Raw genomic sequence first — 72089 nt, forward strand, 5'->3', positions numbered from 1 at the left:
TTTCTTCTGTAAGTTCTTTGCAAGAAATAGGGACATGCTTAATGTCCTGATTTAAGAAAGTAGTTAAATAAGAAGATTAATGGCATTATTTTGGGTTGAATCATTATGAGGCATTGTCGAAATTATGGCATTATTTTTCGGCCACATTTCTAGGGGAGAATATATGTCTCATTAAGGTCGAGACACTTCACCCTTAGAAATTTCTGACATCTATTATTACTTAGATAAAGCTAAAGTAAATCAAGTGATTCAAGTTCATAAGGTATTATGCTTCCATTACATAAATAATAAAATAAGTGGGAGCTCATCAAGAGCTCTAATAAGAGAAGATTATTCTACCTCATTTATGACTCATAGCTTCATTATGTGGATGCTATAATTTTGTGACTTGCACAATTAAATATACATAACATAGCTTGAGGGTTTTGTTATGGAAAGACAAGTCACATATGGGGTGCATACTTAAGAAATCCATTTGTGGACTTAATCAAGCATTGATGATGTTTTAAATCCTGTTGCATCATTAGTGAACTAAGCTTAAATAAGAATGAGGACAATAATTATTCTATAATGATGGAAGTAAGACGTCATTGTCGCTTATGTCACATACCTAGGGGAGTTTGGAACGTCTAATGAGATAGAGATATTCTTTCCCTTAGATTTTAATGGCATTGTTTAGCTTTAAGTAAAAATTTCACTAAGTTAAGAAATTAGCCAACAAATGATTATTTATGGCTATGTTTACCCATAAGCGACCTCCGATTTCCTTTAAGAAATGTAAGACACTAATGCTAAAATCAAATGAAGTTATGAGATCAGATTATGGTGGTAAACACTAAATAAAGCTTGTTCACCTTATAAGACATTAAAAATAAGCGTTCATCCAAATGGTTTTCCAACCATGTAAGAATAAATTGAGATGGATGAACAAAATAAGACATTAGAGTGTTCATCTAAATGGTTTTTGAACCATACAAGAATAATTGAGATTGATGAACAAAATAAAGAATTTTATAGAAGTTTCTGAATGAGTCAAAATATTGGGCCATTTAAGTGGGTTAATAAAATTAAGCCTGACTCTAATGGAAATTTCGAACAATTCAAGTGAGGTGGACAAGTGCATGAAAATTAAAGGTGGGAATTTCATTCACCGGTACATTTTATTGTCAAGCAATGCATATTGCTGTTAGAAACCGAGAAAATTTTTCCCTGAGTTATTTTAGTCTGAAGGAGTACTGGGCTTATATCAATAAGTCATATATTGACATAAAGAAATAATTTGAGAGAATTTAGTTATAGTTAGTCAAGCTAAAATTAAATTATAAAGATAATCATTTATGATTCAGCAGAGAGAAGCTTGAGATTAGCTCAAATCTGGATGCATACAGATTTGGCATATATTTTTACTGGGAATCTTGGCAGTATTTAATTAAATCCAGACTAGACCACTGGTATTAAGAATGTTTTGCATTATTTGCATGACAATCTTAAGTAACATGCTCATATTTCTAAAGTCCAATGATCTCAGAAGTTTAGACGCATTTGGACACTCATTTTGTGAGATGTGTGGATATTTATAAAGTTTATTCAGATTAAGCTATGTCCACGCATAGGGGAGCAATAACCATGGAAAAGCTCCAAAATAATCTCTTACTGCATAGTCGATGATGCAATTAGATTTTAAAGCATGCTATGATTAATCATATATATAAGAATATTTCCCAAAACTAAGAGTGGTAAATAGCGCTTATAAACCACTCAAAAGGTGTAAACCACTCAATTATACTGTGTTATAAATTGTGCACTAATCAAACACGGTTTTCTATTCTAGTAACAACATGTTGTGTGCTTTCTGCCTTACACTTTGATATAGTTGTGAAAGATACTCTAAAGGCTCATAAAGTTAAGATTAATTAAGATATGTTCTGGCCAGTACATGTATAAATAAGAGCCTAACTAACATCCTAGATGAGGGGGACTTAATTTTCAATCAACACCCACTAAGTTAAGCTTGAGTTTATTTGGATACTATAGTGAACTGTATGTCTTGTTGTCTCGGTGACGCATAATGTTGTTGAAAACACATTGCTTGGGGAGCTATTTTATTTGATAAACTCGTCAGCTAGTCTCAAAATCAAGGGGAGAATGTTGGTTAATTTTATCGGCTAATGCCGGTTAGTTAGGATAAGGATAAAATCCCACCGATTTTCCTATCCTAACAAGAAATAAACTAAGAGATAAATCTGTTTTGTGTGATCGGTACAAAATAAATTCGAATTTTAGATTGATGAAAACCCCGAGCCCCACCAGTGTCGCTTATATAAAGAAAGAGAAGGAGGGAGGCTGAGTGACTACTTAACTCTCTCCAAGCATGAACCCTAATTCAATCGTCCGATCGATTAGACACTAGAAGGGGTTTGTGAGGTATCTCACAACAGAAGAAACAAAGAAGAAGAAAGAAGAGAAGCAATGGCTTCATCTCACGTTAGTTAGATCAATTAATTTCCGCATAAGCAGAAGATGACCATGTTTAGGCTAAGATTCAATTAATTAGTTGGATTAAATTCCAACATTATGGACTCTGACTCTCGCACTCATATAGGCTAAGCATATCCAACCACATTCGAGTCCGATTCTATCGAAATGTTATCGGCTCATAACTCTATTATTAAAAGTAGAAACTAAAATACACATTCATTAGCTCGGAAACTAGCCAAACCCTGGACAAATTTACCAATTAAGCCTTCATCTTGACTTAACGGGAATTTCCAAATTTTGCTATTAACATATCTCGTGAGACTGCACCACCCCTTCTATCGCCCCTGTTACGCTGCCCCTCTTATGTCTATCCCTCTCGAGCTGACATCCATGCTATGGCTGCTTTATGATCAACAATTATTAGATGAAATTATAGATTCTCATGTCACGTTTTTCAAATTGCTAAATGATGTTTTTTTGCGAAAACTTTATATATGAAAGTTGCTCTAAAATATCATATTAATCCATTTTCATGTTTGTAATAATTAAAATAAAATTAATCACACTTTACTACCATCTCGTTTTGCGTGAAACATTTCATAAATCAAGTATGTAAAACGTGTTTTGTCCACCTGAAAAAGAAAAAAAAATTCTAGCAGTGTCCGTCGGGCTGACAGCCACGCTCTGCCTGCCGCGCGCCTTGCACGCCACCATGCCATCCTGTCGATCGCTTGCCTGAGGTGATATTGAACGTGACAGATTTTGTGACAGAATCGGAGACTGACGTTAAAGTGGTAAGAGCAAGTCGTAATTTATGCTATAGCAATCCTACACAATCTTAGATGCTATCGAACGAGACAAAATTTGTGACAATTAGCCTGCCGTGTTGGAAATTTGTCTAGGTTACTACTAGCCTAGTCCACCTGATGCCACTAGAATTATTGTTTGCCATGTTGGAATAATGAAATGAGTCATCTGGCCTGATGTTCTTGGCGTAACTAACTAATGTTCTAATTATTAAATTTCTTAAGAATATACATGACACTAGCTAGCTAGAAACAAGTGATTAGCTCCCTCCTGATATTATTACAACATGAATACTTCCGTACGTCGGTTGGCAAAACCATCCGGGCATAAAACTAGGTGCCACTGCCAGGTTCGCAAACTTGTACCGTACAATCAAATCAATTCTTGACATTGTTATACTCACTGGCTCACTGGTAGAGAGAGAATCTTTACCACCGGTTAAAAACCCCTTTATTTTTTTTTATTTTTGGTTGTTGCAGCCGAAACTAATAAATCGTGACTAAACATCTCGATCTAAAATACATACTAAATCAAAAATAATATATGGGATATGGATTTTGAACTCAATATCTCTCACCTTAGCCCTCATACGTCCTATCTACTACACACATCTAATTTAGATGGAGATGCTTTCTTTCTAGCTATAGAGGTATATTTAGTAACTGTTGGTAATACCAACAGTACTAAAAATATCTTTAGTACAGATTGGTGTTACCAAATAGTACTAAACATGCATTTTAAATATGCATTTTAGTATAGTCAGTAAGACACACCACAACCAAAGATGTTTGTAGGAACTTGACTTTTATAACCGATATTAAAATATCTCTAGTATCGGTTTTTTAATCTAACTGATATATTTGTGTTTTGGGCCCTACGGTAAAATATATCGTTTCTTTGGTAGTGACCCAGCCCTTGGGGATGAAATACCCAAAAGGTTCACGAAAAGCATCCATTTAATTACCTCTTTGCTAATCAGAATGCTTAGCAAAGCATTTTATTAAAATGTTTGCTACATAGCGGTGGTGGTTTTTTCCGGGGATGTATTTTTTTTCATGTCAACCAAATAGTACTTATGAAAAAATTGAAAATATAAATTATATGCGTGGGTGATATATCACTTTACAAATGCACGTCTTTTCCTTAAAATCACACTAGATTAAATCAAACATATTACAAGCAATTGAAAAAGAAAAAATTAATTGTAAATAGTACAAGTATTAGCAAGAATAATTTGTTTTTTTCTTCGATTTATGGATCAAATTTAACTTCCATGTTTGTGTAGTAATATATCTATATTAATGAGAAAATTAACTCCATTTCACTCTTCTAAATTATTTCATTAAAGCGCTTAGCCCATAAACTAGTTTATAGCTCATTCTACACCCTAAACTATTGAAAATGTTTTACATACTTTACACACAGATGCTATTTCTGTTTTTTCTTTCTATATAAGCCATAATTTACACTCAACTTTTGGTAGGACGATAGATGCATTACAAAGTACATCTCGACTTATATTTATAATTATTCTCACTGTTTACATAGGTTGGAGGCAGATGTTAAATTCTGGATTGAAATTTTAGTTCTGTGTTGGCCCACCTGGCAGAATATTCTTTCCAGCATTTTTTTCTGGTCAGAAGAAAACAATGTTTAAATTCTTAAAATTTATGTCCGAGACTGGAGTTCTGTTTCCGCCATTACGCGTAATATTAAGGCCATCTTTGGCACAACTCTGAGTCCAAAATTTCTCGGAGCTGGATATTCCTAGGTTCACAAATTCATGGATCTAGATCTATGATTACATTGATAACATTTAGATAAAGTTTTTGTGCATATTGCAGATGAAACTTAAATTTTTAAAGCACTGTAATTGAATGTATAAACTTAAAATCTATTATGGGTCTAAAATCTGGAGTAGTCCCAAACAGGACCTAAATCCCTGTGAAATTAATATGCTGTAATTTGAAATGTTGTAAGCTAAAAGATGAACTCAAGAACACTCATTCCATATGATTTTGAGAAGAGAGATTTCTTCAAGGAAATTAGTTAACTACTAACTAGATTCACTTGGAGATTGTGGAAGGGGAGAGTTTTAGGAAATACAGCTGTGTCAGAAGCAACTGGGATCCCACATATTCCCGCATATGGTAGTGATGCTCATGTGGTGATATAATATATAGTTGTGCAAACAATTGATATTTATAGATCAGTGCGTTAGTTTTAGTCCCTTTAGTTTGTTTCTATTAGGTGGCTAGCAAAAGCACAGTGCATACCTAGTACTACATCCTTGCTTAGAATAGCGCAAATGATTTAAAATGTTGATCATCATGTTAGCATGCACTCCAGCATATTAGCCTTTTGGTGAATGAAATTGTAGAAGCGCCCTCCCCTCCCCTCTCATTGCTTGTGTTGTTGATGTTATTGTGTTATTAGTGTTCTTGCATTTTCATGATTAAATGTAATTAAAAGTGTGATCAGATCTGGTTGGGGTGAAGGGGACTTACTCGATGCATGCATCGAGCCGGCTATTTTTTTTCATTCCTAGGACCTTAAACCGGCACATCTGAGAGAACTCAAAAATGTTCCGGTTGCCAAATTCGGCACCCATGTGTGGTTGGCAACCGACACATATCCTTTTCTGTTGTAGTGCCTATAAATCCTTGATGGGGTACCAGCATTGTTAATTAAACACACAATTCAAGTGGTGTACATCTTGTTTGCTGCTGTCCAAGCACTGGTAGCTTGAAACTGCGGAAATGATATTGGGCGAGCGATCGCCCTCGCTCGCCCAGAGCGATCGGTTCCCTCCCTCTCCCTCTCCCCACCTGGTTTCCTTTTTTGGCACAATATTACTTTTCTATTTTAGTAAATTTATATACCTAAAGTTTATACACCTCAAGTTTACACATCTAAAGTTTAGAGACTAAAAGTTTATAAGTCAAAAGTTTATATATCCGATTCAAATTTGAATTTGAATTCAAATACTTTTTATATATAGTCTTTCTATACATCTAAAGTTTATACACCTAAAGTTTATATATCCGATTCAAATTTGAATTTGGATTATGTCCGATTCAAATTTGAATGTGAATTCAAATATCCGATTCAAATTTGAATTTGAATTCAAATATTTTTCATATATAGTATTTCTATACATCTAAAGTTTATAGATCTAAAGTTTATATTCCCGATTTCAAATTTGAATTTGAATTATACCCATTTCAAATTTGAATTTGAATTATATCTGATTCAAATTTGAATTTGAATTCAAATTTCTGATTTAAATTTGAATTTAAATTCAAATATTTTTCATATATAGTATTTCTATACCTCTAAAGTTTATACACCTAAATTTTATAGACCTAAAGTTTATAGATCCAAAGTTTATAACTCAAAAGTTTACGTACCCGATTTAAATTTGAATTTGAATTCAAATTTTTTATACATAAATTTTTCTAACGTTTTGTTTTTTTAAAATTTTTGTGTGGTGTACTGTAATAGGAAAAGAAGGGGAGGAGGAAGGGGATAAAGGAGGGGTGGGACCGATCGCTGGATCGCGCCCATCACCTTGAAACTGATATCCAAGCTTGATAAGGGTATCATTCAGACGTATAGTTCACGAGTGACGATTAACCAGGAAATCAATCGAACGCCATAAAATTCAGACTCGAAGGGGTAGGTAAGTCTCATACGCGTGGGTTTACGTAATTAGTTCATTTAGCTTTGAGTACTCTGCATCTCTTGATTGGGTAGGTAAGTATTGATTGTTTAGGTTAATTTCTAGAGGGCTGCTACAAAACGGGATCCCGTTATAATGGGATATACATATTAACTATTATCTTGTACGAGTATCACAGGTATCAGGTCCTAGATATCACAGGTTCTGACTAATAGGTATCAGAGGTATCAGGTACCATGCAGCTGGTACCACAATAGGTATTAGGTATCATCTACTGTCTCATAGAAGGGTATCCCTTTCCAACGGGATACTGTTGTCTAGGTTTTATGTAATCTCTATCGTGGCTCGACTAACACATGCATTCATTAGCACATCTCGCCCTCGTCTTGTGTGCCGATGTCCGCTAACATATTGTGACAGGCTTGAGGATTCTCATCCTGTGGGTGGCGAATCAGATGTGACGTTGGGCCCCGACCACCGTGTTGGCCATGCTGGCCGCCTGTAACGCCCCGATTTTCGTTCGGGAATAAAAATCAATTAATAATACATTTTCTAGAAATTAAATAAAAGTTAAATCAATTTAATCAAGTGAAATAATGGGAGAATTAAAATTTTCCCTTAAAAATCATTGGCCGAGAATATTTTGTAATATTCTTTGTGCCCTAATGTACTCTCCGGAATTTTCCGTGAATTTTCGGAGCTCGAGAAATAGTTTTAATAGCACAAAGATCATTGCATCAATTAAAATAAAAAGAAAACAAATAAAATTTCCCCTCTTTGTCTTCGGGCCGCTTTCGGCCCAAGATCTTCTCCCCCTCCATCCTCTCGGGCCCGGCCGCCCTCCTTTTCCCCTCCTCCCTTCTCTTTGGGCCGTCGGCCCGGCTTGCCCCCTCCTTCACGCAAGTCCGCTTCGCCTCCCTCATCCTCCCTCCTCTCCCCGAGCCGCCGACAGGTGGGCCCCACCTGTCGGGGTCACCCCCAACCTCCAGCCCGGGCCAGCAACCGCCATGGCCACCCGAGCCGCCCAACGTCGCCGCCGTTTCCGCCCACCTCCTCCACCCCGCGCGCGCGCGCTTGTCCGTGGGACCTCGCCGCCCACGTCCGCGCCGTTTCCCCCCCCCCACTCTCCCCGCAAAATCCGCCCACGTCGCCGCCTCCCGCGTCTCTCTCTCCTCCACGACGCCGCCCCTCTTCCCCTCGAAATCCGCCGCTCCCCGGCCCTCTCCTCGCCCCCTTGAGCTATAAAATCAATCCCCGTGGACTCCTCTTCCTTTTTCCCCTTTTTCCCGAGTCCCCCACGCCCTCTACCAAGCTCTCCACGCCGATCCCCTTCGCCGCCGCTCGCCGGCGATCTCCAGCCGCCCGCCACCACCGCTCCCGTCGCTACCGCGCTGCGCCGCCGCCACCTATAGCATCACAGCGCCTCGCCGCACCCCGGCATCCACTCCATCTCCCTCCTCCACCGCCGGAACCACCTTCCCATCGCGAGGCCGAGCCACTACCGCCACACACCGCTTTCAGCCGGCCGCTGCCGCCGCGCTAGTCGTCGCCGCACCTCGCCGCTTGCGCCGCCGGCAACGCCGTGCCAAGCTCTACCCCGGCCTCCGCTCCGTTTCCCCATTCCACCACCGCAACCACCCTTCCACCGTGCATCCCGAGCCACCTCCACCATACGCCGCCTCTAGCCGTGTGCCACCGTCGCCTTAGCCGCTGCCGCGTCGCTCCGTCTTCACCTCTCGCCTCGCAGCGCCGTGCAGCACCTCGGTCACCTTTGTTCATCGCCGGAAACCCACCGGAACGTGGTATCTCTCGGTCGCCGGTGAGCCCCACCATTCCTCTCCTCTCCGGCGTGGTATTCTCGCCGCTCCGGTCGCCTATTTTCCCTCCCTAACCGCTCCAATAATTTCCCCAGGTCTTGCCGGCCCTCGGCCGCGGCTCCGCCATGGTCGGGCGTCGTCGGAACGCCGTTCCCGTCGCCTCCCGTGCCGGCCGCCGCCATCCTTTCCGCCGCCGGTCGCCTCCCCATGGTCGTCCCGTCGCCGGCGCTCCTCGGTGAGGACCCCCTCCATCTCCTCTCCCTTTTCCCTCTTTTCGCCGCCTCCCGCGCGTGCCGTCGCGCCGGTGGTCGTCGCCGGCGACCATCGGGCCGTGCGCCGTCGCTCCCGGCCGGCCGACCGGTGAGCCGGCTCCAGCTCGCCCGTGGCCGCCCGATCCTCCTTCGGGGCGATCTGGGCCGTCCACGTGGCCTTCCCGTGCCGCCCGAGTCGGTGCCTCTGTGGCGCCACGTCGGCGCCACCTCCGCTAGCCGTCCGTCGTGGCCGCCAGGTGTCTGCCACGTGGTGTGCCCGCGGACCAGCGCGTGCGTGGACTCGGTCCACGGTGCGCCCGCCACCCGTGAGTCACCGACAGGTGGGGCCCGCTTGCCGGCGCCACCTCTCCCCGTCGGATGACGTCATAATTGATTTAAATTGCGCAATAAATCGGTAATAATTCTAGAAATCCATTAAAATGGCTCAAAACTTCTAAAATCCATATCTAATTCATTCGAACTCCGAATTGAGCCGTTCAACTTGCAAAATTCATCTAAAATTGAGCTCTACATGTTTGTTTAGTTTTTATGTACTATTTTCTTGGTTTTTATTAGAGTTTTTCCTCGTTTTGCGTGCCAGCGTGTAGAATCCGTCGTTTCGGAAGATCGCGGTCGCGAGGAAAAGAGTTTAGAAGATCAAAGTGAAGAAGCAAGGCAAGTCGCACATTCCCCTTGAGCATGTTGATCCCAATTTACAAATGTTTTACTGTTTGCAAATAAATATGCATGTTTTGCTAATTACATGGGATCTGGGTATTACCTATCTGCTCGCTTGTGCCATGTTTACTTGATATCTGTTCTTTGTCAACCTTGGGTAATAAATCGACTAGCTCATGTTACTTATGTGACCTAGCTAGAACTATATGCTTAGCCATGCTTAATTACTACTAGCTCAGTTGATGGGATAATTACAGTATTAGACCTTTTTAGTATCAGAATGAGCTATGTGCTCAAGACATCTGGCCATGCTTCATGGTCGTAATTATCCAACTAAAATGCGACTGAATGGTGGGCTGTGGGTGCATGGTTTTGCTGGTCGCACCCATGGCAGTTAAGGACCGGTTCGCGGGATGCCCTGGAAGAACTTATCGTACTTACCACAAGCCAGCGTGGGCAACGGCTGGGCTTGTAGTGTAGCTTTCCTCTAGCCGACGCATCCAGGCAAGGGTGGGCGTGATGGAGTTTGGATGGGCCCTGCGACGGGCTACGCGGCTTTCGGATTCACCTAGGCACGAGAGGGGACTGCCCGCTGCCTTGCGAGGAGTGGGGGTGAAACCTGAGGTGTGGTGTGCTTGGTTAGAGGGGGTTATGCGAAGGGTCCTGTCACGGCCTCTTTCCGGTATGTCGTGGTGGCATGTCGGCGCACGGAAACGTGTTGTGGGGCTGTGTCTTGTGGGTACTGTTGTACACCTCTGATCAGAGTAAAACTATTCGAATAGCCGTGCCCGCGGTTATGGGCGGTCGACCAGATTCACCGTGATTAGTCTCACACTTAATAAATCGACCCAATACACTGTAGTCCAGGTGGGTTGGTTGGGCCTGTTCAACGTGGTGTAGCGTTGATCAGTGGAGATTCAATGTTACTTTAATTACTCAACAGTTTTACTGTTTTGCTCAATAAAATGTTTTACAACCGCCTTTATGCAAATAGCCACAAACCGTCCTTGTGTTCCCCTTGCACGTCTGCATCGTTGGTGTGGCTTGTTGAGTACGGTGGTTGTACTCAGCGTTGCTATTATTCCCCCTTTTCAGAAGTGTAGTGCTTCTGAGCTGAAGATGGAGTTAGAGGACCAAGGCTCAGACCCCAGTTGAGTTTTGCTTGTGGAGTGGAGCTGAAGCCCCGCTAGGATCGCCTTTTTCCGCTGCTGCTGCTTTTGTTTCGGTGTGAGGACTAAGTGCCTCTTCTGTAAGCATTTACGTTTTATTTACGTTGGGAACTGTTTATTACTTGTCGTTTTGTGTACCCTGGCTGGTCCTGGACAGGGATTTAATGCACAAAATAGTCTGGAAATTTGGGCTAAATTTCTGGGCGTGACACCGCCGGACGCACGCCGCAGGAGGAGGAGCTGGTGACGCTCTGGGCTGCGTTCATGCTGCTTCCCGCTGGTATGCCGGACAAAATGACCGCCTATGCCTTGGAAGACGGCGCTCTCGTTTCGCCAGAGGGTAAACGTGCTTCTTCTTCAGCCGATTGGCAAGCCGGATAATGACCAAATCCTGCTGGTTGCTCATGGCAATCTCCATGTCACCAAGGGTGCCTTCATAGATAATTTGCAGTACGAGCATGATGCCGAGGAACAAGAAATACTGCCTAAAACATGGGATGAAAACAGGACACTGTACAAGGTGGTTGAGATGGAGCTCTCCCTCATGTATGACATCCTCTACACCAAGGCAGCGATGGTGCACACCTGGGGTGGCTACGCCATCCGTGTCGCCTTTCCGTTCACCGGAGCCACCGCGTTCCTGTTGTTCTGGTTCCACAGCGAGGATGGTCAGTCGACGGCTGATGTCTTCATCACCTATATATTGCTGGCCGGCACCATCATTCTGGATATCATATGGCTTCTCAAAGCACTGGTGTCGACGTGGACCTATTCTTTCCTGAATGATAGGCCACGAATCTGGCTTCATCACGCACTTCTGTGCTCAGGGAAATGGCGACTACTCCATCGTCTCATCGTCTCGCTGAATCTATTTCGGTTCCTTCTCAATAAGGAGCCAACCAGCTATAGGATGTGGTCCGGAACCATGGGGGCAGTACAACATATTACACGAGTGCACTAGTAATGATCGAGATCAGACCAATACCTTCTTGCTGAGGAGGATATTCTCCTAATTGGTGAAGATGAGCAATTTTACAGTCCTTCAGGAGGGACTATGAGGTACCACTTTATCTATTGTAAATTTGGTACCTCTTGTTACCTAGGTACCATAAGGTACCAAATTTTACACTAAATTTTTGGTACCTCATGGTACCTCTCCTCAAGGATCGTAAAATTGCTCGGTGAAGATAGTTCCAGAGGATAATTGGATGGAGTACCAATACCACTCCTTGAAGGGCTTTCATATGTCATCAGATGTAAGCAAGCATTTGTTCGAAAGTATATGGAAATCTCTTAAGTTAGCGTACCCTCCTACTGTTCCTATCGACAAAGCCAAAGCAACTTTGCCTCCGGCGCCATTTCCACCACAGCATCCAGGTCGAGCAGATCCGGCAGAAATGATGCCGCCGACAAAACAAATTGTACGCCAGCGGGAATTAGAAGATGCTGATCTGAACTTCTCACCTGCATGCCAAGAGAGCATCCTGATCTGGCACATTGCCACGGACGTCTTCCTCTTATGCAGCCATCAATACTCATCCTTATCCAAAGAAGTGCAGGCGATCAAGCTGTTGTCAGATTACATGGTGTTCCTGGTCGCGGTGCGCCCCAATATGGTACCGGGCCTTAAGCTACGCAGTCTGTACGTAGCAGTTGGTTACGCTCTAACTAATGACGATGAAATATTGCCCAAGGAAGGATATCACTGTAACTTGACAGAGAAAAAGGAGAAGCTGGCCAATCGCCTAGTAGAAATGGAACAGAAGCCAAGCTCAAAGAATGCGCCGCGCAGCAAATGGAGACCCGGTGTCAGCGGACACGTACTGGTTCAGGCCAGAAAAGGCAAGTATTCTTTACGACAAGAATATAATTCTCTCAGACGGAACGAGTTTCGCGCGCGTGCTGCTAAGTCGTATAGGCCCGAACCCATATACCCCGCATGATATAGATCTTAATTACACAAGATATCAGAGACTTATAGATATGATTCCTGATTTGGAAGACGAAAGTAACAGGTTTGATATGATACATCGAAAATGATGAGCCTTATCTTCAGGGCATGGGTTCGTTTTCTGGTGTATACATCCGTGCGATGCACTAGGGATTCCCATGCCAAGCAGCTCGCCTGTGGTGGTGAGCTCACAACAATCATCTGGATCCTTAATGAATACGCTGGTATATTTCGCATCGACGGTGACCAGGGGGATGACGACAAGGACAAACTGACGAGTTCATATTTATAGTAACGAACATCGTTTGCACCTTCGACTGCAACTCATCGATTAATTTGTTTTCCTTGTTGATAACCTATATATATAGGGCATGTATCTCATTTCTTTTGTCTACATACGCTCTGTAATTAACTCACTACACTACTTAAAAAACCATTTTAGCATGCCCTCACCATAAGTTCACATACGGATAAAAATGCACAATGTCTACTTAATGTTTACTAGGTTAGATCGAGGTGATTAAGAAGCCGCCCACCGCCTCGAAAACTGTTTCAATTTACCCGAGCGACATAGTTAAGAAGCTGTCTGTAATACTCCCTCCATCTACTTTTGATAGTCAAATTTCCAAATCTGAAAATTCTATTTTTAATAGGCATATTTCAATTCAACAACCTATCATCTTAATGACTTTCTCGGATTTAATGCATGACTCTCCATTCTTCCACACAAGATTGGCTACTTGAGCATCGTGAAATGTAAATATTAATGAATCGCTTGTTTACGAGGAATGACTAGTAGCATGTTTAAATGGATGATAAGTAGGATTACTTATTATTGGTCTGTGTACCAAGATGAAATATAACTATCAAAAGTAGATGGAGGGAGTAACTAATAACACCATGCGCGCCTTGAGGCACCGGCTAAAAATAAATGTGGATTTCCACATGCGGCTGCCTCTTGCTCACACACGCGGCCGCGACCATCATGCTCCACCCAGCGCGCACACGATCTCTCGCCGGCGGCCTTTGAGGCTTCTGTCCTCAATGGGATGGGAAGAAGAAGAAAATAAAACAAGGAGCAAGAGGACAGAAAAGGATTTGACGAAAAACGTGATGGTAGTAGCAGTGGGTTGGAAATTTCAGACCGAAATTTCCGAAAAAATTTCGTTCATTTCGGTGACCCCTGATACGATATTAATTTGGCCGAAATTTTTGAATTTTTCATTTTTTTCATGAATTTAGATAATATTTGTTCAAATTCAACTAAATTTTGTTCAAAATTTCGAACCAAAATTTCCGAAATTTCAGGATTTCGGTGACCCCCGATAGAAAACCCTGAACCGATATAGTGAATGTAGCACAGATCAAATTTCCTACGAATTTGAATGACATGAATCTGAATAGACAAATAGAAGTGGCATTTATCTAAATAAGCATATTTGTAATGGCATAGATCCAATTAGCCCTAACTAATACCAGCCAGCAAACAAATCTTTTTTGCATTCATGTGGCTAGCAAGGCTGTGCTTGGCCAAGACGAGAGTTATTACAAGCCAGCCTAATTAATGACGGCAACCAAACAGATCCATAATTATTGTTGGGTTAATCTAAGTTTTTTTTCGAGATATAGAAATTGCGAGCATGTTCCGCCATAATCCACACAACCGTTGTGAGCTCACCGCCGCTGCTGAGCTGCTTGGCGTGGGACTCCCTGCTGCATCGGTGGCTAACGTAGTGGAGCATCTCCACCCACACCTTGAACAGAAACTCCAGACGGGCCCCGTCGTATTCGTTGAGCCTTTTGACTAGAAGGAGGGCAAGCGGCAGCGCACTGAGCGAGACCTTATTGTGTTTCCGGTTGTTGGCACTCAGCTTCTCGGCAAGGCTCTGGACGGAGGACCCGATCCTACTTTGGATGATATCTTCGATGGTTTTACTGTAAATAGTGCGTAGTGCAAGACCAGGTACCATGTAGGGACGTTCCACCACTACGAACATCATGTAGTTGGAAATAAGATTGATTGCTTTAACGTACTCGGTGGTCTCTACCTTCTCGGAGGTGCGGAGGTAGATGTCCGTCGCGATGTGCCAGATAATGATTTGCTGCTGGATCTCGTCGCGGAGTAACCTCCCGAACAAGTCGTTCACTTTCTTATGGCCATCCTTATGGCCTTCCTTTTTGGCTAATTTCTTCAGGATCCTCCAGCCCCTTTCTGCCTTGAGCAAGCCCGTCGAGTCCAATGGGATACCCGATTGCCCTGTTGGTGGTTCATCTTCATTTTTGTCCTTTTGGGCCTCGTCATCCTTATATTTGTCGTCGATTCTTAGAATATCTATTAAATAGTTGAACACCTGCTCCATGACACAATCAGGAATGACCGTGGTGCCGGAGTAGGTGTTGTCTTTCTTGCGCCACTCGACATGTATCTTCTTGGCAAGGTCGCGTGTGCAGAACTGCAACATGTTGTGCTGCCAGATGGTGCCGGACCACCTTCTGCTGTCCTCCGCATTGACAAGCCAGCGGATCCACGCGAGCACACGGCGGACCTGGCGCCATCGCCCGCCGCAGATGGCCGTGTGGTACAGCCAACCCCGCCGTGGCATGCGGATCAAGAAGGCGTACGCCCAGGTCGACCCGGCTGCCATGAGCAGCCACCATGTGTCTACAAGGACGGCGCCAACCAGCAATGTGTAGGTGATGGCCACGTCGACTAGCATAGCCCCATGCCCAAGGGCGCCGTGGAGGCTGAGATGGAACATCACCAAGGCACCGGCGGTGGCCAGCGGCGAAAAGACACGGATGCAGTAGCCATGCCACGTGTGGATGACGCCAGCCTTGGTGTACATGATGTCGTACAGCAGGGAGAGCTCCATCTGGAGGACAACCCACGTCTCGTCCCAACGCCATTGATCAATTGTAGCTTTCTCGTCCCAGGAGATATCAACCAACGCGGCCTTGCACGCGCCGAAATTGGCATGAGCCTGAAGCAGGGCATAGTCAGGATCTTTCTTGCTCACTGCAGGTGGAGTGGGAGGATCTCTAGCTCCTCCCTGCTCGCTGTCTCCTCTCTTCTTCTCCCTCTTTGCCTCCTCCTGCTTCTGCTTCTCAATTGTGCTCCGGATGGTGCTCAGGTGCCCATTGTAGAGCGCCCATATCCTCTCCCCGTACTTGACAACACCGACGACGAACATCAGCCACGACGCGGCCGGAAGCATAGCCAAGCTGCTGCTGCCGCTGCCGCTGGAAGATGCGACGAAAATGGCGTAGCCGGCGGCAAGGATCTTGGCGAAGAAAGTGGTCAGCAGCAGGCGCAACCAGAGCTGGTTGTCCTGGATGGCGTAGGCGCTGATGTTATCCGGGCCACCAAGGTGGACCAGCAGCAACGGCGCCCAGAACGCCAGCAGCTGCTGGCGCTCCCGAGACACCAGCGTGCCGTTGATGGAGAGGTGGCCGAGGCCATATGACAGCCAGACGATACGACAGCCAGACGAAAAACACACGCACGCCTCCGGCGCGGCGCCGCCGGATCCCGGCGAATAAGAGGAGCACTAGCTGCAGCCCGAAGCTGGAGAGGACCACGAACTCGATCGTCCATTTCCTCCAGAAGTACGCCGCGGAAGTGAAAATCTGCACTATCAGAGAGGCAGCTCCGGCCATATAGACATCCGGTGGAGACGCGGCCGCCTGTGCTCTCCACGGCCACGCACCTGAAAATTAATTCAATGTGCGCGCGCGCACCATCACAATCACAATGTAGGAGTAGTACTAAATATACACAAGCACAGGTGCAAAATTTACGAGACGGTTTGCAATTCATGTTGATAATATCACGAGATATCTGATACTACACCTTGCTCCCCCCCCCCCCCCCACCAAAAAAAATCCCAGATGATGGACGGGCAGTTACAGTGAGCACACAAACCTTAAACTTTGGTTTGGAGTTGATGGAGTCCAATCGCTTCAGTTCTCTTTTTTGTGTAATATACACACATATATATAATCGAAAAAAGCAGGGGTAATAATTAGTTTAGTAAGGACAATAAACAATTGATGTATAGATCGAGAGAGGCTAATAATTGTTAGCTTTTCAAAATAAAATATTTCTACTCGTCCCTTTTGAGAAACATATAGAAATATAAATAGCACATGCTAAAGGTGCCGTGAAATCGTACAAAGCTACAGTGCAACTTTTAGCTATTTGAAGAAGCGCAATTTTTTTATATCTCATAGATTAAAAATATCAGTCACCGGATCATTATCTTAAAAAAAATAATCCACAACCTATTAAATATAGAAAAAATATTTCTTGTTATTTGTTAGTCACTAAAACTAGCATGCCTAATTCTAATATTTAATATGGTTGTGAAGTGAGCGTAAATCAATTAGTTAGGTTTTTTGTGGTAGAACTAGCATACTCAGGCCTTAGACTTGACACGTGCGCTCGTATTTATGAATAATTATTCTTTTCATAGTAGATGACATATCCATCGACCTGCATTTTTACTGTGTTTGATCGGCAAGTTTGACCGTGCACACCACACCAGTTAAACCGATCTCCTCTGTTCGGTTTGTTCAGTCCCACACAAAGACAAATAACCACTTCACCAATTTTCCACCTATTATTTATCAATTTTTTTGATTATAACGTAATTTATCGTACTTATAAAAAATACGATGAGGTAGGATTTCTTTTAGCATTCTTTTTACCATCAATAAATAACATGCCCACTCATCTACGCGGGCTTCCTTTCTAGTTATATCTACCCTATAATACACCAACTCATCTTACTCAAACTCATTCATCATTGAACAAATCGGACGGCCTAAATCGCTCCCATTAACGCCCACCGCTAGGATCATGTCACGCCCAGAAATTTAGCCCAAATTTCCAGACTATTTTGTGTATTAAATCCCTGTCCAGGACCAGCCAGGGTACACAAAACGACAAGTAATACACAGTTCCAAACGTAAATAAAGCGTAAAATACTTACAGAAGAGGCACTTAGTCCTCACACCGAAACAAAAGCAGCAGCAGCGGAAAAAGGCGATCCTAGCGGGGCTTCAGCTCCACTCCACAGGCAAAACTCAACTGGGGTCTGAGCCTTGGTCCTCTAACTCCATCTTCAGCTCAGAAGCACTACACTTCTGAAAAGGGGGAATAATAGCAAGGCTGAGTACAACCACCGTACTCAGCAAGCCACACCAACGATGCAGACGTGCAAGGGGAACACAAGAACGGTTTGTGGCTATTTGCATAAAGGCGGTTGTAAAACATTTTATTGAGCAAAACAATAAAACTGTTGAGTAATTAAAGTAACATTAAATCTCCACTGATCAACGCTACACCACGTTGAACAGGCCCAACCAACCCACCTGGACTACAGTGCATTGGGTCGATTTAATAGGTGTGAGACTAATCACGGTGAATCTGGTCGATCGCCCATAACCGCGGGCACGGCTATTCGAATAGTTTTACTCTGGCCAGAGGTGCACGACTGTACCCACAAGACACAACCCACCGACATGTCACCGCGTCATCATGTGCCCATGATGCACACGTCACCATGTCGAGTGATTGTGACGAGACCCTTCGCATAACCCTCCCCTAACCATCCACACCACGCTAAGGTTTCACCCCCACCCCTCAAAAGGCAGTGGGCGGTCCCCTCTTGCGCCGCGGTGAATCCGGCAGCTGGACAACCGGACACCCCGGCCGACCCAACTCCATCACGCCCACCCTCGCCACCGGTGCCTAGGAAAGGGTCGAGCTATACTTCAGATCAAGCAGTTACCCACTCCCGCTTGTGGCAAGCGCTGTAAGTCTTCCAGGGTTTCCCGTGAACCGGTCCTTAATTGCCATGGGTGCGACTCACAAAAACCATGCACCCACAGCCCACCATTCAGTCGCATTTTAGTTGGATAATTACGACCATGAAACATGGCCAGATGTCTCGAGCACGCGGCTCAACAAGATACTAGAAAGGTCTAATACTGCAATTATCCCATCGACTGAGCTAGTGGTAATTAAGCATGGCTAAGCATATAGTTCTAGCTAGGTCACATAAGTAACATGAGCTAGTCGATTTATCACCCAAGGTTGACAAAGGATAGATATCAAGTAAACATGGTACAAGCGAGCAGATAGGTAAACCCTGATCCCATGTAATTAGCAAAACATGCATATTTATTTGCAAACGGTAAAACATTTATAAATTAGGATCAACATGCTCAAGGGGAATGTGTGACTTGCCTTGCTTCTTCACTTGGATTTTCCGAACTCTTTTCCTCGCGACCGCGGACTTCCGAAACGACGGATTCTACACGCTGGCACGCAAAACGAGGAAAAACTCTAATAAAAACCAAGGAAACAGTACATAAAAACTAAACAAACATGTAGAGCTCAATTTTAGATGAATTTTGCAAGTTGAATGGCTCAATTCGGAGTTCGAATGAATTAGATATGAATTTTAGAAGTTTTGAGCCATTTTAATGGATTTCTATAATTATTACCAATTTATTGCGCAATTATTAATTATTTTTACAAAAGAAATGGACCTCGCTGACGTCAGCAAGGGGCGGCCGGCGCCGACAGGTGGGTCCCAGGCGTCAGCGGCTCAAGGGGGCTCGGTCCACCATGGACCGGGTTCACAAGGGCGGTCCACCGCCCGTCCACGGGATGGACGGCCCAGATCGGCCCAAGCCGATCGGGCGGCTGAGGAGAGCGGTGGCCGGCACGGGCACAGCCGGGGCTGGCCCGACCGACCATAGAGGGCGGCGGCGCGCAGTCACCGGCGACGGCGGGCGGCGGGCGGCACAGGGAGCGGCGGCGCGCAGCGCGGGAAGCGGCGAGAGGAAACGGAGGCAGTGAGGGAGAGGGAGGTGGCGGAGCTCACCGAGGGGCACGGCGACGGCGAGAGCAGCCGGCGGAGGGAGGCGGCGGCGCTCCACAGGTCGACAAGGAGGAGGGGCTCCCGGCGGCGGAAGGCGGCGACCGGGCGGCGGATGGGGAAGAGCGGGACGCGGCGAAGCTGGCGATGCAGCCGATGCGTCGCAGCGGCGGCCGGGGTGAAGGTGAACGGCGACCGGAGGCGGAAAAAGGCGGCCGGTAGGGTGGTATGGCGGGGAGGTGGTTCTGGTGGTGGAGGGGAAAAAGGGATCGGTGGCCGGGCTTGCCCGCGCGGCGGCGAAGCCGGCTGCGGTGGTGGCAGGGCGCGGGAGCGGCTCAGGCGGCGACGACATGCGGCTGGAGGCGGTTTAGGGTGGTGGCGACTCGGGTGCATGGTGGAAGGGGAGTTTCGGCGGAGGTTTGTGCAAAAGGAGCGGTGGCCGATGTGCGGCGAGGCATGGCGAAGCCGGTGGTGTAAGCGGCGCAGCGCGGCAGTGGCTACGGTGACGGCGGCGTGCAGCCGGAGCTCGCCGGAAAGCAGCGGAGCGCGGGCTCGCGCGGGGAACACGGGAGAGGTAACGAGGAGCTCGGGGAGGAGAGGGAAACGGAAGAGGAGAGCACGAGGGTGCTTTTTATAGGCTCGGGGAGGAGAAATCGTGGCCGGACGTGGCGGATTTGAAGCGGCAACGGCCGGCGACGTGGGCGACATCGTGGGCGAAGTGGGGCTCGATTCGGCGCCGGTTTTGGAGGGGGAAAGTGGGGGAGGAGAGTGGAGGAGGTGGGGCGACGCGGTCCCGCGGTCAGGGCGAGCGCGCGGGTGGAGGAGGAGGCGGAATCGGCGGCGACGTGGGGAGAGCGTGGCGGCGGTTTCGGCTGAGGGAGCCGGAGGTTGGGGATGACAGGTGGGGTCCACGGGTCCCACCTGTCGGAGAGAGAGGGAGGGAGAGGCCGGCTGGGGGTTATGTGGACTTGGAGGAGGGGGAGCCGAGCTGGGCCGGCCCACGCGAAGAAAGGAGGGAAGGAGGGAAGGAGGGAAGGAGGGAAGGGAAGGGAGAATGGGCCGAGCCCAAAGACAAAGAGGGGATTTTAATTTCTTTTCTTTTTATTTTAATTGATTCGATGAACTTTGTGCCATTAAAATTACTTCTTGAGCTCCGAAAATTCACGAAAAATTCCGGAGAGTATTTTAGGGCACAAAGAATATTGCCAAATATTCCCGGCCAATGATTTTTAAGGGAAAATTTTAATTCTCCCATTATTTCACTTGATTAAATTGATTTAACTTTTATTTAATTTCTAGAAAATGCATTATTTAATGATTTTTAATCCCGAACGAAAATCGGGGCGTTACAGATCAGCCTCCCCTCCCCCTTCTCCCCCGTAACTCCAGATCGGCCTCCCCTCCCCCTCGCTCTCTTTCGCCTTCTCCCGTAACTCCTGGATCGGCCTCCCACCCCCCTCGCTCTCTTTTGGATTGGCCTCCCCTCTCGCGATTCTCCCCGCCATTCTCGCTTCCGCTAGGATCCCTCCCTCCGCCGCGTCGCTAGGTCGCCGCCGAAGATGGCGACGCCCGTTTGGCCGTTTGTCGCCGCCCGCTGCCGCTAGGATCCCTCCCTGCGCCGCATCGCTAGGTCGCTGCCGAAGACGGTAACGCCCGCTTGTCGCCGCCTGCTGCCCGTCGAAGAAGGCGATGCCCGCCGCCACCTCCTCATTCACCGCCCGCCGAAGACGACGATGCCCGCCTGTTTCTGCCTGCCCTCGCCTGCATCGATAAACCGTGTGGATCCAGTCCACCAGATGCGTGGGAGCAAAATTGACATTTCGTCCTTTAGCTCCTCTTTTTTTTCAATTAATTATATCAAAATAAAAGAATTATTACATATACAGCACAGAATGCCTCATTTGGTCAATTTATTTTTTTCCTTTAGTGTTTGCATTAATTTAGCACTAAAATTCAAGTACCAGTAGCGATATATGTTTTTTCATAAGTCACCGCACTTTAAAAAATGAAGTGATGGAGGTCAAAGAATATTTGATTCTTGCACTGGTCATTTCATTGGGAAATATTATCTGATAGACAATTTTGAGGTTTCAGAGAAAATTTACATCATGATAAAAAAGAAAACAACATAGTGGTTGGTTATTATGCTGTCCCCGTCATGCCAAATAATAAAAAACTGCATGCAGTGTTTTGCCTTTTATACCAGAGTTAAATGGTTTTTCCTTCCTCCACTGGTGGAGAAAGGGTTTGTAGTCCTGGTTGGTAACCCTATGTAGTCCCGGTTTTTCAACCGGGACTATGAATCCGGGACTAAAGATGTCCATCTTTAGTCTCGGTTAAAATAACCGGGACTAAAGATACATATTTAGTCCCGGTTCGTAACACCAACCGGGACTAAAGATTTAGTCCCGGTTGGTACTAAAGATTTAGTCCCGGTTAATGTAACCAACCGGGACTAAAGTTTTTTTTCTTTTTTTTCTTTTCTCATGTTCAATCTCTCCAAATCATTATAAAAATAAAAAATAACAAATCACACCACAAATCACAAATAACATATAGCACAAATCACAGATACACGAATCATAGATAGTTCACATATCATATATCTCCTAATATCATTCACAAATCACAGATCGCATCACAAATCACAGATCGAACAAATCACACAGATCGCACAAATCACAGTCATCCACATCACATTAAGAAGGAAAAAAGAAAAAAAAGCAAAAAATTCCATGCCGGGAGGCTCGAGGCGCTGCCTGCCGCCGCCGGGGCGGCCCTCCGCAGCTGCCGCGGGGCGGCCCTCCACGACTCCGCTTCCAGTCGCCGCGGGGCGGCCCTCTGCGCCTCCGCCGCCTGCCCTCCGGACGTGCAGCCGCCGCCGCCGGGCCCTCCGCGCGGGGCAGCCGCCGCTGCCGGCCGCCAGCGCCTCCACCACCTGCCTCCGCACCGGCCGGCGCTTGCCGCCGCCGGCCCTCCGCGCCGGCCGCCGCCCGCTGTTGCCAGGAAGACATGGGAGAGAGGAAGGGGAGGAGGAGAAGGAGGAAGAGGAGAAGGAGTGAGGAGGAGAACGAGTGGAGGGGAAGAAAAGCTAAGGATAAGACTGAGGAGGAGGGTCAGACAATGGACACGCGAAGAGATAAACATCGCGCGCGGCTTGGGGTGATTTTTAGTCTCGGTTGTTCTAAACAACCGGGACTAAAAATAATTGGGCTTGACACAACCTGACAACCTCTTCAACCAGGAGTAAAAATGATCTTTAGTCCCGGTTGGTGTTACCAACCGGGACTAAAGATCAAAAAATACCCCTCAACTTTTAAACCGGGACTAAAGATGCTTTTTAGTCCCGGTTTTTATTGGAACTGGGACTATTGTGGAATTAGGCCGACCGACCAAAGATGGTTTCTCCACCAGTGCTCGCAGCTGAAGAAAGAGCATTCTGAGCTGCTGCATGAGGCGAAGGTATGCCATATATGATGAAACAAAACATTATATCCAGGATGACTACTGCCTTCCAAATATGCAGTAGTTGTTTCTCGTGTTGACCCTGCATTAAGTATTTCCAAAACCATGTGGTAGTTCTGCATTAAGTATAACGCACCAAAGATTTTGGCTTTTGAAGAAAGATCTCCACCAACGATCCCCGTCGACCACGACCACACCGCCCGCCGATCCTCCATCGCCGTCTGAACGCGTCGCCGCCCGTTATCCACTACTACGTTGCCGTTGATCCCCTACCGCACACGGCTCTGGTCCACCAACGTCCTGGAAAATCGTCATCTGAATGCCTAAGCCAACGTGAGTGCCTTCTTCAGTTCCTCCTCTTCTACAGGTCTTCGTTGATGCAACAGGATACAAAAATTGATGGAGAGTGTATTTGATTGAACTGTCAGGTCTTCAGTTTCTCTTTTTTCTTGTTCGAGCCAATCGGCCAGATGAGCAATTTCAGAAACATGAATGGATTCATTATCTGTTATACCCTAAGCGCTCCCCTTTAGCAATTGGTTATATACTTTTCAGTAATGAATTTTGAACATGAACAGATAGAGGTACAAATTATATGCCCTAAGAGCATCTGGATGTGATCTAATTACTAAATTTGGTATGGAGTAGGACAAGTTTATAATATATAAATTAGTTGTATGGAGTAGGACAGTTATATAATGGTATTCCTGTTTACCATGCAATTCTGAATTGGTGACGAAATTTCATAGGTTTTATATGTGTTAGTTTATCACTGCTGATGCTGATGTTATAGTCAAATGAGGACTGCACTGTTAATGCACTGGAAATTGGAAACTACAAATTTGTATCATTGTTACATGTTGATATTTCTATAAAATTTGACTTTTGAGTGTACAACCAGAACTCCGTGTATTAATGATAAGACTCGTATTAAAAGAAAAGAGGTTGTCCTCGAAAACACATGTGCAATATTCACTATTCATATCCTACAAATTGATCGATGGTATGGAGGGGGCTGGGCTTAGAATTATTAATATGGTCAACTCAGGTAATCTTGCATCTGGTTGTCATCAATGGGGCTTTCATTCAGCTGGAATTGTCTACAAAATGCACCCTTCATATGTACCTGTTTGCACATGCCTATCGGTACTCCATGCATGGGTTATTTTAGCTACACATGTACTGCTCCAATTTGAGCTATTTTTAACTAATAATTAATTATTTAGTTATTTTCTTGATTATCTGATCCCTCAAATATTAATTATTCTTTTTGCACCTTATATTTACCAATATAGCTATACCTACAACAAAATAATTGATATCTCAAATATGGCTCCTAATCTTTCAGTTTGTTATCCTTTTTTCACTTTGCAATCATTTCGTTGGATGATACAAATGAATGATCCAATCTGAACGACACCATTAGATGAGTTTTGGAGCTTCATAAACATGAATGGATTTTGCGGTACAGATATTTGGAGCTTTTACGGTTACATGGGTACAGAAAAATCAAGAATGGGACACGCCTTAACAGAACAATTTGTAATGCTATTTCTTCAGTTCAAATTAGGAAACACAGTGGAATGTCCAATGTATTAAACTGTATAATTCAGAATTTAGGTGAAAACTTCAGAGTTTAGATGAAAACTTGAGAAGTGATTGCATCCCATGTACTCGAAAGGTTTTTGATGTTTTGTTTCGGTCTGCAAACTGATTGTTTTTTATTGGCGGTTCATCTGCATGCAGAGAAGGTGTTGCCTTGGTACTAAGTTTCTAACAAGTGTACTTGCTGTGGTATTTGCTAACTGCATGCAAATGCTCCATTTTTCCTATAATAATTATTACCCATCTGATCACATAGCATTTCTAATCGTGCTCATGAAGTCGGGAGAATAATAACATCCACCTCGGTGATTTATCTCTATTTTACATTTGCTTACAAGGCAAATTTGGATTTTGCTTAGGGGACCGCCTTAAAGCTTATCAAACGTACTGCACTACTGTGTGCGTGGAAGAGGAATACTAGTTCCTTAATTCAAAAGACTGGTTCATTTGTGGTGAGCACCTTTTGTTTTCTTATCTACTATTTAGCATGCCATTTAAGTACTCGATATTCTTCTAGCAGTGCACATTATTCAGCAATTTCAGATGTTAAATTGGCATTATTCTACAACTTACATAAGCATATGTCGTGCTCTGAATTCACATGTGTTAGCTCTAAATTTCAAATGTTTGATATAGATTGTCCTTATGATGCTAACTGCAACGACCTCATTGTTTATTATTATTATTGGATGCATCCTCATTGTTTATTATTATTATTGGATGCATTCAAGACGAGAATATTTTTTCTTTTTGAAATTACAGGGCGCGATTGGGCGGGTCTGGTATATTTTGGTAGTTCAATAGACCTTCTTAAATGCAGATTGAAAATATTAGTACCATGTTACGAACAGATGTGATGCAATCCATGACATGATCTATATTTTTTTATCACTGAAATTGACGTCTGAATATTATGTTTGAGGTCTGGAAGTGACACTGTGAGGTCTGAATATTATGTTTCAGGAAGAGTTCTATCCAAAGTTTGGAGATGTATTGAATGTAGGCAGATTTGTAAATTGTACATTCTTATTAGTCCTGGTACTCTATCAAATTAGAGTCAACTAAATTATACTCAACTGTATGTTGTATTTTTTTTGTTGTATTTCTTCACTGAAGTATTTCGTGTGTACTGTTTTTTCCTTTTCTTGGCCTGGATGAAATTTTCAATATTTATTATTCTTCTATGAATGAAACTGGACCACTATTGATTCTGCAAAATGTTAGACCAAAACAAGATATATTGTGAGAAATGTGTATGATTACAAATATGAAATTTAATAATTTATGAACAAAAATATTTTAATAAAAAAATATTTTAATAATTCTATCAACCGAAGGGACTATTGGTGTCTCAGCATATATTCTATGCAATACACATATTTTTCTTGCATCGTGACACGCATAACATTTTACAACGGTTTTGATAAAAATATTTATTCATCTCACGCGCGTCCTTCTTGTGTGTGCTGTGCCGTGTCATTATAATGCCTCGCACGTGGCTGATATTTTCCATTACTTTCTTGTTTCGGTGGAAAATAATATTTAAATTATCATTAGTGTTACTTAATATGCATGCAAATAATAGCATAATTTACTGAATAGGTATGGATGCAAATGGATCTCCTGTCGAAAGGCCGCTTTGTTTCAGAGATATAACTAACAGATTAAATGTAAGGCAAATAACACCTTGTAATGAAGTAGAAAACAAGAAGGAAGAAACTAGCAGAAAACGTGAATACCGTGCATGGAAGAAGGCAGAAGCAAATAATCCATATCATGGTACATTGAACCATCTGTTTATACAATTCTTGTTCTAATCTGTACATGTATATGTGATGAACCCTGAGCTCCACTACGGATACTTAAGGCTGTTGTTGGCCGATCTTTCGGTGAGTTGATGATAACTACGATTTGGGAGAAACGTTGACAATCCGACTACAACCGTACTAGACGTTGTTGAGCTGCGCCTTAGCGATCGATACACCTCTCCGTGGGTTGTTGATCTTGCCGGTACAGGTCAACCTTATTCCTGCAAGCAAATCGAAGAAACAAGCAAGAACAAGATAAAACGCAATCTGAATTGCAGATAGGAATTGAACACAAATGATAAGTTTGGGGTTCCGTAACGAGCAAACCGGCGATCTAATCGATCACGGGATTACCCGGCAAAGTAGCAAAGCTAAACTTTAAACTAAACAAAACCCAAGAAACCCTGAAGGGCTACCTAGCTATTTAAGGAGGTGGGAGGACCTCTAGGTCGTCCTCCACCTGGTTGGGGCGCACCCCACATGGGCCCCACTTGGGCCGGTGTCCCAGACGAAGTTACAAGCCCATAGGCCCATTACAGGTGACGCAACACCTTGTTTCTTTGATTGCGGCCAACTGAGAGGGAGTTTGGTGATGAGGCTGGATCCATTGCAAAGAGGACTCCGAGACCTTGCCATCAAGTACTCACGGGCCCAAAACGGAGCTTGTATGCAAATTTGGCGGCCGTTTGAAGTCAGCAGTGTAGCAGGTGGCCGAATCGGATTCCAGTACCTGGAGAACTTGATCTTGATATCATCTTGTTCATCCATGATGTGAGCAATGGTTGTATATGTAGTAGCCATGGTCACATCATCCTCCCCTTCTTCACGGAAAACCGTCCTCGGTTTTTCCATATGGTGCTCTTCACATAGTCCATTCAAAATAACCTGTTTCATCCAATCAAAATAAACTCGAAGTATTGTGATTAGCAATAACATGTTTCTCTAAATCCGAACAAATAAAAACTCTATGCACCAAATATATTTCTCTATCATTATATTTGCCAAAGATATGAAAAATAGCATTAGTTGGACATGGCATATCAGACTTAGCAAATAATTTCTCCTCTAAATTATGGAGCTCACAAAAATCGCCAAACTGAACATAGCCCAAAGTATTTAAAGAAGATAGCAATTCACGTTCCTATACTTCATTAGCAATGTGAACAACATGCTTAAAATAAACACACAAAGAAATTCTAGAAATAGCATGTTCATTCACTAGTTGTGCCATGGATATAAGTGAAGTATTATCGCATAACTCTTTTTTATGACAAGGAACAACAAGTAAATCAACTTGTGACAAAGGCAACTCAGTAATTGATTCCACTAATGGTTGCTCTATTATAGCATGAAAAGTGGACAAGTGTAGCTCACCTTAAGAATACTAATCATTATTTCTCTCAGCACCATTTAATTTACCTTGCGAACTTTCTTCAGACATTGCAGGTGCTTTATCCTCTTTCTTCTCAAGTATACCATTCTCCTCCTTTTGTTGGATGTGCTGATCTTCCTGCAAAACGTTAGTAACAAGGGAGGCAAAAGATTGCTCCTCCAATGTTTGCACATCATCATTGCATAAGTATATAGGAGATTCAGAAATAGGAGATAAATCACATTGGTCATGCGTCCTCGCCTTTGATATGATCTGACTCTCAGTGCTACGAGCAAGCATGAATAGGTGTCCAATATGATTATATTTCACATTAGCAAGAGAAACCTGAATTTTAGAATTAAGCCCCTTGAAAAATCTACGCATTGTGTTTTCATTGCATTCTTTTAGACCACTGTAGATGATACAAACTTTAAATTCATGAATGTACTCCTTAATAGTTTTATCACCTTGTTTCAGATGTTCTTATTTCTCACAAAGAATACATTTGTAATAAGAACTCACAAAACGTTTTCTCATCAAGGTTTTGTATTCATCCCAAGTTCCAGGTATGTTACTCACATAACTCCACCAGAAGAGAGCAGAAGAGGTAAACTTATTACTAGCAGCCTTAATCATTTGAGCATCAGAAAAATCATTTTTATCAAATTCATTGTCTACTGCTAGCTCCCAATCAATATAAGCAATAGAATCATACTTACCATCGTAGAATGGTAACTTAGATTCAACTCGTGCAAAATTATAGTCAGGTACGTCATATGCATCTTGAGAAGAAGTCGACATCTCTCGTCGATGGTGAAGAAGCCGATGTTGAGCATGACCGTCTCGTATCCCCTTGCGCAATCCTGCCATGGTTAGTAGCAAACAAGAAACATACACAAGAATATGCACGCTCCTATCAACTACTAGGTAGTGGAAGCTCCAATATCACACACACTCAAGGTTTTTACCAAGCTCTTACAAGTTCTTATCAAAGCAAGCGGAATGGTGATGTACACTGACTCAACCAAGCACCCCAATGGAGGTTGGATGTATCGATGCCTTGGCAAACACTTGTTGTATGGCTGCAATCAAATCTGTAGAGCTCTGGGTAGGCTTAAATATGTAGCAAAGGAATAGCAAGTGGTCAAATTAGATAATGCAAAGTTGAATGATTGTTCAAAGTCAGTACCGTGCTGGTCCTAGGATAGAACGTACTAGAGACGCGAGCCTAGACATAAACGGTACCACAAAATAGCACTAGGAACAACTCAAGCACACTCTGGTATATCCAAGCGATCCAAAAAATAGCAAGTGATTTTCTCTTTTCCTTCCTTCTTCTCTTTTTCTTTCTTTCTTTCTTTCTTCTTTTTTTTCTTTTTTTTTTGTCGGTGCGGCTTTTTCTTTCTCTCTCTTTTTTTAAGCACCTTTTCTGCCTTTTTTCTTTTTTTAACAAAAACTAACTCAAGGACCTCAATATAAGGTCATAGGGACCCAAATGTAAATATAAAAATTACAGAGACTCAAATGTAAATGTCTAAACCCAAAATTAAAATTATAGAAAAATGGGATGCTCTCGTCGTACAGATTCCATTTTTGCAAATGGATATTGAATCCGATACAAAAAGAAAATTTTACCAGTGTTTGACACACCTGAACAGAAACGGAGTGTGAGGGAGGGAGGGAGTCGGACTCACAAGTCCCGGCCGCGAGATTGGAAGGGAAGAGATCCCAATCGGCGTCGGTTAGGAAAGGCGCCACGTAATAAATAGAAACAGACTCAGCACTTCTTTTTTAGTAGTTCTGCGTGGCACCCCAAATAAAAACCAATCTACAAATTGTAGCACTCCATCCAAAAACCGATCTACTATCCCCTTTCTCTCTTCATCCTCGCGCAACAGAAACAGGTGCGGACAAATACAAACATGGTAGGACGGCAAACCCTAGATGCAACTCCAAAACCGACCGATAAAAACTGTTGAAAACTACAAAAATAGAACCCTGACAGCAAGGCGGTTTCGTTTTTGTAGATCCCGACGACAAAGTGGTACAAAACGTGACCAGAACTTGAAACTCTAAACGAACTAAACACTAAGACCAGTAACACGACTCGACAATGCAACACAAAACTCAACAATGCAAAAAACTGAAAAGAACAATGCAATGGCACAAAGATGGCAAGGTACAGGATGCAATTTTTTTGTAGGCAACTTTTCAGGTTATAGGTAGATAAAAACTCAGCGAGCAACGAAAGCTCTGATACCATCTGATGAACCCTGAGTTCCACTCAAGACACTCAACGCTGTTGTTGGCCCGATCTTTCGGTGAGTTGTAGATAACTACGATTTAGGAGAAACGTTGATGACCCGACTACAATCGTACTAGACGTTGTTGTGTTGCGCCTTAGCGATCGATACACCTCTCCGTGGGTTATTGATCTTGCCGGTGCAAATCAGCCTTATTCCTGCAAGAAAATCGAAGAAACAAGCAAGAACAAGATAAAAGCAATCTGAATTGCAAATACAAATTGAATACAAATGATAAGTTAGGGGTTCCGTAACGAGCAAACCGATGATCTAACCGATCACGGGATCACCCAGCAAAGTAGCAAAGCTAAACTTTAATCTAAACAAAACCCAAGAAACTCTAAAGGGGTACCTGGCTCATTATAATGGTGGGAGGACGACCAAAGGGACTCTAGGGTCATGATCCACCTAGATGGGGCGCACCCTACATGGGCCCCACTTGGGCTGGGGTCCCAGACGAAGTTACATGCCCATAGGCCCATGATAGGTGATGCAGCATCTTGTTTCTTTGATTGCGGCCAACTGAGAGGGAGTTTTGCGATGAGGCTGCATCCGTTGGAAAGAGGACTCCGAGACCTTTCCATCAAGTACTCACGGGCCCAAAACGGAGGTCGTATGCAAATTTGGCGACTGTTTGAAGTCAGCAGTGTAGCAGGTGGCCGAATCGGATTCTAGTACTTGGAGGACTTGATCTTGATATCATCTTGTACATCCGTGATGTGTGCAATGGTTGTATCTGTAGTAGCCATGGTCACATCAATATGTCATTGGCAACATACTCTTAATTTTAGAGGTGGCAATACCTGACAAACACGTAGTAGAAAGGAATAGAAAGCAATGTGAATACCGTGCAAGAAAGAATTCCGTTATAGAAGATGCTCACAGCCCAATCACACCGGCAATACCAGCAGAGCCAACTGCTTCTGTTTTTGTAAAACATGAAACTGGCAATTCCCAGCTAGCTAAATTGTCAAATGAACAACGAGAAGAAAGGAACAGAAAAGAACGTAAATATCGCAAAAGGAAGAGGGATGAGATGAACAATGTTGACATAAGTGTATTATCAAACACCCCAATGCAACTGTTAACAATTTCCAGTTCCATGCAAAGTGATGGTGGCAACATCTGTCGAGACGAAAAGTTTGAGAAACAAAGAGAAGATAGAAACCGAAAGCAACGCGAATATCGTGCAAGTAAGAAGGCTGAGTCAAACAATGTTATCTTAGCAAATTTTGATGCAACCACCCCTATTATTGGTAAAGTTTACTGTCACAAGCAACACTATATCTTTATATATTCTTCTAACAATTATTTTTGTCCTAGGGTCATCATTTGGGACTACATATTCTACCATTTTGCAAGCATCGAGTGTTACTAACAATAAAAATGGAAACATAGATGATCCAACGGATTGACTTCATAGAAATGATACCTATAAACGACAATACAAGAAGAGGAAACCAGTGATCATTGAAGAAGATAAAGACTCACCTACCCTAGGTAAACACAGTCGAGTGTGTCAGGTATTGTTTATAAGTGTGCCTGATATTTTTTACAATTACATATAATTTAATATTTAATGAATAATACCTTTTCTAACGAGATGGAGTTACACAAGAAGAGACTATCCATGTGCAAGATGCAAAAGTACATACCCCAGATGACACTTACGTCGAATTTGATAGTGGATTACTTGAACCTCCACTAATTGATTTTGTCCATGAAGGTGAGTTGTGAGATATCATTTTATTATTTATTAACCCATGAACCATTTGGTCTCATTTACAATAACCTATTGTGAAATAGATCATGGTGAGACTGCAGAAATCTATGACATCGCAGATAATGTTGATGAGTTAGATATGCAATTCCGGCAAAGTAAGTTACCAATATTGTTTACTTTATCCTTATTATCTATGCATCATCAAATTTTAATACCAAACATTTTTCCTCTACATATGATGGGTACAAGTCATATCGTGTGGATGTTAAGGGTGTTAATGGTATTGAAGCCAATGATGTACACGACCATGTATACAATAAACTGCCCAAGACACACCACATTTTAAAGAAAGTACCTGATTGTGAGTTTTGCAACGCGATAAGGTTTCAGTATGAGTCTCCTGGATTCTGTTGCAGGCAGGGGAAAATAAATGTACATGTTCCAGAAATCCTTGCCGAGTTAATACGGTTGTTTACCAGTCAAGTGCATAATGATGCAAAGTATTTTAGAAAGCACATACGGTATTTCAACTCCCATTTCTCATTCACGAGCCTTGGAGTTACCCTTGACCAACGAGTCAGCACTGCAGCGAGAACTAGTGTGTATACATTTCGTGTGCACGGTGCGTTGTACCATTGCCTGGATAATTTGGTTCCAGGTTCTCAAGGGCCGCGCAATATGCAGTTTTACTTTTATGATACAGAAGATGCTGATGCACTGGCCCATAGGGTTCGTAGGTCTCCTGACGTTGATCTCAACCATGTTCGGGTCAATCTACGTATTTTGGAGCAAAACCCGTATGCACAAACCTTCAGCAGATTTGGATCCATGCCCAATATAGATGACTACATGATTGAGCTCAACACTAATGTAACGCCTGACCAAGGAAGATATAATGCACCTACCGCATCCCAGGTTGCTGCTATTAGGTTATAGGGGGATGATCCAATGAGAACTTTTGATAGACATGTCTTGGTACATACAAAAGGTGATAAGCCCTGTTATATCAAAGCATACCATGGTTGTTATGGTCCTTTGGCGTATCCTTTATTTAACCCTAATGGGGAGACTCGGTGGAACCTGAAAATGTGGAAATGGATGAATCATGTGAGGCATCAACTTTAGGTGATGTACGTACCAACGAAGAAAGCACTTTTCTTGATCTTCCGGGTACGTACACTCGTGGCTTTTGTCAAATAATTTCTAAACTTTATGTCCTTATGCATTGTTTATGTATATCAATATGTAAGTTTGGACGTAGAGAACGAGGTTATTGACAATTATCTAGACAATGACAATGATAATGACGATAGTAGCAAATCAGGCAAAGGTAAAAAAGACAAGTTTGTCACAGTGAGGGAGTACTATTGCTTTAGGCTGCAGGTTAGAAGGGGACTTCTAAACATCATTTTGTTCAGAGGACGACTTTTCTAACAATGGGCCGTTGATATGTACATCAAATCAAGTCTATGAGACTTGATTGGTACTCAAAACCAGAGAACAAAAAAAAGATTCGGACTGAGCTATACCAGGTAAATGATATAACATATTTCCACAAATATTGACACTGTCTCCCATCTATGATTCAACATATCAGTTATTTGATCATGGTGTTATTTAATGACTGCAGGGCGTGGTTGACGTGCTTTCTTTTGGAGAGACAAGCGGTTCAGCGGTTGGTAAAAGGGTTGTGCTACCTCGATCTTTTCTTGGAGGTGATCGCGACATGCAGCGAAGGTTTCTCAATGCGATGGCTCTTATCCAACGTTTTGGGAGGCTAGATTACTTCATTACAATGACGTGCAACCCATATTGGGATGATATAACGGAAAATCTAGAACCTGGCCAGCTACCGCAAGATTGACCAGATGTTGTCACAAGAGTTTTCAGGGATAAGCTGCGAGATATGCTGGATCTATTTGTGAAGAAAATATATTTTGGGGAGGTTCAGGCTGATGCGCATGTCACTGAGTTTCAGAAGAGGGGACTACCACATGAACAAATCTTGTTGATCATGAAGTCAGGAAGTAAATTGACAACCCCAGATGAGTACGATAAAGTGATTTGTGCAGAGATACTAGACAAGGCCAAATACCCTGAGCTACATCGTCTTGTCATTAAGCATATGCTGCACGAACCATGCGGCGCACTGAACAAGAATTGTGCTTGTATGGTGGATGGAGAGTGTCGCTTCGACTTTCCTCAACAGTTCAACCAAGCAACACAACGGGGGAAGGACTCGTACCCGTTGTACAGGAGGAGAGATGACGGATGGCGTGTCAAGATTAGTGGTGCAGTGCTAGATAACAGGTGGGTGGTCCCATATAATCCAGAATTGCTTATGCGGTATAACTGTCACATCAATGTTGAGGCTTGTGCAAGCATCAAATCTGTGAAGTACCTATATAAGTATGTGTACAAAGGACATGACTGTGCATCTTTCTCGGTTGATTCATCTGGGGAAATAAATGAGATACAACAGTACAAAAATGCGAGATATGTGACACCACCAGAGGCTATATATAGAATGCTTCATTTCCCACTATTTGGTATCTATCCAGCTGTTCTGCAGCTCCAACTTCATCTTCCTAATATGCAGTATGTCACATATGATGAGGATGGTAATCTTGAGAATGTTGTCAATAATCGATCTTCTTCTAGGACAACTCTTACGGAGTATTTCAAAATGAATCAAGTAGACCCGGAAGCAAGGAAATTGCTATACAAGGAGTTCCCCAAACATTATCGTTGGATAACTGGACAGAATGTGTGGCAGAAAAGGAAAACGAAGAGAGGCCAAGTTGGACGGGTTGTGTACGCTCACCCTAGAGAAGGGGAGAGATACTACTTAGGAGTTCTTCTCAACCACGTGCGAGGTGCAACCTCATTTGAAGATTTGAGGACACTGTCAGGTACAACGTACTCTACTTTTAGGGAGGCATGCGAGAAGAGAGGGCTTGTGGAGACGGACAAATCACAAGACGATTGTTTGAATGAGGCATCCACTTTCCAAATGCCATCTACTTTGCGTCGGTTATTTGCAACCATACTGGTATTTTATGAAGTCACCGATATCCGTGCATTATGGGACAACCACAAGGCTGCAATGTCTAAAGATTATAGTAGAGGGAGCACTAACCCTGCAGCAGTAGAGCAGATGGTGCTACGAGACATACGTGATTTGCTCCATTCCATGGGGAAGGATATCACGAAGTATGGTCTTCTCGAGATCATTGATATAGGTATTTTTTGTTATACTGGAACATTTTTTTAGTAATTTACATTCGCACCACCCACCAATAGTTTTAAGATGCATATTTTTGTTTTCACTAATCAGGTGAACGTTGAAACGACGTAATGACAAAGATTATAGAGGAACTTAACGTGTCAGTGGACCAAGACCATTTAGACATATGCACATCCCTTAATGATGAGCAGCGTGCAGGATTTGATGAGATCATTGATCATGTAACTAATAAGAAGAGCCATGTATTTTTTATAGATGGCTCAGGTGGCACTGGCAAAACATTTTTGTACAAGGCGCTTCTTGCTAGAGTGCGGTCTTAATAGCCATTGCAACTACGACATCTGGTATAGCAGCGTCGATTTTGCCCGGAGGACGTATTGCGCACTCGAGATTCAAAATCCCTATTAAGATTGCTCACAACAGCATGTGCAACTTCAAGAAGCAAAATGGCACTGCAAAGTTGCTTCGCATGGCGTCCTTAATTATTTGGGATGAAGCTGCAATGACGAAGCGTCAGGCAGTTGAGACTCTTGATAGATCCCTTCAAGACATTATGGGTTGTTCATTGCCATTTGGAGGTAATGTCATTGTATTTGGTGGTGATTTCAGACAAGTTCTTCCCGTGGTGACACGTGGGACAAGGGCACAGATAATTTATGCTACCTTGCAGAGATCTTATTTATGGAAAAATATAAGGAAGATACGCCTTTCGCATAACATGAGGGCTCTATATGACCCGTGGTTTTCGGATTATCTACTTCGGATTGGAAACGGGACGGAAAACACAATCGGAGATGATTACGTCTGTCTGCCTGATGAAATTGTCATTGGTTATGTAGACATTGAAGATTCAGTGAACACACTGATTGAATATGTGTTCCCCTCGCTCAATGATGAGAGAAATACAACCTCCGTGGAATATATGAGCACACGGGCCATTCTCTTAACAAAAAATGATTTTGTAGATAAGCTAAACACAAAGATGATCGACAGGTTTCATGACAAGGAAAAGATTTAACATAGCTTTGATTCGTCGATGATGATTCCCAAAATAACTACCCTTTGAACTTTCTGAACACGATAACTCCAAATGGCCACTCTCCACATGAGCTGAAAGTTAAGGTCAACTGTCCTGTTATTCTCCTCCGCAACCTTGATCCTAAAATGGACTATGCAATGGAACAAGACTAATGATCAGCACATTCCAAGACAATGCATTGATGCTGAAATCGCTGGTGGACATCATGCACGCAAAAGGGTGTTCATACCAAGGATCCCTCTATCTCCTTCAAATGATATTTCCCTTCCTTTCAAGTTTAAGAGAAAGCAATTTCCAATACGTCTAAGTTTCGCAATGACAATATCTCAAACTTTACAAAATTATAATGGCATGGTTCCAATTTACCCATTAATAAATCACATGGACAAACCATCCCAAATGTCGGTATCTATCTTCTAAAGCCTGTATTCTCGCATGGGCAATTTTATGTTGCATTATCAAAAGGGGTGTCAAGGAAAACGACAAGGATTTTAGCAAAGCATAAAAAAGAAGTGGACCCCACAGGAAGGAGCACAAGAAATATCATGTATAAAGACGTTCTTGATTGATGAACAATGATAGGTAATAACACATGTATTTAAGTTTTGTTGTAAAAGATTATTTCAATATTCATGGTTTATATTCATGTTTTAGAAAAATAAATTAAAAATTCGAAACCTACTGATAATTATCATTTATTTTTCTACAGCACGTCAGAAGAAACATGTATGGTACCGCGTGATTGTCAGTGGCATAACTATTTATGGTTTTTTTTGCTTCAACCTTAATAGCATCTGTTCTATGCGGAAATGTAACGCCTTAATAGCATCCGTTCATTTTGAGTTATCAAATGTCACCCCATAGCATTAGCCTGGGCATGTAATAGAAAAATAAATGTAATATGAAAATGCACTATATTATATAAAAAAATACCACCCACTTGCGAGGCATTATAATGACGCAGATATATACACACACGCACGCCACACACAGAAAGGACACTTGTGAGATGAATAAATATTGATATCAATGCCATTGTGAATTATTTTGCGTGTCACGGATATATGCATTATATATCATATTATTATGCATTATAACTTAAGACATAGATATATGCATTATCATGTATCTTTTATATAATATTATTATGCATTATGACATGGGGCACAGATATATGCATTATATATCTGCATGAATTGGTATATCATATTATTATACTTTATGTTAAATATATTTGATGTACGACATAAATTGAATTAAAGCTCAAATGTACATTTCATATAGTAATATTTTTTTGCTAACATTAAAATTATAAAAATTATTAAGACAAATAGAGTTATACCGTAGCATTTAGCACGGACATATTACTAGGACTAAAAGTCCATTAAACTTCTTAGAAACACTCTCAAGCTGCCATGTGGCTCACACAAACGCTCATAAGCCACCACGTGGCGCTCTAAAAAATAGAAAAATCTAAGAAATTCCAAGAAAAAAGGAAAACATCCTACTATTAATTTTCACTTAATATGATGGACCCATCATGTTACACCATTAGATCTATATATCTTAAAAGAAAATGTCCGGTACGTCCACACCTCTCCCTCAAACATACGTACGTCTCCCCACCCCTCTCTTCTTCCTTCCATTTATTCCATTTATAGTAGCGAAATTTTATATATAAAAACATAGTATCTAAATAATTAGAATATCTTATAATATATTAGATTTTAATTTGAACTATATTTACCAAATTTTGGCGCGTAAATATATGAGAAATATATCATTTGACTTAAACTCCTTTATATCACAATTAAATAGTAATAAAATATTATAAAAAATAACACACATCATGCCATCATAAATGATCTCCTATTATCTCTCCTGCTCACTTTTTTATCCATATTTTCTAGCCAGCAGCTCAGTACATAAACAATAAAAAATACTATATTAACTATCTATTATCCATTAAACTCCCTACAAACTCTTTCAAACGGTCACATTGTGTTCTACAAACACTACTAAGACACCATACGGCGCTCAGATAAATTAAAAAAATCCTAGAAAATATGGTAAAAATTGAACCATTGATTTTTCCTTTAAATAGGTGAATCCAATAATTATAATTACTACATCTCACAAATATAAATCCGGTACCCCAACCTCCACCCCTACTGTATGTGAGCATGCACATACATATGTACTTCCTCTACATATGTACTCCCTCCACCGTCCTACGTACGCACCTCTGGGATCCAACTCTCATGCATCTCGTATTTTTTAGCTAACACATAATATACAAAAAATAATAATAGCTAAATGATCATGACTCTCAAGTTACATGTACTTTTCTTAGTTTATCTGATTTATTGTGTTATTTATAATTAAATGCATAATCCAAGATCCATATGCCCATATTTACTATATAGAAATTAGATAATGCGGTTGTTCTGACTACAAATATTTGGGCAAAATAGCACTTCGAAAATGATGAATGAATTCAAATATGAGTCTAAAGTCCAAGTTCAATCACCACCAAGAAGTTTGGAACCATGATGCATACTCTGGGCCTGAACCCAACAAAGGCGGAGCTACAAGACGTTATTAGTGAGGTAGGCAACATCGACTTCCACAAGTTCCTGAGCCTAATAGCGTGCTAGATGATTAGGAGAAGGGCAAGTACTGAGAGGAGGGACACCAAGCCCCCTAATAGCGTGCTAGATGATTAGGAGAAGGGCAAGCACTGAGAGGAGGGGCACCAATCCCCACCACATCATGTCCAATGCATCAAGAGAGGCTCCCTGATGAGGAGGTCAACAATGAATGATCTGTGAGGCTGATGGTGACAGGCGGATCACTACAGGGAGTTAGTAATTAAATTCAGAAATAAAAATAAAACAAGTAATGTGATTAAAATACACATACAAAAATAAAAAAATCATTAATACTATAAAATTATAACAAAATTCCATATAGAATATAAAATATCAAGAGTCCATATAAAAGTTTAAGTTATAAATATCTTAAATTTGGAATAATAAAATAAGTATTAAAAGAAGAGTCTAAATACAACACGAAACGATGTCAAGAAAGCGCCAAACAGGGTACTTCTCAAATGCGTCTCGTCCGATGACGGCAGACACCTCCTTGATATACATGAAGGCATCTGTGGGTCACACGCCGCCGGTCGAACGTTTGAGGGTTTTTCTGGCCAACCGCCCTCAAAGATGCATGCGACATAGTCCAGCGGTGTGAAGCCTGTCAATTCCACAGTAAACACACAAAGCTACCCGCACAAGCGCTCCAGACTATCCCTCTTACTTGGCCGTTCTCGTGCTGGGGGCTAGATATACTCGGGCCATTCCCACGAGGACAGTGCGGCCACAGGTTCCTATTTGTGGCAATCGACAAATTCACTAAATGGATCGAAGCGATACCCACGGGGGAAATCAAGGCCGACAAAAGGATATTTTGCAGATACGGACTACCACATCGCATCATCACCGACAACAGCTCCCAGTTCATCAGCGCCGATTTCCAGAATTACTGCATCAGGCTGGGAGTCAAGATATGTTTCGCTTCGGTTTCTCATCCTCAAAGCAACGGAAAAGTCGAGAGGGCAAACGGCATAGTACTACAACGGATCAAGACCCGTGTCTACGACAGGCTCATGTCACACGACAAGAAATGGGTCGAAGAACTCCCATCAGTACTATGGGCCGTACGCACCACACCGACAACATCTAACAAGGAAATACCCTTCTTCCTCGTGTACGGCTCCGAGGCTATGCTCCCCAGTGAGCTACGACATCAAAGTACATGAGTACAGAAGTATTCCGACGAGGATCAAGAGGAGCAGCGAAACGACGATGTGAATCTATTCGAGGAGCATCGCAAACGAGTTGCCGTTCGAGCAGCCAGTTACCAACAGGCCCTTCGACGTTACCACGAGAAGCGCATCCGAGCATGCATACTTTCGATCGGCGACTACGTCCTCCGACAGGTTCAAAGCTAAGCAGGGCGAAACAAGCTCTCACCCAAATGGGAAGGACCTTACACGATCACACAAGTCTTGCGGCCAGGCGCATTCAAAATTGCAGACGGCGATGGCCGCGAGTTGGCAAATTCTTGGAACATTGACCAACTACGAAAATTCTATGTATGAGTCAATATAATCCATACCTGTAAGACACCTTACAGTATCAATAAAGCCCATTTTTAGGCGCATATTACAATCACAGTGTTCCTGCCTGATGACCCCTTACCCAGATGACACCTAGCGTTGAAACCTATCCTCATGTCCCTTTATGCCGTCCTAACAAGGCCTCCGAGGAACCTAAGGGATCTTCGGCTGGGGACGCCTAGAGCCGATAAGGCCTTGTCGAATCCTGTAGAGACGAAAGACCATGTAAGACCTGGTCGTGTAAGAGTTCTCGCCGTGCGTATTAACCAAGCCGTGTAATCGGAAATTAACTTTCCAACTTTATCGCTGGGGGCTAGGATCAGTGCTTTCTCAACCGAGGCAGGTCAAAGGTCCAAGAGCCTTGTCCTCCGAGAAGAATTCCCCGACGACAAGGCTAGGGGCTAGGGAGAGTGTACGACTCAAACGACTAGCAAAAGTCGGGAAGTCGGGAACTGAGGAGGCACTCTTACACACTACATCCAGAGTAAGAAGGACTCATTAAGATAGATTTATTTTCTACTTCACAAGATACTTCTTACAATTCCACACAAGTCCAGAACTATATTACACTTTTTTTCCTAAGATATCTATCACAGGGTACAGAGACTACCTGGAAGGCCAACGCCAGTCCATAGACTGGAAAACCTTCTCCGCCAGCGGCGCCATCGACTTCGCCAGGTGGTCTATCTCCGCCGGAGTCCTCCGAGAACGAGCGAACCCTTCATGGAGAAACTCGAGGTGCAGTTATAGACGATGATCTCGTATGCAAGCCAACACATGCCCTCCGGCATATCGGCTCAATCGACGGCATTCCTGCTTCAGGGCTTCGTCAATGCAATTGCCGACACCTTCGAGCTGAGCACAGGCCCCATTCAGTCACGAGATGTATCCGGTCGCCGATTCCTCGGGATCTTGTCACGCCCGGAAATTCACTAATAATTTCCGAACTTATTTGTGCACAAAATCCTCGTCCAGGAATCAGCCGAGGTACACAAACTGACAATTTAATATACAGATTCATCAAATTAACTAGAACGATAAATACTTACTTATGAGGCACTTAGTCCTCATCATGAAGAAAACTGCAGCGGAAAATAAAAATCTAGCGAAGCTCCGGCTCCACTCCCACAGGCAGCTCAACTGGGGTATAAGCCAAACGTCTTCTCCTTCTGGATTCTTTTTCTTCAACTGAGGTTGATTGATTATTGCAAGGTGAGCATATGACATACTCAGTAAGCCACACAGCAAATATACAAGTGCATAAGGATACCAAAGGATGGCATAATATAGGCTTATTTGCAAAAGCAGCATTTAGCAAAACATTTAAGAGAAGTAAAACAGTGGAGTAATTAATCAGAAATTTTAATCAACACTGAACAGCACACCCATGCTGCACAGGCCCAACCATTCTGATCAACCATACCCGGCTGAACAGATCTAACTCCAAACCAGGAGCTAAGCAAATTATTACCCGGTATAACATCCATAGTTATGGTGAGAGGTGTGGGACTAATCACGAAAAACATTGCTCAACTCGCCCATAACCGCGGGCACGGCTATTCGAATAGTTTTACTCTGGCCAGAGGTGTACCACTGTACCCACAAGACACAGCCTCAACATCATGTCTACCATGCGTCGCGATACTGGAAAGTACCCGAATAGAGGCTGTGACAATACCCTCTGCATAACACAACTCACCACAGTGCACCATTCCTGGATCATAATCACCCCCTTATAAAACAAGGCATGGACTCCCCAGCGACCCCCGTGGGCTTATCTCCGCCACTTCTCAGTCTGGTGCTCCGCAATGAATCATGCTATACAAAAGGTAAAGCCGTTGCCCACGCTGGCTTGTGGTTGGCACGGTTAATGTTTCACAATAGTAGCTCGCGAACCGGTCCTTAATTGTCATGAGTACGACTCTCAAAACCATGTGCTCACAACCCACCATTATCAAGTTTTAGTTGGCAAGTAATTAATTAACAAATCACGATTGACCATCGTGAACTATCATTAAACCATCATTAAATAATAGTGAGTCATAAGTTATCCCAATAGTGTGCTAATGTTTCTAAGCATGGCTAAGCAATCACATCAAATATCTAGCTGAACCAATATATAAAGCTCAACTAGTCAAATTATAATAACCCAAGGTATCAAGGATTAAAGTAATCAATGCAAACAGGCCATAACAAAGGAATAGATTCACACCACCCAGTGACATTCGAAAATAAATGCACAGTTCAAATTAATAGAGAATTTAAATATAGGATCAACATGCTCAAAGGATTGTGTTTAGGATCTGTGTGACTTGCCTTGTAATATTCGGTCTTCAATTAATCTTCTTTGACACTTCCGACGCACTCGCGAACCTTCACAACGACGGAAACGACAAGCTAACACGCAAAACGAAGAAAAATACTAATAAAAACCAAATAAACAATACATAAAAAGTAAACACACATGTAGATCATAATTTTAGATGAATTATGAGACTTGAACGGCCTCATTCTGACTTCAAATGAATTTATTATGAATTTTACAAGATTAAATCTATTTAAAGCCCATTTAAAAAGAATTAAATAAATTTAATTCAATTTATGGACAATTTTAATATGTAGATCTTTATTTTATATAATTTTTGCAACTTGAACCACATTAAACTGAGTTCAAATGAATTAGTTATGAATTTTTAAAGATTAAATCAGATTAAAACACTTATATGGATTTTAATTGAATTATGACGCAATAATGAATTATTTTTGAAAAGGAAAAGGAGGATTATTGCGTCAGCGAGCTAGGGTTTGCGGTGGACCGGGTGCACGGCAGCGGTTCACGGGAACGGACGGCCGAGATCAACCCTATCCAAAACGGACGGCCGAGATCAAACGGTCCACGACCGGCTCACGGGGAATGGCAACGATGACGTCAGCGATGACGGCAGCGATGACGTCAGCACCGGCGGCGACTCGGGCGGCTCGGGTGCGCATGCTCGCCGGCGAACGACGGCGCGGCGGCGCGAACGGAAGGCACCAACGGGTAGAGCGCGACGCGGCGAACTCACCGGTGACCAAAACAACGGCGAAAGGGCAACGGACGGCGCCGGCGACGAGGAAGAAGCGGCGGCGGAGATCGGGTCGACGGTGACAACGGTGCTCCGGCGGTCTTCGGCGACGGCGAAGCGGTGGACGAGGACGGCGGCGACTTGGCGACCACGACGGCGGTCTTCCCGAGCGACGGCGACGACTGGAGCAACGGCGAAGGACGACTGGAGCGACGGCGGCGACGGCGGCACGAAGCGGCACGGCGCTAGGGCGCTACAGACGGCGGCGGGCGAAGGCGAGGGAGGCGACGGGTAGAGGAGAGCTCGGGGGTCCTTTTAAAGGGGCTAGCGAGCGGCGACGGAGGCCCACGGCGACCGGCGACGAGAAGGAAAGATTGGGGAAAAACGAATCCGAATCAAACTCGAATCCGCCTATTTCCAAAGGAAATTGACTGGAGTTTCTATAAGAGAAAAGGAAGAGGAGATCGAGAAGATCATTTCCCCTCAAACGATTCGGCCGGAGAAGGAAAGGAGCGACCGAATTGGAAAGCGGCGGCGGCGCGGCTCGGCTAGGGTTTCGGGCGGCGGCCGACGCGAGGAAGACGACGGGTCCGACAGGCGGGCCCCACCTGTCAGCGACAGCGAGAGAGAGAGGAGAGCGGCGGCTCGGCGGACTGGGCCGGACTGGGCCGAGGAGAGAGAGAAGAGAGGTTTTGGGCCGACTTTCGGCCCAAAGCCAAAAGAAGACTTTTAAAACCTTTTTCAATTTAAATTATTTCTTAAATGCAATTCCATTTATTAAAAATACTTCCTTAGCTCAAATAAATCCTAGAAAAATCTAGGAATTATAGAATTAAGCAAAGTATTTATCAAAATTTTATCTGGCCCAATTTTATGTTGAGATTTAGCAAATTAAAATTAGATCTTCTCTTTTAAGCTTTTAAAATCATTTCTAATAATTCCTTTTAAACAACAATTTATAATTTAAGGATTTTTAAACAAGAAAAGCTCTTAACAATTATAATTAGATCATTACTAAACTGTTCTTTGTATCATTTAGGAATTGAGCTCTGAAAAAATCCGAGAAAATTTCAGAGAGTGTAATTAACCATGGAGAATTTAATAAAAATTAAACCCATCCATGCTTTATATTTAGGAAATTTTATTTCCCACATTTAACTTCACTTGTAAATTAAAGATCATTTAATATAAATTATATTATTAATTTATTAAATAATTTATAAATCCTGAAACAAAAATCAGGATGTGACAGATCTCCATGGGGTACTCGGAGCACTCTACAAACTCGGGCCACGGACGCGCAGCAACTCTTCAGGTATGAGTTAAACCACACCTCACGACCTCGGAGTGTTTCCACGGCCTGCTTCTTCTTCACTTCCAACATGGCTCTCTCGAGTTCCGCTACTTCGAATTTCGTCTTCCAATACTGGATACGACGATCTTGGTCAGCAAGTGCATTCTCGAGATCTGTTCAATATGGAAACGACTAAGTCAAGCTGCTTTTCTCTCTCGAGAACATGGTTGATCAAGTTGGAGGAGCGAAAAGGGATGAAGAGACCACCAACCTAAGGAAGTCGTCGTCGTCCCCGTTCTCGCGGATAAAATTTCATCCATGTTGTCCAGCCATGCGTGTCCCTCAGACGCAAGATCCGGAAGGATCGGTGATGACTCAGGCTGCCCACGCTGCTGGACATCCTCGACATCGACATCTCTACAAAGGACAACAAGTGCTCGGGATCAAACATGCTGGGGAAAACTGGAGCGACGACTGCACACGCAAAATGGTTGAGAACAACAATGTTTTTTATAAAGCGTGACTGGAGAAAAGATACTGGGAAACTAAAATCCTACTCTTCAAAGAGTGGAAGAACAGACTCTCCCAGATCTCCGACTTCTTCCATCACGCCTCTACGCGCGTCGTTCGTCGCTCCCTGCTCCAAGACCCGCTGGAGGTCGAGTTCCGGATGCGCCAACCTGTCGCACGCGAGGACATGACACGCCCCGGTATAGATCCCGTTGGACGTCTCCTCTCCGATCCTGGCCGCATGCTTGGAGTGTATCCCCTCTATTGCCGTAGCCAGAACCGCGAGTGAAGAAGCCAGCGAGAACTCGTCGGGGTTCACCAGGATCGTGGTCGTGACACCAGATTCCCCGGCGAGCTGGTGCAAGCTGGTGAAAGTGACTCGTAGCGAGCCACGAAGCTCCGACATGTTACTCCCGAGTTCCGCCATGCGGTCCTCGAGACCCCGCTCTGTCGCTCATTGCCGGCCACCAGCTCCCTCATCTTCTGGAGGTCCTCACGAACCTCTGCCAGTTCACGCTCCAGCTTGTTGGCGCGCTCGTTAGCCGACGACGCCGCCGCTATCCTCGCCTCGGCAATCTCGCGACTTATGCCATGAGCGCCGGCTTCGAGGAGGCGCCCCATCTCGACTTGGAGCTCCCCCCAGCTGAGGACGTCGGCAGGCGGGCCGCGAACAAGCCCGAGATCACCGGACAGGCCGTGGGGCGTCCCGACTTCGTGGGGCGACCACGACGTCAGTGGAGGCAGCTGCAGGAGACGCGCTGGATGTCTCACCAGACCTATCCTGCGCCGCCTTTGCCCGCGCCCACCTATAGAAAATTATCACATCCGAATATCAAGACTAATAGAAAGACCTTCATATCAAGAAAATACCTCAAATCTCCGTCTACTTACTTCTCGCCTAGCGTCACCAGCTTCTGCCATCGAGGAGGTGGCGGAGACACGTCCGAGGCCTGAGTGAATCAAGGATGACTTAAGGGGGACATTTTCCGACTACAAGGTTAACGGCACAGGAAACTTACCGATGGGGAGGACGCCTTCCGGCGACTACCAAGTACGGAGGTGAACTTTCTTCCCCTTCTCGGGGGGCGGCTCCCGCTAGTCACAGCAGTAGCAGCCGCGTCAGACGCCTCCTGGATGACACCCTCCTTCCACGAGGCCGCCGCCTGGTGGTCCACGAGCTGTCCAATGACGTCAGTCAGAGGAAGAGCCTACACCGCATGAAGTCATTTTCCGACCCAGGAGCAAAAAATAAAAGGGTTGCCGAATATACTCACGTTGATTGCGGCTTCACGCTCGGTCGCCTCCTTCTCACAAAGGGGGACGGGGACGTCGTCTGCCATTGTCAGGCCGCTGATCATCAGTTGATCGACGTGCCACTCCACCGTTTCGCTGTTCAAGCCTGTAAGTCAAGAACCGGAACTCGGTAAGCCAGGAGGAGCACGCATGAAAGGAGGTCGAATCAAATGCAAGAAAAATACCCTGAGGAGAAACTCGGGTCGTGTCCTCCGGCCCAGAATAGTCAAAAGCTGGATGGGCTCGAGCCTGGAGTGGCTGGATTCGCCTACCAACGAAGTCGGCAGCGACTTCATACCCCGATAAACCTCGTACTCGGAGATCGTCGATGGCCTTGACGAAGGACCGAAGGGCAGGGGTCAAGGTAGGCTTTGCGGTCCAAGACGAAATCTTGTCTGGTTGTTCCTCGGGAGCAACAAAGACAGGATCCGAATTCTCTATCTGAAGATAGAACCACCTCGCCCGCCATTTCTTCGTCCATCCCGAAGGGGATATAGCGCGACTTCAGGCCATCCCGAAGTCGGAATCCGACGCATCCAGACACCCGGTTGGATTCCATCCAACATAATTCATAGTAAAAGCGGAAGAGATCAAGAAAGGGCTCTACCCCAATGTAGGCCTCACAGAGGTGTGCAAAAATACTGAGGAAGGCAATGGAATTGGGGTTCAAATGGAGCAAAGAAAGGCCATAGAAGTTCAAAACCAAAAGAAGAAATTTAGAAGGTGGAGGGAGAAAACCATAAAGAATGTAGTCCTCGATCGCAACCATACGACCCAGGACAGGCTGGGTGTAACGCCCCGATTTTCATTCGGGATTAAAAATCATTTAATAATGTATTTCCTAGAAATTAAATAAAAAGTTAATCAACTTAATCAAGTGAATTGTTGAGGGAATTAAAATTTCCTTTAAAAATCATTGGCTGGGAATATTTTGCAATATTCTTTGTGCCCTAAAATACTCTCCGGATTTTTTCCGCAAATTTTCGGAGCTCAAGAAATAATTTTAAAGTCACAGAGATCATTTAACCAATTAAGTAAAAAGGAAACAAATTTAATTCTCCTTCCTTCCCCTTCGTCCCTTTCGGGCTCGGCCCAAATTCCTCCCCCTCCTTCCTCTCCCGCGGCCCGCGCGCCTCCTCTCTCTCTCGGGCCGGCTCCCTTCTTCCTTGGCCCGCTCGCAAAAGTCTATTTTGCGTCCCTCCTTCTCTCCCTTCGCCGACAGGTGGGACCGCCGGTCCCACCCGTCAGCTCCTCCTCCTACCTCTCGCCGGCCAACCCCAACCGCCATTGCCGTCCACGTCGCCGCAAAATCCGGCGCCCTCCCGTACCCGAGCTCGCATCCAACGACGTGGGCACGATCCCCTCCACGTCCTCCACCATTTTCCCCGCTCGTCCCACAAAAACCGGCGCCGGCCGAGCCGCCACCACCCCACGTCGGCACCCCACTTCCCCGGCGGTTGCCGCCCCGACTCCGCCTCTCCCGGGCTCGATCCGGCCTCCCCTCCCCTATAAAAACATTCCCCGCACCTCCCTCTCCCTTTTCCCCTCTCTCCCGAGCCCTCCCGTGCACGAAAACCACCCCGCCACCGTCGCACCTCCCACCGCCGCTCGCCGACGACCCTCCAGCCGGTCGCCACAGCCGCTCCCACCACCGTCGTTCCGCACGACCGCCACAAGCGGCTTCACCACGTCGTGCCGCACCCTGGCATCCGCTCCATTTCCCCTCTCCACCTCCGTAGCGCCGTAGCCACGCGAACCACCTCTCTCCGCCGTCGCCGCCGACTCCAGCCGCGTCGCGCCGCCGCTTCGGTCGACGCCGACCCGCGCCGTTGCCTCCCTCAGCTCCGCAAGGACGAGGAGGACCTCGGCCGCCGCCCCTCTTCGTCGGAAATCCGCCGGAGCTCCTCCTTCCTCGGTCGCCGGTGAGATCCTTCTCATATTGTCGTGGTCGGCCGTCGTTACCGGTCACCACGCACCAGTCCTCCCCTCTCTAACCCCTCCTTTATCTTCCTCAGATCGAGGCCGAGCCCGTCTGCCCCATCCCGAGCGACGCCCGTCGCCGGAGCTCCGTCGCGTCGTCTTCCTGAGGAGCCCCGTCGCCACCGTTCCTTGCCGTCGGCCGCCCCTTCGCCGTCGTGCATCTCGGTGAGCACTCCCCTCCCTCTCCCTTTTCCTCCCCTTCGTCGGCCGCCTCCCGGGCGTCCTCGCGACGTGCTGCCGCCGCCGGTGGCCGTCCGACCGGGTCGCTGCCGCCGCGCTCCGCGCTCCGTGCCCGCGCCGTTGCCGGTGGTGCCGGGCAGCCGGTTGCCGCCTCCCCCTTGCCGCGCCGTGCCGCTGCTCTCTCGCGTGCGTCGCTTTCGCCCGCGTGAGCTGTCGCCGGCCGTCACCGTGGGTAGCCGCGCCGCCGCGCGCCGTCGTTTGGCCAGCCAGCTTTGAGCCGTGCCTTGCCCCAGCCGCGCCGCCCGTGGCCGTTGGATCGGCTTTGGGCTGATCCAGGCCGTTGGTCCCGTGGACCACTTCCGTGGTCCGGGTCCACGGTGCCGCCTCGGCCGCGGTGGATCGAGCCACCGTGTGCTTGCCCCTTGTGCCGCTGACGAGTGGGGCCTGCCTGTCGGCGCCGGCCCTTTGCTAACGTCAGTACAGCCTTTTCCTTTGAGAAAATAAATAATAATTCGTGAATAATTATAGAAATTCATTTAAATGGCTCAAAACTTCTAAAATTCATATCTAATTCATTCGAACTCCGAATTGATCCGTTCAGCTTGCAAAATTCATCTAAAATTGAGCTCTACATGTTTGTTTACTTTTTATGTACTGTTTCCTTGGTTTTATTAGTGTTTTCCCTCGTTTTGCATGCCAGCGTGTAGTTCCCGTCGTTTCGGAAGATCGCGTTCGCAAGGATAAGAGTTCAGAAGATCCAAGTGAAGGAGCAAGGCAAGTCACACATTCCCCTTGAGCATGTTGATCCCAATTTATAAATGTTTTACCGTTTACAAATAAATATGCATGTTTTGCTAATTACATGGGATCCGGGTATTACCTATCTGCTCGCTTGTGCCATGTTTACTTGATATCTGTTCTTTGTCAACCTTGGGTAATGAATCGACTAGCTCATGTTACTTATGTGACCTAGCTAGAACTATATGCTTAGCCATGCTTAATTACCACTAGCTCAGTTGATGGGATAATTACAGTATTAGACCTTTTTAGTATCAGAGTGAGCTGCGTGCTCGAGACATCTAGCCATGCTTCATGGTCGTAATTATCCAACTAAAATGCGACTGAATGGTGGGCTGTGGGTGCATGGTTTTGCTAGTCGCACCCATGGCAATTAAGGACCGGTTCGCGGGATGCCCTGAAAGAACTTATCGTACTTACCACAAGCCAGCGTGGGCAACGGCTGGGCTTGTAGTGTAGCTTTCCTCTAGCCGACGCATCCAGGCAAGGGTGGGCGTGATGGAGCGGGGCGGGCCCTGCGACGGCCTCTGTCGCTTCCGGATTCACCTAGGCACGAGAGGGGACTGCCCGTTGCCCGCTGGGGACAGGGGTGAAACCTGAGGTGTGGTGTGCTTGGCTAGGGGGGTTATGTGAAGGGTCCTGTCACGGCCTCTTTCCGGTATGTCGTGGTGGCATGTCGGCGCACAGAAACGTGTCGTGGGGCTGTGTCTTGTGGGTACAGTTGTACACCTCTGATCAGAGTAAAACTATTCGAATAGCCGTGCCCGCGGTTATGGGCGGTCGACCAGATTCACCGTGATTAGTCCCATCTTAATAAGTCGACCCAATACACTGTAGTTCAGGTGGGTTGGTTGGGCCTGTTCAACGTGGTGTAGCGTTGATCAGTGGAGATTTAATGTTACTTTAATTACTCAACAGTTTTACTGGTTTGCTCAATAAAATGTTTTACAACCGCCTTTATGCAAATAGCCACAAACCATCCTTGTATCCCCTTGCACATCTGCATCGTTGGTGTGGCCTGCTGAGTACGGTGGTTGTACTCAGCCTTGCTATTATTTCCCCCTTTTCAGAAGTGTAGTGCTTCTGAGCTGAAGACGAAGTTGGAAGACCAAGGCTCAGACCCTAGTTGAGTTTTGCCTGTGGAGTGGAGCTGAAGCCCCGCTAGGATTGCCTTTTTCCGCTGCTGCTGCTTTTGTTTCGGTGTGAGGACTAAGTGCCTCTTCTGTAAGTATTTTACGCTTTATTTACGTTTGGAACTGTTTATTACTTGTCGTTTTGTGTACCCTGGCTGGTCCTGGACAGGGATTTAATACACAAAATAGTCTGGAAATTTGGGCTAAATTTCTGGGCGTGACACTGGGGTTCAGTACCTCCAACTTCTCTCTCCATGGTTCCATGACCGGGAAGGGCGCCATCTTCCTGGAGCCTCTTTAGCGACGCGTTGGTGGAAGTAGACTTGCCGAGATCCATTGCTGACTGGAGATCACCGGAGAAAGGATGGAGAGTAACAACCTAGGGTTTTTTGCGGGAGCGGAGAAGACGAGATGCGCTTGGAGGCTGGAAGGTTTTTTCCACAATAGGCGGCCTTCAAAATGAATCCCCATAACTTCCTTAAATAGACGCACTTCCGACGGTGCGAATTCCAAGGAAAGGAGAGAGATGGCCACCGGAAATTTCTGGGTTCGTTACGCGCGGCAGTTTTTCGGACTTCAGTTTAAACTCACTCATGACCGTTGGGCTTCACATGGTGTTCTCGACTATGTCCTGTCTCTACGGTTCCCACACCGAAAACGACATCAGCCTCGACATTAGGTATACCTTTTACCCTTCAATATACGTCACATATCGATATGGCATGCCCGCGCATATATGGACATTCTCTGTATACAATATGGAAAGCCTTCACGGAGTTTGCAGAGAATAAGAGTCCCACTCGGACAGGACTGGGTCGTCAATGTATCGTGTAGGGTCCGATGTCTCCGAGTTCTACTTGGAAACCGCCTGACCGGCAATATGAAAGGGACCCCCTGGGAAGGCCTAAGGCATCGAATCTCATAGCCAATACAACCACCATAGCCTACGAAGTCGGAGCCTGCAGGAGCCAAATCGTTGGGAGATCTAGTCGAACCAACTCGATTACGATCTCGACGGTTTCATCGAGTTCCATCGTCCCCTTTGTAACATGTGATTTCCATCATATAATCCCATATCAACTTGATTAGGGCTATTACTTGTCAAGGGGCCTGAACCAGAATAATCTTCATTTTCTGTTTGCTTGATGTCGTATTACATAGATCCTTGTACCAACGTACCCCAATACCCTCTATATCTGGTCTACGGGTATTACCCGTCGACAAAGTACAATTGAAATCCCAAAAAGACAATTTAGAATAAAACAAACTTTTGATTTCAATACAAATTTGAAATAAGAATCACTCAATCTATAAATTCAAAATACAATAAATATTTTTAAAAGAATTTTTCTATCTTTATTGATTCACATGCATAACGAATTACATATATATGTAGCAATTAAAGAGAGGGCTAGCAGGATGGTAAAAAAATGCATTTATTACCGATGAAAGTTTGTCAAGATTTCTTCATAAAAAACACATATAATGAAAACTCAATTAAAAATAGAAAATACTTTTCTTTAATTTTAATTTTTTTGTTAGAACTGTTTTCGAAACAAACTAATGTGCTTGCTCGCACGAATGCGCGGGCTATCTTCCTTGTTGATGAAATTTCGAGAAAAAAAAATCGACGCCGTACTTGATGCTTCTATATACTCCCTCCATCCCTAAATATTTGACGCCGTTAACTTTTTAAAACATATTTGACTGTTTATCTTATTCAAAAAATTTAAGTAATTATTAATTCTTTTTCTATCATTTGATTCATTGTTAAATATACTTTTATGTATACATATAGTTTTACATATTTCACAAAAGTTTTTGAATAAGATTTACGGTCAAACATGTGTTAAAAAGTTAACGGTGTCAAATATTTAGGGATGGAGGGAGTATATGCGAGTATACATACTTAACGATTACACATTGTCAAATTCGAGAGAAACAAAAAAAAGATCTGGTTGTGTGAATTGTGTCCTGATATATGGACATCTGGATTTCTTCTATTCTTTGCTTTATATATAGTAATTTGTTTTTTTAAAAAAAATGGAAATATATTTATTTCCCCCGATTTTGTATGAATATGCCCGTTCTAAAAGATTTAATAAAAATATACCAACAGCACATTGTGAAAATTAAATGTGAACTCAGGAAGCATCATCTCATTGTAAAGATGCAAACTCGTGACGATTTCGCGCAGGGGGACTCGAACTTGTATTTTTCGTAGACCAGAGCAGCGTCACTACTTAAAAAATCATTTTTCATGGCACTTTTACGTTTTACTGGCGGGTCTAATAAACATGTGTTTGTAAAAAAATATTGGTGGCTTTCTACTCACAAAACGCTAGCGAAATTTGATTTTCGCTGGCTGTGAGTTATGAGGTCCGCTTGTAAAAATACTATTATTTTTATAGGCGGCCCTTAGTTTTACAAGCGGTCTTCTTAATTTTCGCTGGCGGCTGCTAAAGAGGACCGCTCAAAAAAATTCTGACATATTTAACTTGTCGCTCCCAGGAACGCGAGGAGTATTAAATCACCCTTCTCAACTTCTCTCTCGACTTCTCTCCGACTCCCCATTCACTCACCCTCCCGCTCGACTGCTCTCACGAGGAGCTCTTGGCGATGACGGCAACAGCCGGCGACAGGTGGCAGCGCAGCAGAAGGAGCGGCCGCGCTGGTGCCCTTGCCCTCCCATCCCCTCCTCTCCCCTTCTATATCTGTCCAGAGGGGAGGAGGCCGGAACAGTTGTGGCGGCGATGCCACAACAGAAGGAGCAGTGCGGGAGGAGGCCGGGACAGACAGTTGTGGCAGCGGCGCCACAACAGAAGGAGCAGTGGCAGCACAACTTAGGAAACACCGGCGGTGCCCCTACCCTCTGCATTCCCCTGCCATGTCTGTCCGGAGGGGAGGAGGCTGGCGGCGGCAGTAGTAGAGAGGAGGCAGCCTGTCGATGGCAGCTGTTAGAGTGCGCAACCCGGCCCACCAACCGTGGGCCACCCAGGTCACATTGGGCCTGCTCCACCGTAGGTCTAACCGGAGCTACAACTTTAGGTCCTGGTCCTACATAATCCAAAAGACTGTCAAAGTATTCTGGATAAGGGTGCCGATACATAATCCTACTGTCTTTGGGTTTGATCCCAAACTGATCTCTGACCACCTGTGCAATCATATCAGCAATCTGTTGTTGAGATCCTGCTTGATATTGTTGCTCATACTGATTTTAAGCTGACTGAGGCTGAGCTTGAACAAACGGTGAAGACATCTGCTGATACTGCATTGGTGACAGAGGCTGAAATTTATTACTAACATTGAACCCTAAAATTTGTTGATACTGAGTGAAATTAGGGTCCACATTAGCATATTGTGGCCTAATCGGCTCATGGCCGATTGGCTGCTGTGGCTGTTGAGGTTGTCCTGGTTGAGGTCCTGTCGTCTCTTGGTTTACCATTGGCTGGGCCGCTGATGTTTGCTGGTTCGAAGCCGGCTGGGAAGCCAATGTCGCTACCCCTCCACCAGATTGCATCTTCAAGAACTGAATCAATTGCTCTGGACTCAATGTTTTCAAATCTTGAACTCCTGATATCGGCACCTGAGTGGTTGCTGAAGAGGGTATTGTTATCTCTGGAGTTGAAACAAAGCTGACTTGCTGTTGGCCACTTCCTATATTGGTCTTGACATATCTATATCCTGGGATTATACCACCTGGGAAGTATGTTGGCCCTGAAACTTGATGGTCAGCAATTGACCCATCAACCACAGGCTTGATCATATTTGACAGCGTATCAACCAGCACACTAGATTGATTGATCAACGCGTGATGCACAGCCGACTCAATACGGTCTTGGAATGTATACAGCTTTTCAGGATCGTCTTCTGCCTTTACTTCTTCTTTACCACCAGATGATCCTTCTTCCTCTTGCTTCAGCCACTGAAACTTCCCCTTTTATATTACAGTCCCTTGCCGAGTCATAGAGAAAGACTTCAAATATGTTTCCTTGAACTGTTGCATCATTTGTTCCATGTCCGTCCTTTGTTCCTCTGAAAGGTCTTCAGCCTTGACATGGACGACATTGTTGTTATCGATCTCAGTCAACGATATAGTGAATGAAAGTCTTCATCCTGCCAGGCGTGCCAAAAGCGTGTCACTAAGGAAACATGGCGACCTAGAAGATCTACTTAACTCCAGTGCAAGTTAATGGCCTGCCTAGTGTGCCTGTAGGGTGTGCTAGCTGGTTTGATCCTACAACCAGCAAGAAACATGAAAATAGGATCAATTGATGGACAGCCGATCGGCCGACAGGCCGATGACGTATCGATCAGACGCCAGCCAATATAGCAGGAACATATCAGCTATCGATTAATATGTGAAAATAATTAAAACCCTAAGTTTGCCCTATCGGCCGTAATAGGTCCAGCATGTTTAAAGCATGTTTTAGGTTGATACTGTAAAAAGAGCCGGTAGGACATAACATAGGGTAAGATAAGATAAATTACTAGCTATTACTCTAGTACAAACTTACATAAACAAACTGATCTATATAAACATGTCAAACAATAAGCAAGCTTGAAAGTACAGGAGACTAGCCGATTCTGACTAAAGCTTGATATGCTTATCTGAAACAATCTATTTATATAAGTGGCAAATATACATGAAACAAGTAAAAGAGACATGCATATTATGTAAGATCGGCTAAAACCCTTATACTATTCTTACTATATCTAATTGCATGCTAGTTTGCATGGTTCTAAGCACGACTAAGGATGATGCATCTCAAAGTATGAAAATAGGCATATAGTCTAGACGCATATAGTCTAGACAATCAAGTAATCAAACACTTTTCAGGATGCTAGATGCCTTAGCTAATATAACCTAGCATATCAATTTAGCCGAAACCAGCATAAACCCTAAAGCGAGCAGCTGCCGATAACTAAAACACTAAGATTAGATTAACCAAGACATATGATAGCCACGACTCGCGATATCGAGTCTAACATGTCTAAATGGACATTTTAGCCCCGATAGCGCGGGCCATGTAGACGGGTTCATCTTGCGAAGGACTCGCCGAAAACGAAGAAAAGTAAAAGGCTAGCGATGCGCCAAAGTTGTATTGGATTGTCTCCCGTATTACAATACTATGGGGCATATATTTATACCCCGAATATAAGATTGGTCCACTTTGGACATGACTCAAACCTCCTAAAGATAAGATAAAAACAAGACCATATATGGTGGCCTCTTGCCAAAACTAACACAAACCGACTCAATATCCTAATTAATTGATACGATTGCCTAATTTGAGCTTTCTCACTATTTGGCAATGGCGCTTATCTCCTTCTAGGCCCATGCCGAGCCCAAATTATCCTATATCAGTTGTATCGGTCAACTCTGCCTTATTGGCTTGATCAACCTTAACTCTGTCCTCAGTCGATAAAGTACTCAGCCGATGCGCAGTTCGATTCCCGAATGGACTCAATCTTGTTTCAAATTCACCTCGATCTTGTTTCCTCTTTCTTCACGATTGATTTAAAATTCTGTTGTTAACACACAGGAATTGAGTATTGAATATTAAAAAGAAAATGTATTTATTTATTTGTAAAGAAATTTTATATATAATGTATTTGTAAATCATGCAACGTGTATTGCACCATTTAGCGGTTTGAGAAACGTGCTCGCTATAAATAAGGAAGTAGCTAATCCTATAAGCACTTTAGAACTCGGCCTTAAATTCATTACTTAGGTACTAAGACACTTAATATATAGTATATAATATATTTGGTTGATCCTAGCCAAAAATATCACTCTTATGTCCTCACTGATCTCTATGTTTGTAAGTTTTATATATAAGCCACTATCCAATAATCGCGGTCATTTTTCTTACGAGGTATCTGTGCATAGTGCACCTAACGATTAACTGATATCTAATGATCATGTCTGTCATCAAGTTATCAAATGACAATACTAAATGCAAATTGACCAACTGATGAGTAACTAGGTCCTCATCATACACAAGAAAGAAGAGTAAAAATTGCAACTCAATTTACAGATGAATGATTAAGATCTAAAAGTTGAGGTTCCACAATCCGAATTAGCGGCGAAATTGTAATGAAAGAAATAATCTTCTTGTAAAAAGAGGCATAAATAATCTAAGCAAAACCCAACTCTATACTTTGATGGCAACTGAATAAATATGATTAGCAACATCCTAGGGTTGCCACAGGGCGCGGCGCACACCCTAATGGGCTTAGCCCATGATACAATTAAAAGGCCCAAGGCCCAAACCAATCTCGGACTGGATGAGGTATGTGCATTGTAATGCCGATTTCGAACATCTCGATAGGAATTTTGATGCGGGACCAAGACCATCTAAAATTGGACTATGTAAGCTTTCCAGCAAGTATTCATGGGTCCCAAGATTCCTTCTATATCAACAGCTAGGTCCATTTCAAGTTGCTGCTCCGCTTCAAGTTGATGTTGTCAGGAGGTCTGAATACAAATCCAAAACATGCAGAATTTAATATCTTGCCTTCTATAGACTAAAGTAACGTGGTAATATTGGAGTACGCCTGGAGAAGGTCTTGGTTTGGCCCCAATCAACTGCTTTGATCATCCATTTATTACTTGCACTGTCTCTTTTTCTTTACCCAAGCAAGTACCTCCGCAAACGAGAACAGATAATACTCTTAGTGCAATAATGTTTGTTTAAATATATAACACGTAAATCTCACATAGAAATGATGCACATTTGGTTTACGAATATATAAGGTAACCATAGTCATATCCGAACTAGTGATGTCCTCATCAAAGCTACCATTATAGTTTTCGTGACTCCATCTTTCCACATTAGCACTTGAATGTTGGGAATTGCATAGCGAGTCCATAGTCGAGTTCCCATATTACTTTCATGAACACATAGTATACCTCAGAGGAACACTATCCGGGTGAAAGCATAACAGTTCGGAGACCATCGGGTGAATATACGTGAGATGCAGCAAGAAAGATACGGGTTGGGTTAGAAGATAGATGTAGGATAGTAGAGTGACTTTAACAATTGATTCTCGATTGATTCAATCGGTCTTGGCAACCTATATTTATACGAGGGTGGTCTTTTATCTATAGGGATTTCTTCACAACCAACTAGGCTTATCAAAAAGTGTTCAAACATAGAGAATTCTGGCCTTCAAGCAAGGAATTACGAATTGTCACGCCCCGATTTTTGTTCGTGATTAAAAGTCATTAAATAATGCATTTGTAGAAATTAAATTAAAAGTTAAAGCAATTTAATCAAGAGAATTTATGAGGGAATTAAAAATTTCCTTTAAAAATCATGGCAGGGAATATTTTTTGTAATATTCTCTGCACTCTAATATATTCTCTGAAATTTTCCATGAATTTTCGGAGCTCAAGAAGTAATTTTAATAGCACAAAGTTCATTAAATCGAAAACCAATTAAAATCTCCCTCCTTGCTCTTGGGCCATTTTCGGCCCAAGTCTCCTTCCTCTCCCCGCGGCCTGTGCGCCTCCTCCCACCCCCTGCCAGGCTACCCTCCTCCTTTCCTCTCCTTTCTTGGGTCGACGGCCCAGCTTGGCCTCTCCCTCTCAAGTACACCTCACCTCCCTCCTCTCTCGAGCCACCGACAGGTGGGGCCCACCTATCGGGGTCATCCCCTTTTCCGGCCAGACCGCCATGGCTGCCTCCCTCCTCCCCACGTCCCGCCAAATCATCGCCCTCCCACACACGCCTGCGCATCCGAGCATGTCGACCCGGGTTCCCTCCACGTCCTTCGCCATTTCCCCTACTTGCCCCCCGAAAAACAGCGCTGAACCGCCGCCACATCCCCACGTCGTTGGAGCCTCAATTTGCCAGCCGTTACCGCCTCGTCCCGACCTCCTCGCCGCCTCCCGGGCCTATAAAATGCTTCCTCGGGCTCCCCTCTCTTGTCTCCCCGCCCCCTCGCCTAAGCTTCCCCATGCCCGAAACCACCTTCTCACCGTGAGCCCCCTTGCGCCGCTCGCTGGAGTGCTCTGGCCGCCGCTTCTCACCACTAAAGCTGCCGCCGCACTACTCCACCACCACCACCGGGTTCGCCGCCGCAAGGGCAAGCTCGGCCGCTACTCCCTTCTCTATTACCACCACCGGAACCACCATTCCACTATAGACCTCTGCCTCCACCGCCTTTACCGATCTCTAGCCGCATGCCGCCACTGCTAGGGCCACCACCATGCCGTGCAATCACCGCCGCTAGCTTCGCCACCGCGGGAGCTACCTCGGCCACCACTTCGCCCTCGTAAACCGATAGCCAAATCATTACCTCCACCGCGAAATTCAATCGCCGTCTCTTCCACCGTCTCTAGCTGCTCCCCGACGGCGAGGCAAGGCTCGTCCGGTCGTGCTTCCACCGCCAACGGCTTTGCCGCGCTGTGCAGCACCTCAGCCGCCTCCTCGCCTTCGACATCCATCACCGGAGTCCGCTTTTGCCGCCGCCTCGTGCCTCTCCTTCCTCGTCTAATCCCTCCATTCTCTTTATTAGATCGAGGGCAAGCCCGTCCGCCTCTTCCGGGGCGCTGCCCATCACCGGAGCGCTGCTGCCTTCCTTCGCCCCGAGCTCTGCCAGCTACCTCCCTCCGTCTCCGTGCCCCTCGGTGAGCACCCATCTCCTTTTTCTCAGTTCCTTCCGCCGCTCCCCGTGCCGCCACTCACAGCCGGTGTTGCCGCCGGTGGTCGTCAGGCTGGCGCCGCCACCGCCCAGTCGGGTTGGCTAGCGAGCCAACCCACCCTTCCGCCGTGCACCTCCACTGTGGACTCGGTCCACGGTCGACTAGCACCTTTGGCTCCGCTGACTAGTGGAGCCTGCCCTTTGTGGATGTGGTCCACACCTCTCCCCTTGCTGACATCAGCAATCGGCTTTTCCCTTTGTAAAATAATTATTAATTGCGTCATAAATCGATAATAATTCCAGAAATCCATTTAAATGGCTCAAAATTTCTAAAATTCATATATAGTTCATATGAATAACGAATTGAGCCATTCAACTTGTAAAATTCATCTAAAATTGATCCCTGTTGACGGTCGTTATAGACCAATTTTGACCGCTAATAGAACTAAAATAATGGAGAATTGGTTATGCTCATAATGCATATTTGGTTTTGAAATAATTTAGTTCCACTTGTACTTGGAGAATAATTTGTTGCATGTACTGAGCAAATAGAATGAGAAGAAATGAGGAAAACTCACTCCTAAGCAAGCATATGAATAAGATGGGCCCACATGACAGGTGTAACCGTCCTGAAAACTGCATCAACTACCATAACCATCATGAGGACCCACCTGTCAGCCACTCTACTGTACTTGGGGGCCTGCTGGGCCGACCCAGGTTCGGCCGAACCCCTGGCAGCTGTGGCTTCGGCTGGCACTACACATGGTCATCCAGGATCACTTGCCAATGACGGTTCAGGGGCAGAAAGGACATTTCGCCTTCTCCATAACCGTCATACCGACCCTATAAAAGGAGGAGCTCACTTCACTTCTCAACACACTCAAGCAAGCTCAAGATTTCTCTCTACACTTTATTTAGTAGTTTTTGTGCTAACTAGAGTAGAATAGAATAGTTTTCGGAGTCCTCTGTCGCGACCGGGAAAATTGCCTTTTCCCGAACGCTAGTGTATTAATCCCCGTCCCAGGAAAAGCCGGGGTACACCACACAAACATGATATAAAAGACACATCTTTATTATATCGATAATATTTACATTATTACAAAGGCGCTTCAGGCCTGACAATCAAAAATAAACAGCAGCGGACTAGCGGGCCTACGGCTCCATCTTCACAGGCGCTCAACTGGGGTATAAGCCAGGACTCCACCTAAGACATCTTCTCCAAAGCTTCTCTTACTGAAGGGGGGAGAAAGATAGAGCAAGAATGAGTACAACCACAGTACTCAGCAAGCCACACCGGAGATGCATAATTAATGCAAGGGGGGTACAAGGGGATAATAATATAGGGGTTAAGTTTTGCAGTAAACAGCATTTAAAAGTCACTTAGTTGCCCAAAGCCATTTTATAAAGACGATCCTAGAGCTACACAGTATTATTAATCAAGGCCGTGAACCCACACGAACCTGCCTTAACCCAAGGCCTACGATGATTCAGACCGAACTGGCAACCCGACCCTGGGTCCCAGCTCGTCCCAAGCCAACCCAGGCCAACCATTCCACATTTTAGTTGTTAAGCAAATTTTAAGAATTAAAACACTGACTTGGGTACATTGCTCGGCTTGCCCATAACCGAGGGCGCGGCTATTCGAATAGATTATACTCTGATCAGAGGTGTACATCTTTACCCACAAGACACATCTTCCTCACGTGTAACCACGTGCCACATACCACCACGGTATACGGACGGAAGACGTGACATAGTTCCCAACCCATCCTAGCCATAAACAAGAGTACCGACCCAATCCCACCTACGGCCGGAACCCCCGGGACAGGCAGGCAGAATTGAGCCCCCTAGCAGCAGGACACCAGCCCTGTGCCATGACATCTCGACTACCGGGCCGCAGCTCGTGTAGCCTTCATTTGCCCTGGAGAATGTCCATCGACCCCCGACTTCATCCATCTCCAATCCGTGTACTTTTGTTTATAACCAGACTGAGCCACAAACTAAGCCTTACCCACTAGACATGTGGAAGTACGGTAGTGCTTTGCAACAGAGGCCCGAGCTTAATCCTTATAGTACCCGAGGTACGACTAGCAAAACCCAACCACGCACCTCGAGCCCAGCCTAAAACCAATTTGGGGATTTTGAAAAGAGGGGGAGGTGTGTGTCCAATTCCAACAAAAGCCAACCATTCCAAAGTATCCAAGTGATATGAAAATTCCCAAAGTCTAAAGTTATAAAACCACCTACTGTTGCCTAATTAATCAGCGAAGCATCTACCTAAATTCATACTAGTGGAACCTTGAATAGAGTACCCACTAGCTGGGGTTTTATTTTCCTAGGGTGAACAAGATAATAATAACAATAGCAATAATAATGTCTTAACAAAGGTAAATAGGCATGGCTAAATAAAACAGTGATAACGCGGGAATTTAGATAAAGCGGTAATGCATTAATTTAAATCAAAATAATTTTATAAACTGGGATTCAATATGCTCAAGGATGATGTGACTTGCCTTGCTCAGAGAGAACGGCCTTCCGAACCTTCGGCGACGACCACGAACCACGCTTCTGGAACCTCCGGAACGACAGAAGCTACGCGAAGCACACAAGCAAAGCTACAAGCCTAAAAAGAAGCAATAACAATATATAAAAAGAAAGCACAGGGTTCTTTAGGTTATAACAAACATTAAGAGACTTTGAACGGGTCGATTCGGAGTTCGTATGACCAAGATATGATCATCCGAAGTTTAATGCTGTTATATGGAGATTTGCGGATTATTATAATTAAGCTTTGCAACTATAAAACAGGTGTAAGCGCTAGCCTGGAAAAGACAGGAGGGCTGCGCCGTTGACATGCGGACCCCACATGTCAACCTAAAGGACCGCGGTAGACCGGGTACACAGAGACGGTCCACGGGTCGACGGAAGCGGACCCCGTGTGTCAACCGAGGCAAGTGGCCGACAAACGGACTCCACTAGACACCACACGGCCTGCACACGTGGAAACCACGCGGCTACCGAGCGGGCACACTAACACGGACACTACACGGTCGCCACCCGCACGCGTGAACGACTACCGATACCGGTACACGGGTACCGGGGTCGACAACCGCACAACGGGTACGGGGTGACACTGAAAGGACGAGGACGGGGCAGCGAGAGGACGGATCCTTACCACCACGCGACGAGGCGTGGGAACGACAACGACGAACGGGCGCGGCGGAGACGGACGGCGAGGGAACGACTTCGGCGGCGATCCTTGAACGAAGGCGAGACACGGCCGGCACGAGGCTTGACGACGCGGAGCCGAGGACGAAGACGATGACGGGGCTGCTGCACACTTGACGAAACGCGGGCGGCGGACGAGAACGGCTTGACGGAGGGACGAACGCCACAACGACCGGGAACGACGAGAGGACGACGACGACGACGACCGGGGCCGGCGAGGAGACGACGAGGGCAGCCGGCAGCGGCTGCACGGAGGCGAGGATGGCGTGGAACACACCGCTGCGATGCCGACGACGGAGGCGGCGCCGCGAGGCGGCGAGCTGGCGAGGATGAACGGTGAAGACGACGACGGACACCGGCGGTGTTCGGTCGGAGGGGAGGCGAGGCCGAGGACGACGTCGCGGCTGCGATGCCGAAGATGGTAGTGGTGCAGCAAGCCGACGAGCCGGGGAGGAGGAAGGGGCGGCCGAAAGGACGCTGGCGACGAAGAGGATGGAGAGGCCGGCGCGGCGACGGCGTTCCGGCGAAACCGAGGAGCAGCCGGGGTGGAGGGCGATGCGGCGACGCCGAGGGAGGTGGTGGCGACGTCGGCCGGCGCACGGGAAACGCGACAGTGGCGGCCGGAGGTGGAACAGTGGCGGCAACGCCGCTGTTTTGCTGGCGAGGATGCGTCTCCGGTGCTTCCCCCGCGAAACGGAGGGCTGACCGAGGGAGAGGAGGTGGCTGCGAGGCCGAGGGAGAAGACGGCGCGGCCGGACGGCGCTCCGGCGAGGAGGGAGAGGCGGCTGGAGGCGGCCGGCGCGGAGGAAAAAGAAGGGCGACGGCGGGAACGCGCCTCCGGCGGTCACCGCGCGAAACGGAGGGCAGGCTGGGGTGGAGGAGGTGGCGGCGACGCTGGAAGAGGCGACGGCGCGGCCGGCCGGCGCACGGTCGAGGCGGCACCGGCGGCTGGAGGCGTCCAGCGGCACGGGAGAGAGAGGGCGACGGTGGGGAGGTGGCTAGGGACCACGGGAGACCGCGGGAGGGGGCTAAAGCGATAGAACGGAGCGAGGGGGTTGCATTTTATAGGAGAGAAGAGGGAGCCGGCCACGGGGGAGGTCGGAACGGTGGCGGTAAAGGCGGCCGGCGGCCATGGTTGGTGGCCGGGAAAACGCGGGGCGTTCCCGGCGATTGGGGGCGCCATTCAAGGGGGAAATTGGGGGGAATTGAAGAGGAATCAATGGGGATTAAAACCCCCCAATTAATTTTGGAATCCATGGTTTGATTTGCGCGGATTTGGAGGAGGAACGGAGTAGGGTTCGCACGGGAGGGAGAGAGAGGAAGGGGCCGGGCGGGAGGAAGGGGACGACCGGCCTGGCGCGTGGGCCCCACGCGGTCAGGCGGCGGCGTCAGCGCGCGTGCGGCGCGCGCGCGCGCGCGCACGTGCGCGGCACGGGCGGGAGGGCGCCGCTCGGGTTGGGCCGGGCGGCTGGGTGGCGCGGTTTGGGCCGGGACGCGGCCCAGGCGGAGAGGAAGGGGGGAGGCGGCCTGGGCCGGGCAGGCCGGGAGGGTAGGGGGGGGAGAGAGGCAGCCCGGGAGAGAGAGGGAGGAGGGAGCTGGGCCGAGGGGAAGGGGGGCCCAAGAGGAGGGAGAGAAGGAGAGGGAGAGAAAGAGAGGGAGGAAAGGGAGACTTCGGCCGCGGCCGAGGGGAGAGAGGGAGGACTTTGGGCCAAAATTGGCCCAAAAGAAAAGGAGGATTATTTTTAGATTTTTTTCTTTTTTTTAAACTTTGATAATTGTTTTTGTGGCTTAATAATTATTTCCGGTGCTCTGAAAATTCAAGTAAAATTTGAGGGCTCTTTTTAGACCAAGGGGAATTTAACAAAAATTCTCCGGGCCACATTCGAATTTTTCTTGTACGTATTTTAGTGTTTGCCAATTTCTTTTCGAATTTTAATTAATTCTATTATTCCTTTTAGAAAATGAATTTTATTTCGGAATGAATTTATCAGGACGTGACATCCTCGGAGTCTTCAAAAGAGTTCGGGTATGGCTCTAGTATCTTTTCTATCGGCTTTTGTAAGACTTCCAGCATTATTGAAATATTCTTCTTTATATACTTTCGGTACTTTGTTTAGTCTGAGTATCGGCTTTACTTTACATTTGTGTCGTATTAATTGTATGGTTAGCTTCCCAGAGTGGTATTTATTAATGTAAACGAGGTGCTTAGATTAATAAGTATCATTATCTGGGCATATATGCTACGGATCTGTAGAGGTGGGCCGCTGATGATGATAGCTCAGTACAGGTCTTCCTCCACGATAGTATATATTCCTAAGACAAATTCCTCCGTATTTAGCCCCGGTTGGACGGCCATGACAGGTTGTCGTAAGGAATTCGGCAACCCAGGGTGGTCTCTCGAAACACCAGGAGGGCACTATTAGGGGATATTAGCCACATGATTGTATACTAGCAATTGTAGACTAAAGATTGAGTGTATATTAGAAGTATAGGAATTGAGTTCTTTTCTATTTCTCCTTCTACTTAGTTTAGGATCATTATTAGAGGGAATCTAAAAGCTTCGCTTCGTGTCACTCTACCCATATGCTGAATTAACCCCTGCTAGGCTTTGATGAAGGCAAGTAATATATATGTATATAATCATTAGCATGGTTCTCTCTTTCAATATCTTCCCTTAGGATTAAATAAATACGATACCCTGGAATACTCCCGGGTGAAATGCTATAATGGTATATCCGTGTGCTTGTGGATTATTTCTGTAACCAACCAGGACTAAAGATCTATTTTTGTCCCGGTTGTTTAACAACCGGGAAGAAAAACGTCCACCCACACGCGCGCACCAAGTCTCCGGCGCTTCTCTCTGCATCCTGTGCATGCACAGCCCCTCTCTCCATCTCCTATCCTTATCAATTTTTCTTCTCCTCCCTTATCTCCATCCTGTGCATGCATCCTCTCCATCCTTCTCCTTCCATACTCCCCTTGCTCTTCTCTCACCCTCTCTCCTGCTCCCCTCCCCTCCCCTCCCTCTCTCCCTCCTCCCCTCCACTCCCTCTCCCCCTCCACCCCTCCCCTCCCCTCCGGCAGGCGGCGACAGAAGCAGAGGCGGCCGGCGGCGGGATGGAGGCTGAGTGTGGGCCGGTGGCAGCCGGGCGCGAGCCAACGGTAGGTAGGCCGGCCGGCGGGATGGAGGAAGAGCGCGGGCCGGCAACGGCCGGGCGAGGGCCAGTGGGATGGAGGCCGGCCGGCGGTGGCCCGGCGCGGGCCGGAGGCCTCGCCCTCCCCTCCCCAGATCCGGACGGAGAAGAAGCTGCGGGATGGGGGTGATTTGATTTTTTTGAGTTTTTTTATCTTTTTTTTTTGATGATTTGTGGATGTTGTGATTTGTGAATGTTTTGAATGAATATGTGAATCGATATTGTGAATGAATCTGCGATGTTGTGAATGAGTCTGTGAATCGTTGTTGTGAATGAATCTGTGAATCAATATTGTGAACGTATTTGTGATGTTGTGAATGAATCTATGAATGGATATTGTGAATGAATTTGTGATGTATTTGTGATGAATCTGTGAATCGTCTGTGAATGAAAAGATATGAAAGGAGGAAAAATAAAAGAAAAAGCCGAAGGAGAAAAAAAAATTAGTCCTCCCGGTTGGTAACACTAACCGGGACTAAAGATGCAACAGTCTTTTGTCCCGGTTGGTGTTACCAACCGGGACTATGGATCCATCTTTAGTACCGCTTATTTCAAGCAGGACTAAAGATGGGCATCTTTAGTCCCGGATTCCTCCTCCCGGTTGGAAACTTAGGAGTAATGGGGTTACTAACTGGGAGTACAAATGGTTTCTCCACCAGTGTGTAAGTATTTTACGATTTATTTACATTTGGATCTGTATATTAATTTATCATTTTGTACCCTAGCTGATTCCTGGACAGGGATTTAATACACAAAATAGTCTGAAAATTTAGGCTAAATTTCTGGACGTAACATGAAACTAGCCAAATTGGCCTCACTAGTCAGACCTCTTAGAAACCTGTAGCCTGACCGAAGTTCATTGTCCACTTTTACCATCTAAACACCTGCGGTGAGACCGTCTTTTGCCTGATTGTTCTGAACCACTTCTATATTTAATCTAAATTTGACCTATTGTCAAATTTGGATGTCAGCCCATACAAATTGCATTCCTTAGATTTGAACTTTGAAATAACCAATGGTTGATAGTTGACAGTGTCTCGAGATCGATTTTTACTGTAGTGCACGAATCTTGGTGTATTCCTAGCCATTTAAAAGTCAATATGTGTACATTTTCATGTAGCTGAAAACTAGACAATCCCACAGCTGGAAAATATTTTGTCAGCCAGACGATGCTCGGCAGGTGATGTTGGAAGCGCGATGCCGCCAAAACAAGGTGAGGAAGAAGACGAGAGTACCTACAGAACAGAGCTCAAATTGAATGATAAGGAACTCGATAACACATCGGGTGTAAATTAAACAGCATTTGCCATCCAGCTGCAACCACTACAAGAAAACATAATGTTTTCGGCGGCCATACGATTTCTTCGGTCAAAAATGGGCTGCCAATATTAGTCTTTAACCCTCGTTTCCTGATTAAGTGATTATAGCCCTATATATACTCCCTTCGGACTGATAATATTAGTCGTTTTGAATAAGGGTAAAGTCAAACTTTAAAATCTTTAACTATAAATAATTTTTAAAATATTTATCTTGCAAATATGAAAACTATATGTATAGATTAGTCTTAAAAAGTACTTCAATAAAATCACATATTTATTGATATTTCAATATAAATTATAATAGAAAATAGTTGTAAAAGTTATTTTTGCAGACCGTGCTCTTGTCCAAAACGAAAAGTATTATCAACCCGGAGGGAGTACATCTAAAACTAAGTAATAAGATCTGGCCTAGACAAGCATATATATTTCCATCCATACACATAAAATATCATACTAATATTCATTTGTAGTAAATTCATGCGAATCAAATTAGCGAAGTCGACTGAGGACGACGACGACCCTAACGTACGTAGTGAAGTCATAATTTATATTATTTGGGTTAACCTGCCCTCCGTCAAAGGGAAGTCCACTAGATGATTCGTCTTCTTTTGCTTTTGTAGTTGTGTGTAGATAAGTACTAGCCTATAACTAAGGGGATGCCTAACGTATAATTATTGTCTGACAAGTTGGGATAAAGAAATGAGTAAGCATGCCCGTAATTGAATAGTTAAAGCTAGCTTTCGTATTAAATTTATTAGTGATCTCCATGAAACCACCTAGAAAAAGAATTAATCATTAGCTCTCCCTCCTGTTTACAATATGAAATGTTTTCCATGTCCTGCTACGGCCATCCAGCTGCAACCCTTTTTTCCTAATTATACTCCTATATGTAGTAATCTAAAACTACGTAATGATCTGGACAAGCATATATATTTCCATCCATACACATAAAATATCATACTAATATTCATTTGTAGTAAATTCATGCGAATCAAATTAGCGAAGTCGACTGAGGACGACGACGACCCTAACGTATGTAGTGAAGTCATAATTTATATTATTTGGGTTAAACTGCCCTCCGTCAAAGGGAAGTCCACTAGATGATTCGTCTTCTTTTGCTTTTATAGTTGTGTGTAGATAAGTACTAGCCTATAACTAAGGGGATGCCTAACGTACAATTATTGTCTGACAAGTTGGGATAAAGAAATGAGGAAGCATGCCCGTAATTGAATAATTAAAGCTAGCTTTCGTATTAAATTTATTAGTGATCTCCATGAAACCACCACCGGTGGAGAAATCGTTTGTAGTTCCGGTTCGTAACCCCTCTTTATATATATATATATGTATAGTAAATTTGTTTGGTGCTCCATGGTGCCCGGGCACCATGATTGAAATTTACTATATACCCAATTCAAATGAGTATGAAACTTTTTCAAATATTTAGGTATTAACGTTAACTACTTTACTAACTAGTTCAAAGCAAGTTTGAACTGAATTCAAACTTACTTTTGTTAGATTTTGATTCTAGGTATATAGCATCCAAACATATAATTAGTTAGGTATGTAATAATGGATTGTGAAATAAAGTTAAATTTGAGTTGTTTTGTTGCTAGGTATAGGTATGAAATGAATACTTATAAGTAGGTATATACTCACAATTTGAAAATTTTGAAACATTTGGACGAATTTGTGTTTTTCATACCATGGTGCCCGGGCACCATGGTGCCCCATATGAGTGTCCTATATATATATATATATATATATATATATATATATATATATATATATATATATATATATATATATATATATATATGCGTCTGTATATATGTATAAATACATATATTACACACATATTTATAATTTAAAGCACTTAACATTTTATGTACATATATGTTACCAAAATATATATTAACACTAAAGTAAATGTACGTATATATATAAATATATATATATATACATGTATGTATAGTACAATTCATTTGCTCGCTAGCTATAGCTACGACTTCGACGCCTGCGTTACGTCAGAAGAGGAAGGACCAACATTACGAATTGTCGATCCATCGTAGTAGAATTCACCATCGGGATTAAGGACTTCTTCGTTGATGAACCCCATCAGTTGTTCTTGAACAGCCGTGATAAAATCCTTGTGTGGGAGTTTTTCCCTCATGTGAATACGCTATCATTCGAAAAATAATGACATATCAATATATGAAATTAATAAACAACTTAACAAATCGATACGCAATGAAATTTTGAATGGTTTATGTATACGTACATCGAGCTCTCGTTTGGTGTATATTTGGTTTGATAGGCAGTGGGCATACTCGCATACGTAGTAGCCGCATAAGTTAGTTCCCTTGTCCTACTTTACACACTACATGAGAAACGATGAGAGATTTAATATACTCTTTATATTAACTGTAACTAGAGATTCAATTAAATATAATTTTGGATCATGCATGTACTCACTGGAAAATGAAACCTCTGTCCAAGTTTTTCTTTCCAAGTCCCGCGGACCAATTGACGGAACTGATCCCAAGCCCTACATGTGCAGTTGCAAGCTATGATTAATTAAATATTACCTGAGATCAACATAATAGCAACAGAGTCCCGTGACTTTGGAATAGATGGCATTATATTACCTGTCTATCAGTTGGAAGACATTGTCAAAAACCTTCTCCTCTTTATTCATTGAGACGTACACAGTGACTCTGCATGCGGCCAAGTCGAAAAGGAATAGGACCCAGTGGAAACTGGAATATGCGTGAGATGAGATAAATATCAGAATGTACATGTTATATGTATGGGAATGAAATTTGTTCGAACGACAATAAAAACTCACTCTGTGTTGTACGGTAATAGTATGACCGTCTTGTAATGCTGCTGCGTTAGGAGATGGACGAGATTGTCCTCTGTGTCTTTCTCGTACTTGTCGAGCATTTCGGTGTTGATTTTCCGAGGGTCGATGAACCCAGTATCGTAAACCCCCCGCCGTCGGGCCCTTTGAATCTCCATTCTACAACAATGAAAGGAAATTATTATTGCTTACATATATGCCAGGAGCTAATTATTTGTAACACCCTAAAAATTCGACCAATAAAAACAAAATTCTAAAAATACGGACCTTCGAAAACTTTATTAATAAATTGCATCATGCCGATTTTGTTCGATGATTTTATTGGATTTTGATCTCGGAGTTCATCGATTACAAATAGAGGAAAAACTAATTAGGAATTAACCCTGAAATTAGGTTGGTTAAAGAAATAAATAAATTATAATTTAAAATAAAGATTAGGTGTGGATTGAAATAAATAAAATATTACCACGACCATATTTGTATCAATTAAATTTAAATGCGATGGAATAAGAATTAACCCTAATTAAAAATTCAAATAAATTATATAAATAAAATATGGGTAATATTAGTCTAGGGTGAATTCATTAGTTAAGATAACACAAATATTGAGTAAAATCCATATATGCAAAAAATTAGGAATGGAGTAATCAAATTTATAAAAGAAATAGACTAAAATGAGAAAAATAGGAAAATGCACTGTTCATTTCACTCTAGGTGCTCGACGTGGTCCCCCTAACCCAGCCCCCTCCTCTGCCGTCGTCATCACCGTCGCCGTCACGCCGCGTACCGTCGTGTCCTCGTGCATCGCGTTCCATAGCCCTAGCCCCTCCTCTGCCAAGCTGCCTCGCGCCCCACGCGCCGCGCGCCGCTCCGCCTCCCCTCTGCCGTCGCCGACGCGTCTTGCCGCCGCCGCTGCGCCGCGCACCATCGCCATCGCCGCTGCCGCGCCGAGTGTCGCGACCGGGAAAATTGCCTTTTCCCGAACGCTAGTGTATTAATCCCCGTCCCAGGAAAAGCCGGGGTACACCAAACAAATATGATACAAAAGGCACATCTTTATTATATCGATTATATTTACATTATTACAAAGGCACTTCAGGCCTGACAATAAAAAATAAACAGCAGCGGACTAGCGGGCCTACGGCTCCATCTTCACAGGCGCTCAACTGGGGTATAAGCCAGGACTCCACCTAAGACATCTTCTCCAAAGCTTCTCTTACTGAAGAGGGGAAAGATTGAGCAAGAATGAGTACAACCACAGTACTCAGCAAGCCACACCGGCGGATGCACGATTAATGCAAGGGGGTACAAGGGTTAATGATATAGGGGTTAAGTTTTGCAGAAAACAGCATTTAAAAGTCACTTAGTTGCCCAAAGACATTTTAAAAAGACGATCCTAGAGCTACACAGTATTATTAATCAAGGCCGTGAACCCGCACGAGCCTGCCTTAACCCAAGGCCTACGATGATTCAGACCGAACTGGCAACCCGACCCTGGGTCCTAGCCCGTCCCAAGCCAACCCAGGCCAACCATTCCACATTTTAGTTGTTGAGCAAATTTTAAGAATTAAAACACTAACTTGGGTACATTGCTCGGCTTGCCCATAACCGAGGGCGCGGCTATTCGAATAGGTTTTACTCTGATCAGAGGTGTACATCTTTACCCACAAGACACATCTTCCTCACGTGTAACCACGTGCCACATACCACCACGGTATACGGACGGAAGACGTGACATAGTTCCCAACCCATCCTAGCCATAAACAAGAGTACCGACCCAACCCCACCTACGGCCGGAACCCCCGGGACAGGCAGGCAGGATTGAGCCCCCTAGCAGCAGGACACCAGCCCTGTGCCATGACATCTCGACTACCGGGCCGCAGCTCGTGTAGCCTTCATTTGCCCTGGAGAATGTCCATCAACCCCCGACTTCATCCATCTCCAATCCGTGTACTTTTGTTTATAACCAGACTGAGCCACAAACTAAGCCTTACCCACTAGACATGTGGAAGTACGGTAGTGCTTTGCAACAGAGGCCCGAGCTTAATCCTTATAGTGGCCGGGGTGCTACTTCCCACAACTGGCATGCACCCAAACCCCACCGAAAAACATGTTTTAGGG

General features: G+C 44.8%; 1 protein-coding gene, 1 long non-coding RNA gene and 1 pseudogene across 3 annotated transcripts; 2 read left to right on the forward strand and 1 right to left on the reverse strand.

Moving 5' to 3' along the window:
- Nucleotides 1–11186: 11186 nt before the first annotated feature.
- LOC136356052 (uncharacterized) lies at nt 11187–11895 on the forward strand (annotated as a pseudogene).
- A 2411-nt stretch (nt 11896–14306) lies between these two features.
- LOC107278282 (uncharacterized) lies at nt 14307–20654 on the reverse strand. 2 transcript variants are annotated; one of them, XM_015779067.3, is made up of 4 exons: nt 19727–20654; nt 17825–19157; nt 16756–16801; nt 14307–16540 (listed from the first exon to the last, which is right to left on the reverse strand). In XM_015779067.3, the coding sequence occupies exon 4, from the start codon at nt 16046–16048 to the stop codon at nt 14435–14437; it is 1614 nt and encodes a 537-aa protein (XP_015634553.1). In that variant the 5' UTR covers nt 16049–16540; nt 16756–16801; nt 17825–19157; nt 19727–20654; the 3' UTR covers nt 14307–14434. The 2 variants fall into 2 exon arrangements, with proteins under 2 accessions (XP_015634553.1, XP_066165340.1); XM_066309243.1 differs by lacking the exon at nt 16756–16801.
- Nucleotides 20655–23354: 2700 nt separating this feature from the next.
- LOC107280686 (uncharacterized) lies at nt 23355–25908 on the forward strand. Its single transcript, XR_001545239.3, has 2 exons — nt 23355–25242; nt 25553–25908. It is a non-coding gene; the product is annotated as an uncharacterized lncRNA (long non-coding RNA).
- Nucleotides 25909–72089: the final 46181 nt, after the last annotated feature.

This window comes from Oryza sativa, chromosome 4 (genome assembly GCF_034140825.1).
Source record: "Oryza sativa Japonica Group chromosome 4, ASM3414082v1".
Classification (NCBI taxonomy): Eukaryota; Viridiplantae; Streptophyta; class Magnoliopsida; order Poales; family Poaceae; genus Oryza; species Oryza sativa.

What these genes read in the sequence shown, in the direction of transcription:
- LOC107278282 (XM_066309243.1), bottom strand. Translation starts at nt 16,048, where the DNA reads ATGCTTCCGGCCGCGTCGTGGCTGATGTTCGTCGTCGGTGTTGTCAAG.